Consider the following 72089-nt stretch of genomic DNA (forward strand, 5'->3'; position numbering starts at 1 on the left):
ATCATTATAGCTCAGTATACCCAAATAGACATGACTGGCTGGGGTCTGGATAACTCATTATAATCAGAGCCAGGGGTGACAAGTATAGTAATGTTATATTATAAAGGGTTGGGTGGGTCTGGCTCACAGAGGGGGGTTTATAAATCCCATCAACAACGATTTAAATAAACATGAACACTACAGAGTCACACTCAGTGCAGCCCTGTCTGACAAAACTGTGTATTTTAAAGGGGCCTCCAGCTCTATGCATGACCTAGCAAACATATTCCTGTTTTACGTTTCGGATATTTATATGGCAATGCTGCGTGCCGAACTCAATCGATAGGAAGCCACAACCAATTAAAACATTGTCTTTTTTTCATAACCAGAGGGTGCCAGCCGCCCTGGTGACTTCCGCCAACCCCAAGATGTCTGCCGTAAGTCCTACTCACCTTACAGCGCGCATGTGACGCCATCAAAGCGCGTCACGAATGGCAGCTTGGAGACTCCTAACAGCAACGAGTGTGGAGTGAATAGTGCAGGCGGTGCGGTTAGCGGGGTGTCGGTGGTTCGGATGATAAAATATTTATTGTCACAGATACGAAGGGAAACGTCTGTTTACACCTAGTGCTGGTTGTTGCTGCTATACAAGAAAGTCTTCTCCCCTGCAGGTGTTGCTTATGTACCATCACCCTAATCCTTGGAGATGAGCACACAAGTGAGTCTGCTGATTAATATCCATTTGCTATTTGTGCTGGATAATTGTCTTTATTTGGTGTGTAATAATTTTTTTCTTCATTCTTTTATCCCTGTAGTATAGCATCCTCTTCAAGCAAGAGCAAGGTGAGTGAACCAATATATATGAACTATTTTATATCTAATACATTTATGAATATTGCCGTGAGCGCATAATAAATGCAGCAGAATCAAATGTTTTTTTTTTCAAATTACTTAAAAGAACACTGGCGTTAGTATGTATTCCTAATACTGTAGTGCCCTAGTCGTTGTTTAGGTGCCCATGCAAGAGCTGCCAAGGTTTTAAAAAGCTAGGTTATTTATCTTTTCTCTCTCTCAGCGCTGCTCTCTAACCTAAAGCTCCCACTATTTGACTGAGATCACCCACATCAATCATCACAGCCAATCCAATGTTTTACCATAGAAAAGCGTTGGGAGGCTAGTGTGCATGCGCAGTAAAACACTATGCTGTGCCAATCAGTATCTCTAAGATTATCTAATTTTTGCCTACTTTTTGTTTGCTATATCACAGAAGGGCCATTAGTAGCTGTCAGTATGACCGCGTTCCTTTTAAAGTACCACTATAGGCACCCAGACCACTTCAGGTTAATGAAGGGGTCTGGGTGCCTGGTCCATCTAGTAATCCTAGATGGACCAGGCACCCAGACCCCTTCATTAAACTGAAGTGGTCTGGGTGCCTATAGTGGTCCTTTAAAGGAACGTTGTCATACTGACAGCTACTAATGGCCCTTCTGTGATATAGCAGACTATAGCAGTTTTTTACTGTAAACATAGCAGTTTCAGAGAAACTGCTATGTTTACCTACGGGTTATTCAATGAGACAGCCATTCGAGGCGATTCCGCGCTTCTCACTGTGATTTTTCACAGTGAGAAGACGCCAGCGTCCATAGGAAAGCATTGAGAATGCTTTCCTATGAGTCTGGCTGAATGCGCGCGCGGCTCTTGCCGCGCATGCGCATTCAGCCGATGACATCAGAAAAGGGAGGAGAGTCCCAGCGCAGAGGGAGCCTGGCGCTGGAGAAAGGTAAGGGATTAACCCCTTCCTCCCCCTTCATCCCGGCGGGAATGGGACCCTGAGGGTGGGGGCACCCTGAGGGCACTATAGTGCCAGGAAAACGAGTTTTTTTCCTGGCACTATAGTGTTCCTTTAACAAAATATAACATTTTAAAGGGTCTCTCTAGGCACCAAAACAATATTAGATTAATAAAGCAGTTTTGGTGTATAGATCATGTCCCTCCAATTCTTAGTGCTCATTTCTCTTTCATTTAGCAGGCAAATCAATGTGTTCATGGGTGTAATTGTTCAAAGGACACTATAGTCACCAGAAGAACTACAAATTATTGCATTTGTTCTGGTGAGTAGAATCATTCCCTTAAGGCTTTTGCTGTAAACACTGCTTATTTAAGAGAGAATGCAGTGTTTACATTACAGCCTAGTGATAACTCCACCGGTCACTTCTCAGATGGCTGCTAAAGGTGCTTACTGGGAGAGTACTGAACAGTGAGCAGCACTGCCATTCAATGTCTCCACCCTTTGCATGCAGGTACTGAACAGGTGGGCTAGATGGTGGTTTTAACACTATAGGGTCAGGAATACATGTTTGTGTTCCTTTCAATTAACAGCGAAGACAAGAACTTCTAAAGTAAACACCTTGTGCTGTTGGATCTGGCTAAGGCAGCAGAAATAGAAACAAAAGGAATTTAAAGGACAACTGTCACCTCAAACCTGTTTTTTGTTAAATGCAGTATATGTAATATAATGAGAAAAACGTATCCCTACCTTTTAATATATGACCGGACCCTTCAGCCATGTACATGCATCAGTCACAATCCGATATCAAGACACACTGCAACTATTACTCACAAGTCATGTATATACTGGAGTTGCCTGTTGCTCCAGATTTTGCTGTATATATGATAATTTTGTTACACAGCGTTTTGTGGAACACATATGGCTCAATCCACTATCTCTTTTTAAAATTTTGTTTGCACAGTACAACCAGAAGCACACTTTTTAAATATCCTTTATTTCAACCTTGTAGCCCATGAAGATGCCATATGGTCAGTAGGCTGGGGCAAGAATGCAAATGATGGCTCGGAGTTGGTGATCAGTGGTTCTCTGGACGACCTAGTTAAAGTCTGGAAATGGTGAGATCATTGTGGTGGATTGTGTCTCGTCATTTAATTTCTTTTTGTTTTTCTATAAAGCTTGCAGATGGGCCTTGGTGGTATTCTACACAAAAAGAACACGCTATGTTGTAGGTCACACTGTCATAAACACAGCTGAGCCCTAACAGCACTGAGTTAGCCGCTTTTGATTCAAAACCTGGCTGCAGAAAGATAAACTACAAACAGGTAGTTTCAAACTGAATTTAATCTTTAAGGCCAAAGTAGCTGAACTGAAAGCATAAGTAATTTAGAGAATTTTTCCAATTCAACTATTTCCACCTTAAGTTTAAAATTAATTTTAGTGAATAACCATTCAAATGTTAGATGTAACCCATCATATTGTTATTAAAGGAAAAACTCCAGACAGCTTGCTGAAGTGCCTTATGTGTCTGGAGTCTGTCATTCTTACTACATTTTATAAAAGAGCCAATTTTAATAGAATTCATCAGTTTTATAATTGGGGGCAGAAATGCCTCCATGGCTGTCACCCAGAAAGGAGGAGCCCAGGAGATTTTGTTTTCCGCGGAGCCATCTTGTCAACGATCTGTACTACAGCTCATTGAGAAGCAGTGCAAAGACATGATCACAGGCTACAGGCAGAAGGTCTGTAGCTTTTCTAAGCTATTTTTGTTTTCATGTAACCCAAAAGAAAGCATGCAGAAGAAAATACATGCATGTTTTCTTTGGGAGTATATCTACTAGTAAACGGTTTAAAAAAAACCAAAAAAAAAAACCACACAAAATGGTTTTAATGGAGTGTTCCTTTAACTCCAATAGAGAGCAGGCAATTAGAAACTACCTAAAATTAAAGGGACACAAAAGGCACCCAGACCACTTCTTCTCATTGAAGTGGTCTGGGTGCAGTGTCCCAGGTCCCTTAATCCTGCATAGCTAATTATTGCAGTTTTTAAGAAACTGCAATAATTAGCTTGTTGGGTTAACTCCACCTCTAGTGTCTGTCTACCAGACCGCCACTAGGAGAGACTTTCTGGCCGGTAGGCGATTTTTGACCTAACTGACGCTAGACATCCTCACGCTATGCATGAGGATGTCCAGGATCTCTCGAATCCCATTAGGAAAGCATTGTATAATGATTTCCTATGGGGAAAATCCTAATGGATTGATGTCGGCGGGGGAGGAGCAAAAGCTATAGTGCCAGGCAAACAGTTGTTTTTCAAACAACTGTTTTCCTGACACTATAGTTTCCCTTTAAGTTTTAAATCTGGTTGGGGCCAGGCATAACACAAGGGCCTGTTTCATCTCAGATTTTAAAAATATGAAACAGGTCTTATGGGAATATGTGTTGAATGACAATAGATCATAAAAGGTTGATATTGTGAATATTTTATTAGAAATGTTTAGAAATCCTGTTCTTAAAAGAACACTCCATTACAAAAAATACTATTTAGTAGATATACCCCAATAAACGTGCATTTATTTTTTTCTGCAATTTTTGAATTTTTTTTTATTTATTTTATTTGCATCTGAAAACAGCTTGCAAAAGATGCAGATCTCTTGTCTGCTCCCTTTGCAAGCTCTCCCCATATTTCCTGGCACAGAATTTCAGTCTTGAGAAGCCTTTGATTTTAAATCTTGGGAGACGGGGATGCAGGGGTAAAATGAGTCCTGTGGTCGCATGTGAGCCCTCTGACACATTGTGAGTTTTGGGAGAAGGCCGTTTCCATCAGCCCTAATGGAATCGGAAGTAATATCCCTGTCTGTCTGACATCAAGAGAGGCATTTCTGCAGTGATTTATAAAAGTGCAAGTTTCAAATAAAACTCTGCAGTCTTATAAACTAAACTAATTTAGTAATTCCTGAAAACTAGAGCATATCTTGGTGTTTATGTAGTATCGCCAGAATGTGTTTAAAAGGAGAGTGAACTACATCCTGAAGTCTCCCATTAATTAAACTGAAGTGCTCTATGTGTTTAGAGTGGTCATTTTAAAGGGGGACTTCAGGATGTAGTTCACTCCCCGTTTAATACATTCTGGCGAAATTACATAAACACCAAAATATACACTAGTTTTCATAAACCAAGGACCGTCTTCTGTTTCTTTCTTTTTAGTAAACTCGCTATGCATCAGTTCATGCATATTACTTCAGTAAAGCATAATGGCTTTTACACTAGAACATGTTTGTTAATTATATAACATGATCTTGGTTTTTATAGTTTGTTTCCCAGTCTTGTGTAATTCACTTCTCTGCTTGGCAGGCTGGTACTCTCACTCTCTAGCAGCCTGTGTATTATTTTGATCATCACATATTCCATCTTTAGGACGGACGAGCGCCTGGATTTGCAGTGGTCTCTGGAAGGGCACCAGCTAGGAGTGGTATCTGTGGATGTCAGTGCATCTGGTAATATTTTGGCTTCCAGCTCACTAGATGCTCACATTCGTCTCTGGGACCTTGATAGCGGCAAGCAGATCCGTTCTATCGATGCTGGACCAGGTAAACCATTAACTGAATAGAATAAGGAACTTTCATTTGGTTTTCCCCTTTCTCCTCTCTGTTCACAGTAGGTATTTTGAATGTATCATTCTTCAGAATGTATTACAATTATTTGAATATGCCTATCTTAAATCTAAATGTATTTTTTTTTTGGGGGGGGGGGGGGTTTGCGCTTAATCCCTTGTAGATGGAATGGGCAAACTAATATTTTTAAGTGGTCAATAATTTGAAATTGTGTTGTCTAGTTTTGTAATGCTGCATACAGGCCTTTTGGCATTTGTGTAGTACCCCAAGTCTATTACATTGAAATACCTGTAATATATTGGTGGTACAATGTTCACGGTGTAGCCACCAGGTGAGTGAATTAAAATCAATGTGTTCTTTCTGTAGTGAAGCTGATCCTTTTTCTATGGCATATTTGCACTGCATTCTTATTTATTCTGTTTTATCTGTAGTGGATGCGTGGTCTGTAGCCTTTTCGCCTGACTCCCAACACTTGGCAACTGGGAGCCATGTCGGGAAAGTAAACATCTTTGGCGTGGAGACTGGGAAGAAGGAATTCTCCCTGGACACTAGAGGCAAATTTATTCTCAGCATTGCATACGTAAGACTTTAAAATCAAAGGTTTTTAACTACGAATAAACAAGTGCCTTACACTGAAATATTCTGTATTAGTTCACTGGACAGTGACATGTGGTGAGCTGACACGGTAATACAAAATATTTAGCTAAGGATCACTGATCTGAGAGTGTGTGTTTTGGTAACACTTAGAAATTTCCTTGTCAATTCAGCATGATTAGCTAATAAACCTAGTGTTGTGTGTTCTCTTCATGTTTAACTCTGTTTATTTTATATCTTTTCTGTTTCACAAAAGAGTCCAGACGGCAAATATTTGGCTAGTGGAGCCATTGATGGGATCATTAATATCTTTGATATTGCAACTGGTAAACTCCTCCACACGCTGGAAGGTAAGAAGGTCCTTGCTCCAGCAGAGAGAACTTTTTTAATAAAACTTTGAGTGGCAGATGTGCTATGCGGTGGATAAGATATTTTCAGTATTCCTTTTGAAAACAATGGACTTTCAATATTTTAATGGGCATGGCAATATCCGTTTGTCCCCTTATGTCAAACAGTTGTGACTATCATTACTTTATACGTTGTGTGTGTGTGTATGTATGTATGTATGTATGTATGTATGTATATCTGTGTTCAGCTGTAAATTCTATCTTGGTCTGTTTTCTCTATGCAGAGTACTTTACACTAATCTAGAGGATAGTACAGTTATTTTATTCGCCAAACTTTTGATACATAATATTGTGTGGTTAGGATTTTGTGGTTTGGGGGGGGGGGGGGGGGGGACCCTTTTTGTCTTTTAAGAAACTATATGTGTGAGTGCATTAAATGAGACAATTATGGATGAACAACCACATGGCAAAATTAAAAAAGAAACTGGTTCTAAAGATACAGTATATGGTGTGATTGCAGATAGTAGTAGAAAAGTGTAATTATCACAAACTCGGTTATCTGTGTGTGGTTTGCATCTGATCCTTGATTAAAAAAAAAAAGTAATTTTAAGATGCTTCAAAAGCTTTTGTACAGTATTAGAAATTATGTGAAGCCCACCATATCTCCATGTTTTTTCCGTTTATATTTATTCTAGGACATGCCATGCCTATTAGGTCCTTGACCTTCTCTCCTGACTCACAGCTGCTAGTCACGGCCTCTGATGATGGATATATCAAAATCTATGATGTGTAAGTGTGTGTATTTTTTATCTGAAAGCACTGCATAACCTCTATATGTTAATTTTACACTTAAAGGGACACACTAAGCCTGAAAACCACTACAGCTGAAGCATGCTTAAGTGCTTTTTTTTTTTTTTTTTGAATTCTTTATTTTTCTTTGTGCTTAAAGATACATACATGTGTGTTCTGCCACAACAGCAGGCATTTAAAACTTTCCGTCAGTACAAGTGGTATAGCATTGTGACATTAGATGTTCACGCACATTTTTTTTTCTTTTAACGTGTTTAAACCGTCAATTAACATGTGTATAGTAACAAGACAGGCATAAGGTTTCAACAGGGTTGTGTGTTCAATTTGCCATAGTTGGCTGTTCAGGTGTATGCATGTTGAAGTAAGGTTTGGTTCGTGTTAAACTGGGTCGGCACATGGGTATGTTAGTCCGGGAAGCTGTACCCTTTGTGGTGGTTCAAGGGAATAGTTGAACTAGGATGTCCACTTAAGATGAAGTGGGGTAGTGCAGACTAACTTGCGGGGTAGGTCTTGTGGCAAGGTATCTTGTGTGAGTTCAGGGTTAGTAAGTGAGTCATGATGGATTCAGGTGGGGATGCTTTGGGGAAATGGGCACCAAAGTGTTCAGTAGCCCACGTCCCCAAAGGGGATTGGTAGCCCCTGACCAAGGGGGTGGCAGGGGGGGGGGGAGGGGTTGTTGCTTTTCCCTTGAGGGCAGTGGTGTTGCTGCCATTTGATGGGCCTCTAGATGGTGAGGTTGTCTTGTATGTTGGCAATTGTAGGAGCCTTATGTGGGTGTGTTTAACTCGTGAGTTGGCATACCGATAATTAGGTACATGCGAGGATTTCACTAAAGGACAAAGAGCAAGAACAAAGAGAAATAAAAGAGAACATAAAAGATATAAAAGTCAGTGTGATTCTATACATCTTCGTCCTTCGACAGGATCTGCGCGGGCTCTTGGTAGGATCTCTTGCGCGGTGTCCAGTCAAGTGACTCTGTTTGTTGGTTCCGTTGAGCGCGGAGTAAATGGTATTATGGTGTCCGGGTCCCATGTCTGTGTAGAGGCTCGTGCGGTGTGGCCACTGGCTGACATCCCCAGTTTGGCGAGCACAGCCGGAGCTTCTTTGTCCGAGGAGATCCTATGAGTAGTTCCGTTGTGGGTGATCAGGAGGGCCCTGGGTGTGCCCCATCTGTACTGCACCCCAGCGGTGCGCAATTGGCTTGTGAGGTGGTGCAATGTACGGCGCCACTGGAGCGTGGCTCTAGTCAAGTCCTGAAAGAATAATAATTGTGCACTTTCAAAGTCCAGGGGAGTTTTACCCCGTATTGCCGCCATGATGTTGATTTTGTCCCGTAAGGTGGCACAGCGCAGGATGACGTCTCTGGAGCTTTTGTTGGGCATATTGGGTGCAGGCGGGAGCCTGTACATCCCATCAAGGGTGGTTTTCCTGGCTGTTGCGGCCGGCAGGATGGTGGCCAGAAGCCTCCTTACATAGTGGGGTAATTCGTCAGGTGTGACGTCAGCAGGTATCCCGCGTATTTTTATGTGATTGTGACGTGCGCGGTCCTCATGGGTCGACATTTGTAAAGCGAGACCCTGTTGATTAATCTGCATTTGTTGGAGCTCTGTTTTCATTTGTGTCATGTCAGTTAGCAGGTTTGTGATGGTCTCTTCCGTCCCCCTTACTCGTTCTGTCACCATTTGTAGGTCCCCTTTAAGTATACCCACATCCGTGGCCAGCGTTTGTTTTATGTCCTGTACCCAGTTGTGTAGGTCCTGCTTAGTGGCCAGGGTATTATCTGGAGGTGCTTGGATCGGTGCCCCTATGTGCTCTTCCTCCCTCTCTGCATGAGCGGGTGTTTGGGGTTGAGAGCGGGGTGGTGTCGGGGCCCTCGAGGCCTCTGCGGCCATTTTGGATTGCTCCTGCCGCTGCAGCAGAGCTCCGATGTCGGCCTGCTCTGCTGGCAGACCCTGCTGCGACTTTTGAGTGCGTCTCCCCATATTCGCTGGGGCAGTGTCGGGGGTCGGCTGGGGACTGCCTGCTGGGTCTGGCTCACCTCGTGTGAAGATCCCGTCTAGGAAATACTCCAGTCCGGTGGTATTGGGCGTGGGGTAGGCCTTAAGCCTCCGTTTCACCTTGCCGGATCATGGGGTTTGAAAAAAAGGCATGAAAGTGTGCGCCTCTCCCTCCCGAAGCTGTTTTTGGGGTAAGTTTAGTGATCCGTCCGTTTCGTTTCAGGATGGTGTCGGATTTTTGTCAGGAGGATTGGGAGCTCACAGAAATGGCGACCGCTCCGCTTCAGGTCCAAGCTCCGCCCCCCATGCTTAAGTGCTTTACACTTTAATTTGAGAAAATATAAAAAATGTTGGCCACATTCCATATTTTTACATATATGGTTTGACTTCTATGTATATGCTCTTATCATTTACACTTTGAAGCCTTACTGTTTCCTTATAATTGTCCACAGAACGTACAGACCAGTTTAATACTCCCCCAACCATTCTTGCTCTATAAATTATCCTGTTACAGTGTGACTAGAACTAGTAGTTTAGATGACATTGATTGGGTTAATCTAAACATGTATTTCTTTTGCCAGACAACATGCCAGCCTAGCTGCCACTCTCAGTGGACACGGGTCCTGGGTACTAAATGTTGCCTTCTCTCCTGATGATTCACATTTTGTTTCCAGGTAAGACTCCATATGGAGTATAACATTTTGCAGTATCCTGAGTAAGAATAGATATACTTGTAGAATTACAGTAAATGGCAGGTGCTCTAACATCTATATTGTTTCTCTTAGTTCTTCTGACAAAAGTGTCAAAGTTTGGGATGTTGCCTCCCGGACATGTGTTCATACATTTGTGGATCACCAAGACCAGGTGAGTTGTGTAAATCATGATGTAATGCTTTAATAGGGTTAGAAATTCTATTGGGAGATTAGAATAACTGATTTTAACTAGCATGGCTTGTACTGAGACAACCAGTTGCTATTTTTTTTCGTATCACTTGTTGCCTTATGCCAATATGGCATGTCAAAAAAATGTATGTATATCTTTATTTCAGCTATGTTATTTACTGTATACACTTTTAGTTATCGCATTAGAGTAATGCATAACTTAAATCTGAAATGACCAGTCCATTTTAGAAAAAATAAATAATATGTATCCTCTAGCAGAGTGGTAGTCAACCTTCCTTCAGCACTTTAGATATTGCGGTCTACATCTCCCATAGTACTCTTAAAGAAATAATACTGGTAAAGAATCAGGGGAGAGGTAGTCCACATCTGGAGTGCCGAAGGTTGTCTAAACCTGTATAATGGGACACTACAATGTACATCCTGTAGCTGTACAAAGATAAGGTCAATAAAACGTGATTTCTTAGTCTTAGTCTCCAAGCTAATGCTTTGATTGCCTTTTAGGTTTGGGGTGTGCAGTACAACAAAAATGGATCCAAAATAGTGTCTGTTGGAGATGATCAAGAAATTCATGTCTATGACTGTCCTATATAATTGCCTTAAATCTGAGTTGAAACCTGCGGATGGGAAGATACTATTGCTCCACCTTCTTTTACACAATGACTGCATGTTGAATATGCAAAGTCAACTCTTCAACAAGATGTTTAAATTAACAATCTGGATGTTCTCTTATTATGAGAGATTTGCTTCAAAGATGAAGGTGTAGTCACACTCTGAATGAACTGATCGACTCCTGTGAATTCTTCCTTCACTGAAATTGAGTATTCCCATTGTAACTATAAAAGTTCCAGAAATTTGATTTTGTACAACTTTACCCCTGGGTTTATTAAATCTTTTAGTTTTCTTGTGCTTTATTGAATGTTCTTTTACGAATTAAAGTACATTTTATTTTTATATAGCGTTGGTCTGATGGGACATGTGGTCACTTGGTGCAGTAAGGTAGATCATACATATATATATATATATATATATATATATATATATATATATATATATATATATATATATATATATATATATATATATATATATATATATATATATGTGTGTGTGCAGGTACGATGTTCATGTGTGGTACCAGCCGGGTACAATAAGACATGATCTGGGGAAAGACTAAACTCATTGAGGAATGACAGAATGAGCAGACGCCTGCTCACCACATTTACGGGGCACTCTCTCTATTTTTCTGCAAAAAAAAAAAAATGACAAACATACAAACGTATTTTGGAGACTTGCAACAGAGGAATTGGGGATAGTGGTTGCCAGACAAGCAGAGCATGGAATAATTTGAATACTCTAGGTGCCACAGTATTTGTGGTCTCTCAGGCTAACAAACTGTGACTGTGGTGCCCCTGGAGGCAGTTGCAAGTAGTCCTTAGCAGCAGTGTAGTCTTAGAGACGAGAGTCTGACTATTACAGGGTTATTCACTTAATTGTGAATTTTTAGGAATCTTAAGTGAATATCTAATTCTAGGCCAAAGCTCAGGGTTAGTCACGTAAAGGGACACTATAGTCACCAGAACAACTACAGCTTAATGTAGTGGTTCTGGTGACTATAGCCTGTGCCTCCAGGCTTTTTAATGTAAACATTCCTTTTTCAGAGAAAAGGCAGTGTTTGCATTACATTACTGTCAAGTAACAACTCTAGTGTCAGTCACTCAGACAGCCATTAGAGGTGCTTCCTGTGTCAGTGCTGCTCAGTGTGCAGTACTGGTGTTCATTTTCGCCATGCTGAATGCTCTCCATAGATATGCATCTCTATGAGGAGATGCTGATTGGCGCAGAACAGCGTTTGGCCATGCACGCACAAGAGGCTCCCGGTGCTTTCCTATTTGAAAGCATTGGATAGGCTGAGATCGTCAAATTTGATTTACTACTATACTGACTGGAAAAGTTATCGTTTTGTCCTAAAGTTTAAAATTTACTTTGAATTCTTGACAATTTACACTTGAAAGAATAACCCTGAGCTAACGTTGAGAATACAAATTGAAATATTTTTGGATATAATAAATGTTTTTGAATTCTTTGCAATTCAAATTTAAAGGGACAGACCCTATAGTCACCAGAACAACTACAGCTTAATGTAGTTGTTCTGGTGAGTATAGTCAGTCTTTGCAGCCTTTTTGCAGTAAACACGGTCTTTTCATGGATAATAGTGTTTACATTACAGCCTAGGGACACCTCCAGTGCTGCACTGACATTAAGTGACTCCACCCTCTGCATGGAGACTCTGACCCTTCCTCAGAGATATATTGATTTAGTGCATCTCCATGAGTAGATGCTGATTGGCCAGGTGGCGTGTGGCTTTGCCCCAGGCAGCCTCCTTGGCAGAGATCATCAGAAGTGATGATCTCGGCCAATAACATTGCTTTCCCATAGGAGATCTGTACTTGACTGCCTGGGTTAAGTTCCTTCTCACTGTACTTGTCATTTTGATGGCTCTGTGTCAGACCCATACCGTGTATACAGTGTGAGGAGAGTATCTACTTAGAGACCTCCGAGTTAGAGCATGCACAGTTTGCTACATTGCTCAGACCGAATTGCCCCACACCATCAGACTGCAGGCTCACTGGAGAAAATCTATTGTGTGGCTACAAATGTAATTTCATAAGTTCTTGTTCTGTATGAAGCTGTATGTATCTGTGTTGGTGTTTTAATATGTTCAGTATCCGTTCTTTCTACATAGGTAGAGATTATTTTTGCAGGATAGCGGTGTGCTAATAACTAAGCATAACATACACATATTACACTTTACATTTGAACATAATCAATGTGGACTGGTGTTTGCACAGCATTTAGAAATAACCCACTGCCTGATTAACACACTGGCAACACCAGGCCAGTGCTATGTGCCCCCCACAACCACATACATTTTATGATTTTTTTCTTCCATTATTAATCAGTACAGTTGCACATTACTCATCAAACTGTTTAAGTCCCATATATGACACTGTTGCACATAGAAGGCTCATCAATAAGCTGCAATTTTTAAGTTTGGATTCCAATATTGTTGAATGGGTAAGGCAGTGGGGCTGAGTGAAAGGCAACAGAGGGTTGTAGTCAATGGAATATATTCGAAGCTTGGGCTTGTCACCAGTGGGGTACCTCAGGGATCTGTACTTGGACCCATTCTCTTTAATATTTTTATTAGTGATATTGCAGAAGGTCTTGATGGTAATGTATGTCTTTTTGCTGATGATACTAAGATATGTAACAGGGTTGATGTTCCAGGAGGGATAAGGCAAATGGCTAATGATTTAGGTAAACTAGAAAAATGGTCAGAGTTGTGGCAACTGACATTTAATGTGGATAAGTGCAAGATAATGCATCTTGGATGTAAAAACCCAAGGGCAGAGTACAGAATATTTGATAGCGTCCTAACCTCAACATCTGAGGAAAGGTATTTAGGGGTGATTATTTCAGATGACTTAAAGGTAGGCAGACAATGTAAGAGAGCATCAGTACATGCTAGCAGAATGCTTGGTTGTATATGAAGAGGTATTAGCAGTACAAAGACGGAAGTGCTCATGCCATTGTACAGAACACTGGTAAGACCTCACTCGGAGTATTGTACGCAGTACTGGAGACTGTATCTCCAGAAGGATATTGATACTTTACAGAGAGTTCAGAGAAGGGCTACTAAACTGGTTAATGAATTGCAGGATAAAACTTATAAGGAAAGGTTAAAGGATCACTATAGTGTCAGGAAAACAAACTCATTTTCCTGACACTATAGCATCCTTAGGACCCCCCCCCCCACCCTCAGGGTCCCCCTCCCTTGGCGCTTAAGGGGTTAAAACCCCTTCAGTCATTTAGCTTTATCGAGCGGTGGGATCCCTCAGTGCTGGTGACCGCTCCTCCTCCGCCAGCTCCCAAATGGAGCAGAATATGCATGAGTGGCAAGAGCCGCGCGCATTCAAACAGTCCATAGGAAAGCATTTCTCAATGTTTTCCTATGGATGTTTTGCACGCTGGATGCGAATTTCGCATCCAGCGTCGCAGAAGTGCCTCTAGCGGCTATAGTATCCCTTTAAAGGAACTTAACATTTATAGTTTGGCGGAAAGAACAAGACAGGGGGGATATGATAGAAACATTTAAAGGACCACTATAGTGCCAGAAAAACAAACTTGATTTCCTGGCACTATTTAGTCCTTAGGTTAAAACCCCTTCAGCCACTTACCTTAATCCAGCGTCGGGCTCCATCGGCGCTGGTGACCTCTCCTCCCCCGCCGACGTCAGCTCCCGAGTGGAGCCGCGCGAGCATTCAAACCGCCCATAGGAAAGCATTACTCAATGCTTTCCTATGGACGTTTTGCATGCTCAATCCGATTTTCGCATTGAGTTTCGCGGAAGCGCCTCTAGTGGCTGTCAGGCAGACAGCCACTAGAGGCTGGATTAACCCTGCAATGTAAACATAGCAGTTTCTCTGAAACTGCTATGTTTACAGCTGCAGGGTTAAACCCTGGGGGACCTGGCACCCAGACCACTTCATTGAGACTATATTTAAAAGAAGAAAAACTACCACAACAAGAGGACATAGTCTTAAAGGACCACTACAGGCACCCAGACCACTTCAGCTAGTTTTAACCCTGCAGCTGTAAACATAGCAGTTTCAGAGAAATGTTTACACTTAGGGTTAATCCAGCCTCTCACTGACAGCCACTAGAGGCCGCTTCCGCAAATCTCACTTTGAAAATCACAGTGAGAAGACGCTGACGTCCATAGGAAAGCATTGAGTAATGCTTTCCTATGGGCGGTTTGAATGCGCATGCGGCTTTTGCCACGCATGCATATTCGGTGCTGACGGCAGGAGGAGGAGAGTTCCCCAGCACTGGAGAAAGGTAAGTGGCTGCAGGGGTTTTAACCACTTCAGCCCAGCGGGGTGGGGAAGCCTAATGACCCTATAGTGCTAGGAAAACGGGTTTGTTTTCCTGGCACTATATTGGTCCTTTAAATTAGAGGGGCAAAGGTTTAAAAATAATATCAGGAAGTATTACTTTACTGAGAGGTTAGTGGATGCATGGAATAGCCTTCCAGCTGAATTGGTAGAGGTTAACACAGTAAAGGGGTTTAAGCATTCGTGGGATAGGCATAAGGCTAACTATACGATAAGGCCAGGGACTAATGAAAGTATTTAGAAAATTGGGCAGACTAGATGGGCCGAATGGTTCTTATCTGCCGTCACATTCTATATTTCTAGATATATCCATGGCAGCACTACAGATGGGTATAGTTCCTCCCACTCCTACACATCATTAAACAATAAAAGGAACTCCTTCCTCTAAACCCTCAGTCTTTCAGTCCACATCAATTTGACAAAGGATGCTTTGCAACTTCTTTTAATTTTTTTGGTATACATAGGCATATAGTACCCACTGTACCATAGGGGGAATTCACCCTCTATCCCCATGGAATCCACAGGACACGGAGCCCTCCCCCCCCCCCCCCCCCCTTTATGATTCTTCCTTAGCAACCTGTGAGACAGGCTGCAAGGACACATTAGGTATTTGCTGGATGTGACAGTGGTAATTCTCTTCTAAGTTTTCACCAGTAGAATTGCATGAAGGAAGGTTTTGGATTCTCCTGACTAGTTTTCCTTTATTCTGTGTAGCCACAATTAGAATTTTTGGAATCAACCAGGTGTTCCTTTCAGTCACTTTACTGCAGGTTAGTTCCTTACCATTATTATTTTTTTTTTTGGAATATGTTTAACTTTGCCTTTATGGTAGTTGGTAAAAGTTAAAGGGACACCCCAGGCACCTAGACCACTTCTGCTCATTGGAGTGGTCTGGGTGCCAACTCCCACTACCTTTAACCCTGCAAGTGTAATTATTGCAGTTTTTCATAAACTGCAATAATTACATTGCAGGGTTAACTCCACCTCTAGTGGCTGTCTATTAGACAGCCACTAGAGGTAACTTCCTGGTTTCTAGCACAGGAAACCTGTGCTAGAGCGTCGCTGGACGTCCTCACGCTGTGTGAGGACCTCCAGCGTCGCTCAAAACCCCATAGGAAAGCATTGAAATGATTTTTCAATGCTTTCCTATGGGAGACGTAATGTGCATGCGCGGCATTTCCGCGCATGCTCATTACGTCTCCTCGGCCGGTGGGCGAGATCAGTCTCGCCCACCGGCCGACGCAATCACTGGGAGGAGCGTCGCGGAGGCGGAGACAGCGGCGAGGGACATCGCCGCTGTCCCAGGTAAGTGACTGAAGGGGTTTTCACCCCTTCAGTAACCGGGGATTGGTGGGTGGGAGGGAGATGGGACCCTCCAGTGCCAGAAAAACGGATCGTTTTTCTGGCACTGGAGTTTCCCTTTAAGTATGGTTGTTGGATCTGTATTCCCCTATGTATATGTTTTACATTTGCATATATTTGTACTGTATATGTTTTTATATAGTCTGGTATATTCCTTTTCTCTCTACTGATTTGTGAGGCAGCAGATCATTATTGTTCTAATCTCTAGCTGGAATTCTCTATTATTATTGCCATTTATGTAGCGCCAACAGATTCCGTAGCGCTTTACAATATTATGAGAGGGGGATTTAACTATAAATAGGACAATTACAAGAAAACTTACAGGAACAATAGCTTGAAGAGGACCCTGCTCAAACGAGCTTACAGTCTATAGGAGGTGGGTTTAATAAACACAATAGGACAGGAGAATAGCAATCAAACAAGGTGGGAGTGAAGCAGAGCTGGAGGAGAGAATAGAGTGCTGCCCTTTAGGAGAGAGCAAGAGACAGGTATGTGAGGTAGAGGTTACTCTGGGAGGCCATAAGCTTTCATAAAAGAGATGGGTTTTAACCCCTTAAGGACACAACTTCTGGAATAAAAGGGAATCATGACGGAATATTTCCGTCATGTGTCATTAAAGGGACACTATAGTCACCTGAACAACTTCAGCTTAATGAGGTTGTTCAGGTGAGAACTATAGCTCCCTGCAGCCTTTCTCTGTAAACACTGTATTTTCTGAGAAAATACAGTGTTTACATTGAAAGCTAGGAACACCTCCAGTTGCAGTCACTCAGAGTGAACCAGAGGGACTTCTGAGTTGATGGAGACATAATATGCCTCCATCCACTCAGATCTGCTGTGCACGAGCAACCTGTGATTCAGTATCTCCTCCCACTGCATGCAGACACTGAACTTTCCTCATAGAGATTCATTGATTCAATTCATCTCTATGAGGAGATGCTGATTGGCCAGGGCTGCGTTTGAATCATGCTGGCTCTGCCTCTTTGTCAGTCTTAGCCAATCCTATGGGGAAGCACTGTGATTGGATCAGGCTATCACATGTCAGCAGACTGCTTGTTTTTCCTGAGTCTAACACCATGCAGATTTACAGCTTCTGGCTTGAATACAGTAAAATTTTTACTATATTTATGGAGGCATGAGGTTCCCGGGGGGGGGGGGGGGGGGGGGGGGGAGGGGGTTAGATGGTCGTGTTAACACTATAGGGTCAGGAATACATGTAGTTGCACTGGTGACTATAGTGTCCCCTTAAGAACCAAACGTGGAACCAAAAAGGGAATCATGACATGTCACATGTGTCCTTAAGGGGTTAAAGCACTTCTTAAACAATTGAAGACATGGGGAGAGTCTGATGGCAGTAGGCAGGCTATTCCATAGGAAGGGCGCCGCCCGCGAGAAGTCCTGCAAATGTGAGTTGGCCGTACGGGTGCGAACAACGGACAGGAGTAGGTCACTGGCAGAGCAGAGAGACCGAGAAGGAGCATACTTATGGATCTGTGAGGAGATATAAGAGGTGCTAGAATTGGTCAGTGCTTTATAGGTGTGGGTTAGCACTTTGAATTGACTCCTATAGGATACAGGAAGCCAATGTAAGGACTGACAGAGGGATGAGGTGTGAGAGGAGCGACAGGAGAGGAAAATCAGTCTGGCGGCAGCATTCATTACAGACTGTAGCGGGGCAATACGGCTTTTGGGAAGACCAATTAGGAGAGGGTTACAATAATCCATGCGGGAAATTACAAGAGTATGGACAAGCTCCTTGGTAGCATCTTGTGTAAGAAAGGGGCGGATGTGGGCTCTTCTTAATGGATTCCCACTACTCATTCTGTTTGATATGTTAAGACTGGGTTTAACGTTGGGTGTACAGTCTGAAGCCAGACATGTGATGTGGCAAATGCAGGCCCGTCGCTAGCCGACAGGCAAAACAAGCAACTGCTTGGGGCCCCGAGCTGGCCCGGGGCCCCAAGCAGAGCCGGCAGAGGCATGCGGTCCTGGGGGGACGGACTGCTCAGGTCGTCCGGGCCCCACATTCAGTGGGTACATACCGGGTCGCAGGGGGCCCGGTATGTACCCACTGGGCCAGCCTCTTCTCCTGGGAGGCCCAGCAGCCGGTCACCTCAGGGCCCCCCAGAGGCTGGCCCTGCTGACACCCGGCGGGCGCGCGAGGGAGCACTCTCCTCTGAGTGCTTCCTCTTCAGCTCCCTCGCGCACCGTACTGATGCCGGAGCCGGAAGATGACGTCATCTTCCGGCTCCGGCATCAGTACGCGGCGCACGAGGGAGCTGAAGAGGAAGCACTCAGCCAGGGAGAGTGCTCCCTCGCGCGCCCGCGGGGGGGGTCAGGGACTCAGGGAGGACATTTCAGTGAGTGGGGGTGGGGGAGAGGGAGGGAGGACATTTGGGGGGAGAGGGAGGGAGGACATTTGGAGGGAGAGGGAGGGAGGACATTTGAGGGGAGAGGGAGGGAGGACATTTGAGGGGGGGGAGGGAGGACATTTGAGTGGGGGGAGGGAGAACATTTGAGTGGGGGGAGGGAGAAAATTTGAGTGGGGGAGGGAGAAAATTTGAGTGGGTGGGGGGGGAGGGAGGAAATTTGAGGGAGTGGGGGGGAGAAGGAGGGAGGAAATTTGAGGGAGTGGGGGGGAGAGGGAGGGAGGAAATTTGGGGGGGAGAGGAAGGAAATTTGAGGGAGGGGGAGAGGAAAGAAATTGGAGGGGGAGGAAGGAAATTGGAGGGGGGAGGAAGGAAATGAGAGGGAGTGGGGGGGAGAGGGAGGGAGGAAATTTGAGGGAGTGGGGGGGAGAGGGAGGGAGGAAATTTGAGGGAGTGGGGGGGAGAGGGAGGGAGGAAATTTGGGGGGGAGAGGAAGGAAATTTGAGGGAGGGGGAGAGGAAGGAAATTTGAGGGGGGAGGGAGGAAGGAAATTTGAGGGGGGAGGGAGGAAGGAAATTTGAGGGGGGAGGGAGGAAGGAAACTTGAGGGGGGAGGGAGGAAGGAAACTTGAGGGGGGAGGGAGGAAGGAAATTGGAGGGGGGGAGAGGAAATGAGAGGGAGGGGGAGAAGAAGGAAATTGGAGGGGGGGAGAAGAAGGAAATTGATGGGGGTAGGGGGAGAGATTGACATCCATCACACACACAATGCACCCCTTGCACACAGAAAAACACACAATGCATTACACACATACACAAGCAATGCATCCCTTACACACAGCAACACACAATGCACCCCTTCCACACCTACCAGTCCAGGATTTAGGGGTGACCCAGTTGTGTCTAAGGTGTTTTTTCTTTTTTTTCTAAAAACACCTTAGACAAAACTGGGTAATCCTTAAATCCTGGACTGGTAGGTGTGCCTTGAGGACTGGGCTGGGAAACACTGCCTTACAGACACACACTGCATCCCATACATACACAAACTCACCTTGCAGCCCTTACACCTTGCCCCTCAAAAAATGCCTCAAAATGCCTCAAAAAATGGAGCTGCTTCCCGTTCTCCCAGAACATTGATTTTTGTGACCACAGTTACAAACCGCCTCCAGAGAGCCTGTTCTACACCAGACCAGTGGAGCCAGACGGCAGCTGAAGCCCATCATCATCATCATCTGGTTGTAAGTAGGCAATCTAGTATATTATTCGTGGCACTAATCTCTAATTTACCTCACATTAAAGGGACACTGTAGCTTAATGTAGTGGTTCTGGTGTCTATAGCCTGTCCCTGCAGGCCTTTTATTGTAAACACGGCGGCACTGCAGCACTGTGTTAGTTAACATGGCAGATCATATGGGTGGGGCACTGTGATGTCACATGGGGGGGCGGCAAACTTTACTTTTGCCTAGGGCGGCAAAAATCCTTGCACCGGCCCTGCAGACACTGCATCCCTGTGGGGGGGGGCGTGCATGTGGGGGGTGGGGGGGGTTGGAGTTTGGGGGGGCCTCCATGTCCGTTTTGCTTGGGGCCCCCAAATTCCTTCAAACGGCCCTGGGCAAATGCAATCACATAGAAGGGAGAGTCCAAAAGTTATGTAAACCAGTTGCAGGACTGCTATATATCACACGTGACCACAACTTCTATGACAATGAAAATTCAGCTTCTCTCAATAGTCCCATCAACATTTCAACTCCAGGTCACATAGCTCTAAATCCTGTACTGAACTAACCCACCCCTTGTACCATGGTATATTATACCCTAACCCCTTGTACCATGGTCTCCTTGTACAATGGTATATTTTAACCCATCCCTTGTACCATGGTATATAATAACCCCAACTCCTTGTATATTATATCCCCCCATCCTTTGTATCCTGGTATATTATAATCTTTCACCCCTTGTACCATGGTCTCCTTGTACAATGGTATATTTTAACCCATCCCTTGTACCATGGTATATAATAACCCCACTCCTTGTATATTATACCTCCCATCCTTTGTATCCTGGTATATTATAATCTTTCACCCCTTGTACCATGGTATACCATATTCCCTTGTACCGTTAATTATTATATCCCCACCCAGTATAATGTGCCTGGCTGTCAGCATAGTTCCCTATCTGATGATTTAGCCACGCCTTCACCTGCCGCACACGTGGAAACCCCGCCACGCAACTAGTCGCGGGGTCCTCACGGGCCAGGTTTAGTCGCCCTCGCTCTGCCTGTCAGCAATTAGTGGCACTGTGTTTGCTCACCGCCGCTTTGGTTAACGCGGTGACGTGTTGTGTCAGTATACAATCCAGAAAGGGGAGAATGCTCCTCATTGTGAAGCTGTTTAAGCAGTCTGTGAAAGTGTCGGTTTAGCGGGCAGGCTCTCGGACACCCTAAACCGGGGCCTCGGGCTGTGCTAGTGTAGTCGGTGCTGCCGGTGTGAGGAGTGAGCTGGTAATGCCGAGCGATGTGGATTAAGGACCGGTAGCAGTGGGTGGGACACTGACTGGGTGAAATGATTGGGGAGACCAGCTGGTTTCCTGTGGCCCCGGGGTGTTGGGGGAGAATTGGTCCATTGACTATAGGGGGGCTTACCTATCAGTGCTAAACAGGACTGTACTAACAGGACGGTGCTCTGTGAGCAGGAGAATATTGGGCACAAACATTTTCCTGGTCAATGGGAGATGGGAAGTGCTACTTTGAAGTATAATCACCAATAAAGCCTCCCTGACTTTATTGGTAATTCTGTATCAAATTAGGGTTAGACTCTTTAATTGCTTGGTTGACCATTCATGTGCTACAGTTATTTTTCTCTGTGGTTAAGATAATATATATTATTATTTATTTAGTGCTACTTTGAAGTAAGTAGTATTCATGTTCTGGTACTGTGGGAGAGAAATCAAGGCAGTTCATGAATCTCCTTTGAATTGCCAACAGTTCACACTGTAGTGAATAATCTAGTGTGGGTTTGTTTTTGATTACTTAATTAATGTCCCCTCCTGCAGCGCTGTGTTAATAATAATGTATACATACTGCTTGGAGGCACTTTGTATATGTTATCTGCCAGCACGATAAAGTGAGATGTGTACAGGAAAGTATGGTGGTTGTGGGGTTACACGCTGCGATACTGCCCATTAATATGCCAGATAGCTTATACAGGATTCTTTAAAATTCTGATTATGTATTCAAATGAAAAAGGCCTGTCAAATATGAGAATACTAACCACAATTTTACTGTGTGTTGTGATTTTTATTATTTATCTTTTATTCATGCTCTACTGGCATTGCCTGCATGTAAACTAACGTAACCCCTGCTATATGCATGGCCCATACAATATTACTGAAGTAATGCCCAAACATGTATGCACTGTAAGATCTTTCTCTGTATATGCCCTCATAAGTACACCCAAGATATCATAGGGTTCGGAAATTACTTGTAGTGAGTTTTTACCTGCCTGTGATGCATTATTCACAACAATAAGGGTCTTAATAATGTTTACTGGCGTGAGAGAACAAGGTACTGTGACATCTAGAGTTTCTTTAGGCTCTATCCTCTGCTAATACGTCAAACCATTTGACAGTTGCCTTGCTGTGTCTTAAAGGGACACTCCAGGCACCCAGACCACTTCTGCCCATTGGAGTGGTCTGGGTGCCAACTCCCACTACTCCTAACCCTGCAACTGTAATTATTGCAGTTGTTTATAAACTGCAATAATTACCTTCCAGGGTTAACTCCTCCTCTAGTGGCTGTCTACTAGACAGCCACTAGAGGGAACTTCCTGATTTCTAGCAAAGATTTTCTTTGCTAGAGCGTCGCTGGATGCTGTGTGAGGACCTCCAGCGTCGCTCATTTCCCCATAGGAAAGCATTGAAAATCTTTTTCAATGCTTTCCTATGGGGAGCGCTAATGCACATGCGCGGCATTGCCGCGCATGCGCATTAGGTCTCCTCGGCCGGTGGGCGGGATCAGTCTCGCCCACCGGCTGATGGAATCAGAAGGAGTAGCGGCGCGGAGGAGGAAGCAGCGACGAGGGACATCGCCGCTGCCTCAGGTAAGTGACTGAAGGGGTTTTCACCCCTTCAGTAACCGGGGATTGGTGGGTGGGAGGGAGAGGGTACCTCCAGTGCCAGGAAAACGGATTGTTTTCCTGGCACTGGAGTTTCCCTTTAATTCATATATCATGCTAAATCATAACTGTTCTCTTATACCTGTCATTAATCGGTCATATATAGAATGTTGATGAATAAAAAATATTTTTTTCAATACATTCAAATATTTTGCTCTGTACTACATGTACAAAATATAATCTTTTCATGAAATACCTATTTACATGCCATCAAATCTAGTGATTAGAAACAAAGAATGTGACGGCAGATAAGAACCATTCGGCCCATCTAGTCTGCCCTATTTTCAAAATACTTTTAATTTGTCCCTGGCCTTATCTTATAGGTAGGATAGCCTTATGCTATTAGGGCTTCATCCCTGGGCTATGTTAAAATATATAATGCTTTTAGAACTGCTCTTTCATGGATTGCACTAACCATCCTAGCCTGTCATAAAAATAGAATTGGTAAAGAGCCAATAAAAATGGATTCTCATTATGATTATTGAATTAATGAAGAATTAAATAAATACTATCACGACCACCGTGTTAATTTTTCCCCATGATTATTGGATCTTTATCAGGATTTACTCACACATTTTTGGAACACTTCCTTAGCTGCACTTGTTATCTGAATTTGCTAACTGCATCCTGCCAGACCACTAGATTTAAAAAAACATTTCCACTAATAGTCAGTGAAAATGAGCGTTTCCATCACCTGCTTGCCACTTTGACCATTCCATCTCCATGGAACATCCTTCCTTACAATCTATTCTTTTGTGCTTCCCGTTTATAGTTTGTTCAATCTCTACTTTCTTTCCTTTTAAACTCTAGTCTAGATTATTTGTCAGCTGCAGCCCTAACTCCTTACTAAGCCTAATAGTGATTGTAACTCACAAAAAAAGGATTCAAACTATCAATCGTTTGTACACCGGTATTTCAGTGGATATGTTATGCTCTGTTTTATGGCTCTATTTGCTATTTGCCCTATGTACAGTGCTGCTATGATGAGCCATGCTTTATCAATGTGTTTGATAAACCTTGCTTGATTGGGTTCCCTTACGATGTAGCAGAAATATTATGAAAATAGGTTAGGATGGCAATATCACTAAATGGGGCATAACAAGTGATTTCAAGGCAGTTAAATAATGGTGTAAACATAATGTGCATAACTCTAATAGTTTTTTTTATTATTGTTATTATTTATTATGTATAAATATACATACTTACTGCTACTTTAGAAGCTTTTATACATTAAGGTGAACTGATCATTACAGCCTTATTATCTCCATCAGGCCATGATAATAATTTAGGTAAGAATACAAAACTGTTGGTACACTACCTAATATGCTTTATTCTTTTAACCTGCAGCAAAGTGGTTGCAGTGTGTACAAAGATGATGTCCCGGGCGTACAGCTGGCTGCTTCTTTCTTTTATCTTTGTCCCTTTCATCAGTTTTGTGTTTGCCAGAAGAGGGCAGGATTTACATTGTGGAGGTAAGATTTCAAGTCATTTTAAACTGCACATGCACATACGTCCTAAGTTTTTTTTTTTTTTTTTTTTTTTTTTTTTTTTTTTTTTTTTGTTAATATTAATATATAACATTGGCATATAGTTAATAATAGAATATTTCCAAAATAATCTAGTTTATAGTTGACACAGTCTGCTGGAGTCTATTATCTAATTTGTCCGACACTTTATTATTTTTTTTTTTTTGTCATTCTTTCTTTTATTGAGGCATATGTTAAATGGGATACAGAATAGAATGAAGGGAATGCACATTCTTCATACAGTTAGGGATCATGCTAACATAATGCAACCTCTCCTATGAGTGTCTGCCTCCTTTTATATTCTAACGTTCTAGAATATTACCAACAAGTTTAGCGTACTAACAGTAAAGTAGTTAAAAGTAAAGTAGTTAAACACAAACGATTCATCAGGTGGGTTATAGCATTTAAGTAACATGAGAAGCAATGCACGTTTTTTATATAAGTGTGGCCGGACCGTCGCTATCAGTCAAGTGGGCGTTATTTGTATGGCCTAGCTTGTTGGGCGAGCTTTGCATATGGTAGAGCTAGTCGCTCTTAAGGTTACAGGAGTGTGGTTTGTATGTAGTATGCCATACTTAAGAGTATTATAGTAGCGTAGAGTATGATACGGTAGAGTAGGGTACAGCACTGCCTATGGGCTTGGTACAGTATAGAAAACAAAAGTAAAAATGTACCGGCATTGTATTACCGTGGTGGCTGGAAATCAGGTGTATGGCTCGTTGGGGGCCTATGTGTCTGAGTGCGAGTAGTTAGGCTCGTGTTGTTCCCCTAGCCATGGGGGAAGGGGGGGGAGGGAGGTAAAACCCCACTCTTGTGGTTCCTGGTTCATGACCACCCTGGTTTTAGGCTGGCCTAGGTAAGCAGATCAGATTGAAGTAATAACTCTTAACAGTAGTATTGGGGCTAAAGTAGTGTGGATGTGGCCCTTGGTTGTGTGTGTGGGCCTTGACTGGCAGTCTTTCAAGTCCCATTTCGTGGTTCCTGTTGGCGTCTCGGGGTAAAGGGGACTACAGTCGCCGGGTCCCAAGTGTGGCTGCTTGCTAGGTCGTCTGGCGGTGCGGATAGTCCCAGTTTCCTGAATAGAGCTGGAGCTTCTTCTGTTGAAGATAAGGTGTGTGCGTTCCCGTTGTGGAGCACTCTGAGTAGTCTTCGTGACGTCCATTGGTACACTATTCCGGCGTTTCTGAGTCGGCTTGTCACTGGAGTCATTGAGCGCCTCCACTGTAGGGTGTGCCGTGATGAATCTTGGAAAAATGACAGGTCAGAGCCCTCGAACCGGTAGGGTGTGCGGTCTCGTAGTGCCGCTAGGAGTGTCCGCTTGTCTTGAGCGGATGTGCAGTGGATAAGGATGTCGCTGACAGCCTGAGATGGGGCCCTGGATGATTTCGGTAGGCGGTATATATTGTCGATTGTTACTTTTTTGGCTTGTGTCGATGATACTAGTGAAGTCACCAGGCGCCTCAGATAGTGGGGCAATTCCTCCTTTGAGATGGTCTCGGGCACCCCCCTGATCTTCAGGTTGTTTTATCTGGAGCGATCATCCAGCATAGTAAGCTGTAAGGAAAGTGTTTGTTGGGCTTTCTGCACTTCCCATAGTGGACACTGTTTGTTTTACATCTATGATGTCGTCTTCTGTGGCGCGGACCCTGTCTGTCACCATCTGCAGATCTGTTTGTATCCCAGCTATATCTGCTGCCCAGGTCTGTCTGAAGTCCGCTAGTAATGCCTTAATGTCTTGCTTGGTGGCTAAATTGGAGAAGTCAGGGTAAAGTGGGGCTGCTTGTTCACAGCTCTGTCGTTCAGATTGGGGCTGTGTTTCCTCCTGTGTGGGTGATTGTGTTGTATTGGTGGCTGTACCTGCTTCTGCCGTCGCCATCTTGCTTTGGGCCTGCTTCTGAAGCATGGAGCCGATGTCTCTGGAGTCTCCTGGCATCCCCTGTGGGGGTCTTTGCGACCTCCTCCCCATTTCAGGTAGGTGCCCCGGCGTGGTGGTTGTGGCTGTCTTTGTCCGTGCGTCCAGGATCTGGAACGGATGTTGCCACTCCTCGAGGCCGAGGCCTAGGGGTAGGTGGTAGGCCGCAAGCCTCTTTTTCACCCGTTTCAGCCCGGATTTCTGGAAAAACGGCATGTACCGGCTCCTTGGGTCGGATGGTCGGGTCTGCCCCTGATTTAAGGTGGATTGTGCCGTTTGTCTCGGGAGCTGCGAGTACTGGCGTCCGCTCCGACCCGCGGTTAAGCCCCCGACACTTTATTATTAATAAAGGTTTGAGGTTTTAACATAAGACAATACAGATTATTGGAGAATCGATTACAAAAAGAACAGGTGTCCGTGTTTGTAATTAAAGGAACACTGTAGGGTCAGGAACACAAACATGCATTCCTGACCCTATAGTGTTAAAACACTACATGGCCCCCCTTAAGTATAGTTAAATCTTACTTGTATTCAAGACTGCAGCTGCTGCCTCTACCCCTTATCTGTCTGCTTGGCCGACATCATGAGAAGTGATTCTGTGAGCCAATCACAATGCTTTCCTATAGTATTGTCTGAGACTGTCAAGGAGGCAGATCAGGGGCAGAGCCAGCACAAGTCAAACACAGATCTGGCCAATCAGCATCTCCTACTAGAGATGCATTGAATCAATGCATCTCTATGAGGAAAGTTCAGTGTCTGCAAGCAGATGGGGGAGATACTGAATAGTAGTACTGCTCACTGTGCAGCAACGCCCCAGGAAGCACCTCTAGTAGCCATCTGAGGAGTGGCCAGTGGAGTTATCACTGTCCTGTAATGTAAACACTGCATTTTCTCTGAAAAGACCGTATTTACTGCAAAAAGCCTGAAGAGAATGATTCTACTCACCAGAACAAATGCAATAAGATGTAGTTGTTCTGGTAACCATAGTGTCCCTTTAAAAAGTCATGGTACCATTGTTATGCGTATAAAATACATGAAATTGTCTCCATTTTTTGAAGCGCACGGCGCTTCATGGACCTTGATGGACCTTCATGGACCTTGTCCACTACATGGACCTTGATGGCTCCGGTTCTAATACGCTTAAGACATAGATGAAGAGGTGGGAGAAAAAAGGGGGATTTTTATAAAAGGGGAGAGAGTTGGAAGTTGGAAGGAAAGAGGAGGAATGGTTCAGTGGGAATTTGGGCAGATGCTTTGGATGAATCTCCGCACCTCTCCATCCCCATTTGTTGCCTTGTCCAACACTTTAGAATTAAAACTCTAACGTATTCAATAGGACTGAGAGGAATACTCCAGGCACATAAATAACTTCATCCTCTTGTGTATTCCCTTGCACAGACTCCATGTCTGTGCAAGAAAAAGAGGGGAGGACTAGCAAAGGCTGTAGACAACAGTTCTGCAGCATTTGCAAGTAATGTTTTTCATATATCCTGGAAGAAAACATGTTAAAAATAAATCCATGCATGTTTCTTTGGGAGTTTATCTATTACATTTTTAAAAATGTAATAATGTTCAATGGATTGCTTCTTGATGGTGTATGAGTGGGCATAGGAAATAAGAACTGTCAGCTCTATAATGACTACAGAATGTTTTCACATACATTTCTCTAGTGATGGTGTTCTTCCCTTTGTCCCTTGTGTTTGAGTTGTATGGGGCCTATATCCCTGTGTATACTCTAGTATTTACTCTACCATGTCTTCCTGTTGAGCGTGCTATGACTGATTTTAATTAACCCCTTAAGGACACATGACATGTGTGACATGTCATGATTCCCTTTTATTCCAGAAGTTTGGTCCTTAAGGGGTTAAAGAGTAAAAAAAAAAAAAATGATATTGTTACTCCATATTAAAGGGACAACTCTAAGCACTAAAACCGCTTAAGTTTAATGGAGTGGTTTTGGTGTATAGATCATGCCCCTGCTTAAATGTAAGGGACATCCCCATTTCAGTCACATTATCAATGGCAAGTCTGTCAAACCAAGACAACATTGGTTGGCTGAGTGTGCTGTACTAATGCATACATGCAGAAGTGTAAATTACATCTTATCAACTTATCAATGTGGCTTATACGTGCATGGGCACCTATAACAAATTGTTCCCTTTCTGTTTTTTTTTATTTTGTATTTTTTTTAAACTGGGGGACAGCACCAGGGAACTCAAAGCAATGCAACTAATACAGGTAGCTGTAATGGTTATGTTGTGTAGAGTTCCCTTTTAATGGTTTCTCTACGTATTGGGCTAATATGGAAGAAAACAGTGCAAATGACTTAGAGCACTCTGGTTGGATTCCAAGCCAACCAATCAGGGTATTGTGACAGGCTGCTCACTGTTTACTAGACATGCCCCTACTCGCGATATAGCGAAATGGGGCAGATTAATTACTAATACTTAGTAATCTTTACTTGGTATTAGTAAAGTTGGCTGAAAAAACAATATTGGTCTTTCAGCCTTTTGGTAGATGACTTTCTAATACCTTGGGAATTAGGTAACTATCTACTAAGTGGCTGCAAGATGTGTCATGAGTTATGTGTGTGTGTGAGGGGTGGTGAGTTGTCTATAGCCTGCAGCTCCTCTGACTGCAGGCTGTCTTCACTCCTCCCGCATGGAGAATGCTGTGTCAGAGCATTGCCATGGTAACACGCGGCAACGCTCCGCACACCATGATCGCGGGAGGAGTGCCCAGCCTCCCAGGTCCTCCAGCCCTCCCTGTCACTAATGAAGGGCCTTTGGGCTGGTGAAGGAGATCTTTGATCTCCTCACCAGCTCAAGAGGGCCAACAGCAAGAAAGCAAGTCTTCTCTGTCGGTCTGGGCACTTATGCACACACAAGCTCACTACAAACACACTTTCTCACTAGCACACACACACACTTTCTCACTAACACACACACACACTTTCTCACTTGCAGACAGACACACACACACACACACACCTAAGTACATCAAGCCTACCTTGCCTCTTCCAACTGCAGCAAGATCTGCTGCTTAGTGGTGGGGCGCTACTTGCAAGTGTGGGTGGAGCTTACATCACGGGGCAGAGCCTGTGTGCCGGGGAAGCTGCTGGAAATTCGGAAGGGAGACTGTCAGTGCACCAGCCGGCCCCAACAGCCCGAATGCAGACCCCAGCACCTATGTACACCCCTCAGCAACTCCCAGAACCTCTTTCCTGAATTCCCTTGGACTTTAACAGGCTGTATAATAAAAGCAGATGGCCCTGCAAGTTGCCAGGTCTGTCCCTGGAGAGTGAATTGCCCAGGACAGACTTCAGCTTGTCGGGACTGTCCCGGCAAAAACGGGACAGTTGGCAACTATAGCTCAGGATTTGATCAAATGCAAAGGCAAGTTGTTTGTTTAGCCTACAGAAAAGCAGCACTATAATTTAAACCGTCTACAGGTCTATGAGTTTGTGAACATCTGTGAGCATTGCACAGCTTTTATCCCGTGTACAATAATTCTGCTTTGCAAACCTGTTCTTCCAACCCTCATTTTCCTCTTTTTTTTTTTTTTTTTGATTTTTTTTTTGTGTGTATCTCTAAGTTAACTTGATACAATACCCCCTCTCGTTTTTCCAGCTTGCCGTGCACTTGTTGATGAGATAGAGTGGGAAATTTCACAAGTTGATCCCAAGAAGACAATTAAAAAAAAATCTTTCCGCATAAACCCAGATGGCACCCAGTCCGCAACCGAGGTATTCTAATAGTTTTTGGTTTTTTTGTCATTGAAGAGATGGTCATTGTAAAATGCATATACTGTTTGTTAGTGGCTGTCAATTGCATATCTCATGTAATGAAATCCGTTTCATTCCCTATTTCCCTTGATACATGGCCCCAGGCTTGTAATAATACGTCATATATCATTTTGTGGACTTCAGTATTTTTCATCTTGGCCTTGTTGTATTTCAGTCACACGCAGTTCCTAAGAAGGAATTTATGTCACCGTTATGTGCTGCATACTCTTATTCACACACAGTTGAGTAACACTAAACTAGCGTTATTTGAGAACCACTTTTGTAAATATGACATGTTAATGTTAAAATGGAACTGTCATTTTTATGGAAGTGATAATCCCTTATTCTTCCCAACCAGAGTACATAATAGTGACACTCTTACTGGTGTTAATTGGCCAACAGAGAAGAGAACATGCAATGCAAGCTCTTAATTAAAGGGACACTATAGCCATCAGAACAACTACAGCTTATTGTATTTGTTCTGGTAAATATAATTATTCCCTTTAGGCTTTTTGCAGTAAACAGTTTTTTTTTTTTTTTGCAGAGAAAGGTAGTGTTTACATTACAAAAAGAGAAATCCTGCGCTCACTCCCATCACTACTGGGCCGGCAGCGATGACTACAGTACACATCAGCCCCAATATATAGTAAAAGCCAAAGAAAAAAATGTTTACATTACAGCCTAAGTATACCTCCACTGGCCACACCTCAGATGGCTACTAGAGATGCATCCTCTGCATAGAGTCACTGAACTTTCCTAATATAGTTGCATTGATTCAGTGCATCTCTATGAGAAGATGCTGATTGGCCAGGGCTGTGTCTGATTTCTGCTGGCTCTGCCCCTAATCTGCCTCCTTGACAGTCACGGGCCAATCCAATGCTTTCCTATGAGAAAGCACTGTGATTAGCTCAGATCATAACTTTTGATGATGTCAGCTAAGCAGGCAGAACAGGTGCACAGCCAGCACCAGCATACTGGACATATTTTACTATATTAAAGGGGGCTAGATGGTGTTTTTGATACTATGGGGTCAGGAGTACATGTTTGTGTTCCTGACAATACAGTGTTCCTTTAAAGGGACACTATAGTCACCAGAACAACTACAGCTTATTGCATTTTTTTTCTGGTGAGTAGAATCATTCCCTTCATGCTTTTTGCTGTAAACACTGTCTTTTCAGTGAAAATAAAGTGTTTACTTTACAGCCTAGTGGTAACTCCACTGGCCACTCCTGGCTACTAGAGGTGCTTCCTGGGGCAGTGATGCCTAGTGAGCAGCACTGCCATTCAGTGTATCCACCCGCTGCATACAGGCACTGAACTTTCCTTATAGAGATGCATTTATTCAATGTATCTGTATTAGGAGATGCTGATTGGCCAGGGCTGTGTTTGACTTATGATGGCTCTGCCCTTGATCTGCCTCCTTGACAGTCTCAGCCAATCCTATGGGGAAGCATTGTGATTGGCTCAGACCACCACTTCTGATGATGTCAGCAGGCAGATAGGGGCAGAGCCAGCAGCTGCAGACTTGTTCCTTTAATTTAGATGATGGAAAAATAGCATTACTCATAAATTACTTTTTGTTGGGTACCTGGTTGTTAAAAAAGGATAAATCTTTTTTTAATTAATGTTCTATTTTTTGAAAGGATTAAGCCAACCCTTTTCTATATTATTATTTTAAGTCTTAATGTCCTGTTGGAAATTACTAATTGGAGTACCCTTTAATTTCCAAAGTGTTCTGAAGAGTGCTATATGATAATTGTAAAATAAACAGCCAGATAGTTCAGAAAGCACATTATATTTAAGTATGATTCAGAAAAGCCTTCATTTAAAGAATTTCTTGGCAAATAAACTTTCACCAATAGATGGCGCTGCGATAATAAAGTTTGTCATGAATACAGTATTGAGCAATTCTACACGTTTATATCTCTACTTAAAATAATACATAATCATTTTTTTTTTTATTTTTTTTTTAAATCTTCACACTTTATGATTAAACATCTCGAGAGCTCAACTCACACGGGGTGGGGATCACTCAGTCCAGTCATGAAACATTATTCTTGCTGTGTGTTTTCTTTCAAATTCTTTATTTTTGAAAATTTGTCATTCACTTTGGGGTTAGGGTACAGATCTTGCTGTGTGTTTTAATATAACGGGTAAAGAATTTCAGATTTCTGAGAGGGTAGTGGATGCATGGAATAGCCTTCCAGCTTAAGTAGTAGAGGTAAACACAGTGAGGGAGTTTAAGCATGCTTGGGATATGCATAATGCCATCCTAGACTTAAGATAAGGCCAGGGACTAATGAAAGTATTTAGAAAATTGGGCAGACTAGATGGGCCGAATGGTTCTTATCTGCCGTCACTTTCTATGTTTCTATTTGCTCTAGGTCAGGGCTGGGTACAAGAGTATCTTTTGAAAGTTGAAAAATAGTCAATGTCCAACACTTGTTGTTATTTGGCATCTAGAGAAACTACAGAAAATAACTTTTTAATACATTATATTGATAATGTATTAAACGTGAGTGCAAAAAAAAATACGTATGTTTAAAGTTTCCTGCAGATGTTCTGTTCAGTCTCAAGCGCCTGTACCTATCCCATACACCTCTGTCCAGCAGAATTTGTAAAAAACAAAAATAGTTTTTATCAATGAAACTGCTGTGCAGACCAATATCGGCTGTACCGCGCCTGTTATGAGTTTACACTAGACGTGTGCAAAAATTAGTTTTGTACATAAACAAGTTAATTCATCCAAATCCTCTTAATCCCCACCCAAATTAATTGAAAAATTTGTGAAATAAATGGGCTTAAATGTTGATTAAAAGGCTTTTGATTTTGGATGAATGAATATGTTTATGGATGAAATGTTTGTTTTGCACATGTCCTCGTTCACGCACAGCCTAGTTCACGGTCTAGTCTTTTTGCAGCCATCAGCGCGGAGCTGGAGACCACTGTTCATCACTCTCTCGGGCGAGAGAAGTGCATACTACCTGCACACCTTTTTGTTTGATATATGGCACGCAGTAGTGAGCATTCTTGCTGCTCTGAGCTGCTGGTTTAGACCATTAACAATTGGCTGCAGTTCTGAGGCACTTGTCTCCAAAAGTATTGGTTCTGCTTTGGAATACGTCACTCATGATTTTTCCACACTGTACTCATTGCCAAAACATCTACATTGGAGAGGAATCGATCTGTTCCTACAGTCCTCTATCTAGCGTAAATCACATCAACTATATGTGTTGTAGTAGGGTAGTTCTGCTCTCTCCGGTCACTTATTTATAAAGATGTACACAGAAACTACAAGTGAGGGGTACACCATAACTTTACATTAACCTTAAATAAATTCTAGACATTTACTAGTAGTTATATTTTATTAATTTATTTTTGTCCATTAGCATGATTAAGGCCCAGTGAAAGGACAAAAAAACATTACAGTATCCTTTTTATACAGCATTTTTAGTTATTTTTAAATACTCATTGTTGGCTAATCCTGACTGGTTGTGCAGTATGTTTATAAATTTAATTCTGTGCATATGGACCTCTGATGTCGGCACACACAGGTGTCCAATGGCAGCACCCCCTCCGTGCCGCCCATTTTCTCCCCGCAGCCTGCCCTCCCTGACATCAGAGGGGGAGAGACAGCGGTGGAGGATAATACTGCAGGGAGAAGTTGTTTTTGGTACTAGAACAGTTTACTTTGTTTTATTTTTAGGATGAGCAGCACATCAAGGGTTACTGTAACAAGAAATAATGTTTTCTGAAAAGGCTGTTTTTCGGTTTGTTTAAACCTTTATTATGCATAACGGTACTACCAGGCTGAAGATGACTATTTATTTCAGGTACCATATGCCCGCTCAGAAGTTCATCTGATGGAATTACTTGAACGTGTGTGTGAGAAGATGAGAGACTATGGTGAGAAAACAGACTCAAACACTCAACGCAAAACGTATGTGCGTGTTTTATCCCGTGATGGAAAAACAATGGATGCTTCCAACACCAACCTTGACAGTGAAATGATATCCAACCTGAAATTTACGGTAATCAAAATTTCATGTAAATATAAGAATGTGTATACAATAATAATAAATAATGAAACGTGATTATTTCCAGCTATTCTGGTACTAGAAGGGTTACACGCAAGTTCTTCCTAATATTACTAGTAAACGTGGAAAAAATGAGATCTGCGCTTCTAGTTGAAGGGTGCACAAAATGTGCTACCAAGCATTTTTTTTTTTTTTGAAGGACATAAAAGACAAGCAAAGTTTTGGGCACAGGCCCTTTTTCAATTCAAAAAGCCCATTTTGCATTGAAAAAGGCTTGTCTTTTATGTCCTTCAAATAAATGCTTGGTAGCACATTTTGTACACATTTAAATTGGAAGCGCAGATCTCATTTTGTTCCATGTTTATCTGGTTTTCACTGCTGGAACTATGGTGAGAGGAGCTGCAGCTCAGGAGAAACCGTTTGTATAATTTAACTCTTTAGGTATTGCAATTACCTTTTTCTTTGTTAGGTAGGTGGAGCTCAGCTAGTAAAGTACAGCCAAGTGGAATATTTAAGGGAGGTGAGTCACAGACTGTAAGCTCATTATAGCAAGGCCCTCTTCAACCTATTGTTATTGTCTCATTTGTTGCTAAATCTCCACCTTTTGATAATATTGTAATGCGCTACGGAATATGCTGGTGCTATATAAATACCAGTAATAATATTAGTATAAAGTGTTCATTGCTATTAAAATCTGCGCTATTTCCAAAATGAAAAAAGGACACACTCTTCACAACGTTTCAGCAAGCTAAAGTGCTTTAGGGGTCTGGAGTGTCCCTAGAAGGGACTGCACACTACCAATGGAAAAGTAAATGACCCAGTGGGTCAGCCAAGGAACAGAGGTGGCTAAACCACTCGCAAATGCAATATTGGAAGTGAAAGGTCATTGCAGTGGGGAATGTAGACTTTAATTGGAAACATGGTGCAGAGTTGTGATGTTTTGACCACTCAATGTGGTCTTTATCAAATCAATCAAGTGAGCAGTGTAATACAGGTACATATATATGCACATCAATAAAATCATTAAACAATTACGTAATTTTTTATTTATTTTTCTTGTTTGTAGGTTTTTTTTTTATGTTGTGGGTTTCTTTTGGTGGGGGTGTGGGGGGGGGGGGGGGAAGAAATCAAAACCCAAAGCATGCTGCAAAAAAAATGGGGTAGGTGGTTTTTTTTTTTATTATTATTATTATTATTATTATTATTCTGTATCATATGCTCTCCCTCCCCCACCCCAAATGTATTATTTTAAGTTTAGTGACAAACTTAACTTTAAACACTTGAGTATGAATCCATCACAGATAGCCCAATGAATGAAAATTCATTTCTGCAGTGTAGACTTTGCCAGAGGAAACTAGAGGCCAAAATAAGCAGTTTAAACTGAGTAAATCATTACTCTTTCACGTGCCGCAAATAAACTGTTGGCATGTTCTAGATTTTACTGTAATTCAACGTTAACCTAGTGGTTCATTACAGATTAGTGATATATATGCCACAAGAATTTATTCTACTTCTATTGCATCTATGAGGTTTAAAATGCACCCCATGGGGGCGGAGCCTGGCACTGGACCGGACCGGACGCCATTTCTCCCAGCTCCGCAAATCTAATTCGCAATCCCGACAATATCTCGGTAACAAGCAGCCATCCGACACTGCAAACGCCCTAAACAGCCCGGGGACACCCTGCTGAATCCACAGATGCCCTTCCAGTACTCCCCGAAGCATCTGAAGGCAAAACGCAAAACCGGGGCCTACCACAAGCCTTCATACCGCGACCTCGAGTATCTCTGGGGCGGGGATCCTGACGAAAACGCAGCGGAGCTGTGGTCACCCCAAACAACGACTGCCAATACATCCATGGGGCGCAGAACTCAGAAATCCACCCCCGGTAACGTACCCGAACAGAGGGACATAGGTGTCATGCTCCAACGACACACATCAGCCACTATGGCGGCCCCCGACCACCCACCCTCACCAGGGCCTCCCCACACTATTGCCCCTGCAGCACCCCAGCTGCAAAGCCCAAAGGAAGACGCACAGCCTCTGTTAGCAACACTGAGCCTGCAACTAAACAGGACCTCCAAATCCTATCTACTATGCTACAGGACATTCAAGGCCTACTTGCTGCTGACCTGCCCATCCTGAAATCTTCCATGCAGCAGCTCACAGGCAGACTGGCAGCTACAGAAGCAGAGGTCAAAGAGCTCCGTCAAGACACCTCCAATATACAGACCTCTATAGCCCAACTACAGGCAGCTCAACAGGCTCTGTCAATACAAGTGGCAACACAGGAGGACAGGTACCGCCGCAACCATATTAAAATCAGGGGCATACCAGCCACCATACCTCAGGAGGAACTACCACACTATGTAAGACGGTTACTAGCCACAGTGCTGCCACCCGCCACCGCCAAAAAAGTAAACATCGCTGGGATGTATCGCCTACCGACGTCCAATGCTAACAACACTACAACACCGGGCGATGTTATTCTCCGCTGCGCACTACCTCACGACAAGGGGCAAATAATGACAGCGGTAAGAAACAAGACCCCAATTACATTTGAGGACTCACAATTGTCCTTTTACCAGGACTTATCCAAAGCCACCCTGCAGTGGCGAAAATCCTTGACCCACGTCATGGCCCAACTACGGGCGGCAGGAGTGGCCTACAGGTGGGGACCCCCACGATCACTTCTTATTACACATAAAGGGACTATCCGTAAAATAACCACAGGGACTGATATTCCTGCGTTCCTTGCAGCTCTGGATATCCAGGAGGAGACGGCGGCCCCGACGGGCCTAAATCGCACCCACGGATGGGACCCATCCAATGTGACACCATTTGTGCCAAGATCAGCAAGCGATAGCCAGCTGGACACCTGACTGGCAGAGACATTCCTAGACCGACCTATACCCACTGAGGGGCCTTACTCGACCAGCAGCTCTAAGTCGCACAGTTGCGAAGTTGCAAAAAATTTATCGCTATGATTTTATTTAATTTTATTTGCTTATTTTCACCAAATGTTGTTATACATATGTTTTTTTTTTTTTCTTTTGTTTACCACTGCAGAATCTCCCACACGGGGACAAGATCCTCGACTTGTACCACCCAGGAGCAGGGAGATTAGGCATTCTACCACAACACCAGGCACCCATAAAGAGATGCCTCCTATAACCCTAGTCCGGTTCTTCTTAGCCACACATGCGCAACCTCTGAATCATTTATACCCCCCCGCTACCCCCTTGGTTAGGGGCAATACCTCCACTGAGAGGTCGGCCTTCCACGAAGGCACGCAGCACCCCCTCCCTGAAAAGGCGAGGGCACCACCCACACTACGAACTCCCTAACGCGGAAACCGTTACATGTAACTTTAGACCTATACCCAGCCCTGAGTTTATATTAAGTAAAATCAGGTCTCATTACGGTGATACCACCTTTTAATATCCCCTACAGCCTGGTTCTCCGCACTGTTCAACATACTCAATTACAGCTCCCAGCTTCTATACCTGCCTTTAATAACGCGCATCTACAGACTGCACGCATGTTTAGCTAAAGGTCTGATCTCCTACTCACCAGTAAGCTGTAATAGACTCATCACCTTACCTTTACATCTATGTACCTCATAATCATAGTCAGTGCGTAGCCTATGAGAATATACTCTTCACTCATCTACACCCAACACACTGAACGCCACTATTCCTTAATGTTTTTCTCTTCTTTAAAAAAAAAAAAAATGTGCAGCACTCTCAACATGTATAATTTTATTGCCTGATACAAGATGTAAAGCTCTTATTTGACATGTTTATGTTTCATAAGTACTCAACAATGCACAACCAAAATAAAGAATTTAAAATGCACCCCATAACAATGTAATCTTTCCCAGTTCTTTGCTATTTGTTGGTGTTTCTGATAAATGTAATAATATAAATTCAGTGCCGAACTCTGCAGCCCTCTCTATACTTTATATCTGACTGTGAACTATTCTAGAATTGTTTACATTTCTATTTTGTAATCCCACTTTTCTCTTTGGGCATTGCCTTTTGTTGTAGTCATAATGAATATTATTTTTTATAAAGCGCCAAAAAGTTCTGTAGCGCTGTATAATGGGTGGACTAACAGACACGTATTTGTAACCAGACAAGTTTGACGCACAGGAACAGAGGGATTGAGGGACCTGCTCAATGAGCTTACATGCTAGAGTGAGTCGGGTATAGTGACCCAAAAGGTAAGGGTAGGGTAGAAACGTAGGTTGCTGGGATAGTATTCATTGAAGGCTTAGTGTTTTGATGACAGTTTCCGGAGAGGAATCAGTGTGCTGTGAGAGACGGCTGTTCACAATTTAATTGATATACTTTCCTAAAGAAGTACGTTTTCAAAGATTTCTTTTGAAGGAGTGGAGATTGGTTGATCGTCTAACAGAGAGGGGAAGGGTATTCCATAGGAACGGTGCAGCTCTAGAGAAGTCTTTAAGGCTGCATCAGAGGTTACACGTGGGTCTCCGGCAGAGCGTAGGGGCCTAGATGGGACATATTTGTGTAATAGTGAGGATAAGTAGGTGGGAGCAGCATTGTGTAGAGATTTGTAAGTAAGTATCAGGATCTTAAATTGAGTACTATATCTTGCGGGAAGCCAATGTAGAAACTGACAAAGAGGAGAGGCGTGGGAGGTGCAGGCGGACAGGAAGATGAGCCTCGCCACCACATTCGTTATACACTGTAACTGGGCAAGTTGGGAACATGTAAGACCACTGAGAAGCAGATTACAGTAGTCAAGGCTAGGGATCGACCAATTATCGGTTTTACCGATATAATCGGCCGATATTCGTTATTTTCGGAAATATCGGTATCGGCCAATATAGCTACCGATATTGCCGATAATACCTCCTAGGACCGCCAGGCTCATTACAAGCCCGGCGATCCTGGGGGGGCCGGCAGCAAGCGCTGACTTACCCTCCCAGCAGCTCCATGTCTAAATTTTGCGAGACCCGCGGCTGCAGAGCGTTGCCACGGGTTACCATGGCAACGCTCCGCGCGGCACTAAGGGACGCGAGATTTACACTGGGGAGCTGGAGGAGCTGCTGGGAGGGTAAGTTAGTGCTTGCTGCCAGCTGCCCCACAGTACTTAACAAGCCACCGGACCACCAGGGAATACTATATCCCCCCCTCCCTGGTAAGAAGCAGGCGGGGGGGGGACTAAAAGAAACAAAAACAATACAATTTAAATATAAAAAAAAATTATAATAAAGATAAAAAATCCCCCCCTCCATTTTACACAAATTACATCACTACACAAACACACACACACACTCACTGAATGACATACATACACACTACACACACACACACACTCACTGAATGACATACATACACACTACACACACACACACACTCACTGAATGACATACATACACACTACACACACACACACACACACTCACTGCATGACATACATACACACTACACAAACACACACACACACTGCATTACATACATACACACTACACAAACACACACACACTGCATTACATACATACACACTACACAAACACACACACACTGCATTACATACATACACACTACACAAACACACACACACTGCATTACATACATACACACTACACAAACACACACACACTGCATTACATACATACACACTACACAAACACACACACACTGCATTACATACATACACACTACACAAACACACACACACACTGCATTACATACATACACACTACACAAACACACACACACACTGCATTACATACATGCACACTACACAAACACACATAAACTGCATTACATACATGCACACTACACAAACACACATAAACTGCATTACATACATGCACACTACACAAACACACATAAACTGCATTACATACATACACACTACACAAACACACACACTGCATTACATACATACACACTACACAAACACACACACTACATTACATACATACACAGTACAAAAAACATACACTGCATTACATACATACACTACACAAACACACACACACACTGCATTATATATACACACTACACAAACACACTCTATACAAACACACACTCTATACAAACACACACTGTATTACATACACACACTGCATTATATACACACACTGCATTCACTTTACCCACACTACACACACTGCATTCACTATACACACACTACACAAACACACACTGCATTCACTATACACACACTACACAAACACACTCTGCATTCACTATACACACACTACACAAACACACACTCTGCATTCACTATACACACACTACACAAACACACACTCTGCATTCACTATACACACACTACACAAACACACACTCTGCATTCACTATACACACTCTGCATTCACTATATATATATATATATATATATATATACACACACTACACAAACACTCACTGCATTCACTATACACTCTGCATACACTATATATACACACTACACAAATACACACTGCATCCACTACACACACAGCTCCCCTGTCTAAATACACTTCATCCACTACATGTGGCATGTCTATTTTGTGCATTTACCGTTAGAAAGAGTTTATTTTTTCAAAATGGTAAATGTACAGAATATCGGCAAGTTATCGGCTATCGGCATGAAAGTTCACAGCTTATCGGTATCGGCTCTAAAAAATCAATATCGATCGATCCCTAGTCAAGGCGAGAGAGGACAGCGGCATGGACAAGCACCTTTGCCGGATCAGGCATCAAATAGGGTCGGAAGCGTAATATTTTTGAGATGGAAGCGGCTGGATTTGGCGATTGATTGGACATGAGGGGTGAAGGAGAGGTCGGAGTCAAAGAGAACACCTAGGCAGCAAGCCTTAGAGGTAGTGCGCATAGTAGCACCATTGACTTGGAGCGACACAGACTTGGGAGTAGCAACACTTGAGGGAGGGAATACCAGAAGTTCTGTTTTGGACAGGTACAGTTTAAGGAAATAAGCAGCCATCCTGTTGGAAATAGCAGAGAGGCAGTTAGAGACACAAGTCAATATGGCATTATCTTTTTTCCCCCTAATGGTTTTATTTAAAACTCCTCCTCAACACTTTAAAGAAAATAAAAATTATATTTTGGTGTGTGTTACAAAAGTGACTTCCTTCATTTTGCAACATAATCTAAGGCAGCGTTTCCCAATTGGTGTTCCGTGGAACCCTAGGGTTCCGCGAGAACGCAAATGGGGTTCCGCCAAAATTTCTAAAAACAAATTGGCCGCAGGCGGCGAGGGAGCAGCCAAAGGTAGGGATGCTGGGTGGAGTAAAATTAAAAAAAAAAAAATATATATATATATATATATATATATATATTTGGATCTGTGTCTGTTAGGGAGTTTGTATGTGTTTGTGTGTCTGTTAGGGAGTTTGTATGTGTTTGTGTGTCTGTTAGGGAGTTTGTATGTGTTTGTGTGTCTGTTAGGGAGTTTGTATGTGTTTGTGTGTCTGTTAGGGAGTTTGTATGTGTTTGTGTGTCTGTTAGGGAGTTTGAATTTGTTTGTCAGTGAGTGTATGTATGCTTGTCAGTGAGAGTGTATGTGTAAAAACTGGTGAGTATAAGTGCTCGATATCTATAATTAGCAGTAAATCGCCAACAAGGGGTTCTCTCCACCCTTGTGAAGTGGATAGTAAAGATAACAGACAGGAGGTGATCAGCGCTTAAAATTATATATACCTACGATACAGATGTTCTTAGTATATGAATCTATAAGTACAAAGCAAGAAACAGATTATAGTGCAGTACAGTAGATGTTTCCTGAATAGGTCAAATAAGTTAGATGTGTGAGGACTATAATAATAATAATAGACTTTTCCACGGCCCATGTCTGAGGCTTGTTCTGCCTCCCTTAACTTCACTTTATACTGACTTTTAATTCACATGTTAGTGGATATCCCTCTAAGTGTATTGTATTTGGAGTCTGTTGCTGTTGTCTTTAATGCAAGAGCAACCAAATTGAACTTAACCAGAGATATAGCCAGAACATTGTGTGTCAATGACAATTACTTGTTACATTAAAAGAACATTAAAAAAAAAACAAAACTTACCTGTGGTTCCCTGTGCGCCGCTCTCTGCAGCCTCCAGGAGAGCCGGAAGCTCCTGTTGGGAGCTTCTATTATCTATCCTGAACAATACAGGCAGTTGATACATATGTAAAAGATCCCACTAGGGGGCAGAGCATGACTGCCTAGCCAAGCAGTCGCATGCAGCTTGAGCTCCTGCACAAAATAGCTGAAAACCGCAGAATTAAGCCTAAATGCTGGATTCAAAGACAAAATCAGAAGTACTTACAGGCAGGGGGCTCCGGGCACACTAAACTACACTCACCCTGATGATTAGCAACAATGAACGCCCGAGAGCCTGGTGGAGGCCTACCCGGAGTCCGAGCCCTACACGTGGACCCGCCAAACTCTGATCCCCCTTCCCCCCGGACCGGTGGGGGACATCCCGGTCCACTTACTGCAGAGGATGGCACGCACACGGTGAACCGGTAGGCAGGGGAACCGTAACGCATGCACCTCGTGGCGAGACCAAGATGGCCGCCACGCAGGAAAACCAGCAAAGCGACCCGATCACCCAATGGAGGGCCCAGTTTGATGCCAGGTTCGATGACCTCTGCCAAAACTTCTGGTACCGCATCGAACAAAGAGCAGCCACGACAAACCACATACCTACCGAGCAAGGGAAGCACCCGACAGATAATACCCCTACTCGGTGGGTAACCCACAATAATGTGAAGTGGAGAGCGAGGCGGATTCAGGGAGAGGTGCTCACAGATGCAACAAGCAGAACCGCAACCTTGACACCCATCTCCCCTGCTACACAGCGGGACAACGGAGAGGCCCCGCTAGGGCCGACGCACCTGGAGCCGCAACATAGGGCGCCTGACAGCACCTGAACCTCCTTTGGAGCGCAGCTCTGCGAGGGGACACCCGCCTCCGTTCCCGCTGACCAATCTGCGGCCCCCCGGAGCCATCCGACTGCTCATCGCCGCAAGCATTAACACATGTCTCCCGAAGGGGACCGCAAAGGAGAGGGAGCGACAAGCGACACCGGCGGATGGCTCCACCTCAATCAACCAGGGACCCCCGCTGCACTCACCAACAACAAGACCAGCTCTCTTGCCTCCAGCACAACAGGCCTGAGCGGAGGTTAAACACCAACACCTTATTCCACTGGGAGCGTAGGCCCATAAAACTGCAACCACGATTCCTGGCCGAAGCCTGGACTGTCAGCGAGGGGAACAACGGGACGGACTATCAGGGAACTTGGGCGGCAAGCAGGGGCATCGGTTAGATAGTAGGCCAGTGTCTTTCCTAGATGGGTCGCTTAAATGCTGTTACCACAGGTCATAATACCTGCTACCCTTAGTTATTCCCCCCCTCCTATAATGAGCTACCCACCTAGCTGCAGTAACCGCTCGATTGTACTTAACCAGCAGAAAATATCTTCCTGGTGGTTTCATTATACTGCCTCTGTAGTTACTTACTATTTAACAAGTCTAAGTTCATTGTTAAGCCTGTTTTAATTTTCTATGCCAGTCTCATGACAACTTAGCTAGATAAATCAGCGAAGTTACACACAGTACTAAGACAGAATTAGCGATGAGAATCTTTCTGTTGTGTCACTAAGCTATAAATAACACACTACCTAGCATTAACACACTTGCATAGCTACATAACTTACTAACTAATGCTAGGATGCAGATGCATGTCATGTAGTCTCCCTTCTGTCACTCCTCTGATTTCTACTTTCTGACCTGTCCTTCATGATTACTTTTTAAGCGAGAACCTAAACTGTTATAATATCGACTTTATTAATATAAAAATGTGCCTAGCTAGCTAATGCCATGACGAATAATGCAAATCTATACCAGTCTACCCTGAAGACGCTGTTGTGGCGCACCAGAGCTACTTGTTCATTCTGTGCACAATAAAATAAAGAATTTAAAAGATCCCACTAGTCAGATGTCATGATATTTTCAATTTTTAAGGTTATTCGATAAACATTGTATGTTAGTGAATTAAACCCGAATAGCCACCCTTTGTCCTATACCCTTAATGGGGTATTCAGATTTCCTCCTTCCTTTCTCTATCCACCCCTTCTCACTCCTTACTAGCTGCGACTGCGCATGCGCTCTGACCTGGTCAAACAGTCTAGTCAAATGTTTATCTTTAAAAAGCATTTGATTGGACCAAGGAGAGGAAGTCAGTGACACAGCATGACTTCGGAATGGGGAGTGGAAGTTCCTTGTCCGGTGCTGGTTTCCAGGTACTTTTTAAAAAAAAAAAATGTTTTTCCTTGCATAAAAAGGCAACCTATTACATAGCCCATTAGGGCACTTAAAAATAAATATATATATTTGCAAAACAGTGTTGGCGTAAATCTTTTAAGGCGAAAATAGCCAAACTGAAACCTGTTGGCTTGGAGAATTTCTCTCTACAACTGTCCTGCGCTAAATTTGAAATTCCCTACAGTTCTCACTTTAGTGAATAAGCCATTGTGTGTTTGGTGTGTTAATCAAAATTGACAATCTAGCTTTGATTTCACTATGTATTAATTTACTTTCAAATTTCCTCAAAGATCCGGCCTTGCAATTTTAAGGCATAGAATGGGTGTGTTTCTTACAGAATTGTCAAGAAACACAGACAACAGTTCACATTTTTAAGCTAACGTTTCTAAAATTCTTAATGTTGATGTAGGACTATTCCTGAGATGACTACTCCTCATCTGCACTATATCTTTATAATGTAAGAGTTTATTAACTTTGTAATGCTATATTATTTTATAAAAGCTATTTAGCCATATTGTAGAAGAGACACACAAAATGTAAGCAGTGGTTACATTACAGGTTTAGACATTTTCAAAGGTGGACAGGGCCATGCATTATTTTTAAAAGTATACTTTACAGAGAGGGTCCTAGGCAACTAATTGCCAGTGTTTTTGAATCTGTCTTTAGTGTGAACGCATTGTGGAAGAGTATGAAGACGAGCTATTTGAATTCTTTTCACATGAAGCTGAGAATGTTAAGGACAAGCTCTGCAGTAAGCGTACAGGTAATGATTCAGTCAATGGGTGATTGTTGGTTTTCCTTTCTACCTTTGTCCCCCATGCTATACCAAAGTCATTCCCTATTAAATGACAATACAGCACTGTCCAATAGTTTATTTTTCAGATTTTATCAATATCACTTCCTAGAATTTTTATTACAACTTGTTTATGTATCTGAACTAGAAATCACCTCCTCTGGAATCTATTCCTAAACAATTTAAAAAATAAATAATCCAATATTATTATTCATTTTTTTTTTTTTTAAAAACATCTCACAAATAGCAATTTGAGCTATCTGGAACAGATGATCTTACTTCATGTGTTTGCCATATATGCGTATCCCCTATATATAACACAAAATGTGTTTTGTGAGGTAGAAATATACACTTCTCTATCCTGAGTGGAGACGGAGTAGATACCCGATGATTGCTTTCACTAGGTTCCATACACTGTCATGAAGATGCTTGTTATCAGAAACAATAAAGTTTGGCATTCTTTTCTGAGTAATCATCACTTCGGATTAACGTGATGCAATACAAATATAACTCCTCCACGGTGAAACACCTTTCTGGAAATATAGACTACAGTAAATTAAAGCTAAACTTACTGTAGCTGGGTAGACATGCATTCAGTTTAGACAAAACTACCAACAAGTATGTAAAGAAATGGGACTCTTTAACATTAGACACCTTTAAATCATTTACTGGGTTTAAGGTTAATAGCGGAAGCAAGCAAGAAATTTTTTTTACCTTTTGACACATTTCTTTGTGATTGACTTTATCGTGTCCTGAGAATCCCTAAGCAACATTTAGCAATAATTCCACAAGCTAGAAATCCTGAGGCATTTTGAATATGCATTGATTGATAGGCCGTGTCAGAACAGCTTTCATTTAAAATAAACTCTAGATTCACTTTGACCTTGATAAATTAATGTGCCCACTTTTTTGAAGCATGTTTAAATATTTTTAAGAGGAATTAATTTAATTCCCTGAAAGTTGCAAGGTTGGGTTGGGAGAACAATTTCCCTGAAAGCACACTTTGTCTTACCCAGCTGAGAGCTTCTTGGTTTTTCTTTGTTTTGGTTTTGAAATGGTGTCTCGGTCCTGGTGATACCTGCAGGCATTTTTTGTACAGGGAAAATTACCAGGTCATTGTCATAAGCAGCTTTGTGATGGACAGGATGCCATTCAGCTATTTACAGGATTTGTTTTTGCATCAACATACTTTCTTGGTGTATAAGAAAGGTATTTCAGGAAGTTTCTGCCAGACATGACCTGTTGTACAAGGGCTCGCAATAATATAAATACACCGATGCCCTTGAGGACCTTGTTTGAAGATGACTAATCTTTTATATTGGTAAAAATTATTTTGGGGGTATTGCTTTATACTAATTTAAGGGGGATACCATTACAATGCCATACACATACGTGATTTTAAAATAAATACTGGTGTATATATATATTTTTTAATGAAGTCTATGTAACAAGATGTTTGGGAATCAAGGTAAAATGCTACAGCTTAAAGTGTATTAGGTTTAGAGTAAAACCACATTACATTGCAGCATTTTGACTTAAATTCCCAATATTCATTTTTCTTTTCTATGTTTATACAGATCTGTGTGATCATGCTGTGCATATAGCTCACGATGAACTTTGACCAACTGTGATTCCATTTATTCACTTGGACCAGGATGCTTCTCGTGTTTACAAAGGAGGAGATAGTGGGATATAAATATAAACTATGTAGCACAATGTTCCCTCCTATGTTTTTTACATTAAAAAACAAAAAACTATTTTGTACATTTGGAGAGTTTTGTGTTTTAATTCTTTACATTTACTAACCAGGGAACCTTCTCCAGCATCACTGTATGTGAGACTTGATCCAGACATTGTTTTATTGGAGCTATTAACTTTCATCCTCCTGAAACTATGTATTTCTACATTATTTCTGTGTATGAACTCTTAAACAATTTTCAAGATCTTCATGAGACACTGTGAGGTCGGAGAGTGCTGCTCTATAGGTTCCAGATGCACCTCCACGATGCAAGAGAGCTTGGAATTTTATGTTCTGTCCTTGGAAATCATTTGTACTGGTTTTATATTTATCATAATAAACTGCAATTAATATTAAAAGACAAAACGTGAATCTAAAGTTTTCTATGAAACACCACAGGACATATTTTACATTTTTTCAGAAGTCGTAATGAGGCTGCCCTGACGTACCATAAAAGTAGTCAATCAGGAGAGAGACTGGTAGAGGGTTGAGATTTGTGTGTGTGTATGTATGTATGTATATATATGTGTGTGTGTGTGTGTGTAGATATATCTCTCTCTCTCTCTCTCTCTCTCTCTCTACGTAGGTGTGTGCAAATGAGCTCAACAAAGAACCACATTTGTGCATCATAATGAGGGCACTGTTACAATGAGATTTCTGTGGGAAAAGCAAAAGATTTATGTGGCTTGACAGGTGTGTGTGTTTTTGTTTAGCAATGTATTAACTATCCACTTCAGATAGAAGGGGTTTTCATCCACATTTTTCTTTGGGATATTTGGTTCGGAATAGGCAGGAGGTGAGTATTTTACCCATAAACCTGTAGCAATGTGGGAGAGGAAGTTCATTGTAGTGGTTATAATGGTAGGTACCCTGACACCATAACCCAGTAAGTGGGCAAGCCATGTTATGAGGAGCATTGGATTCCACCATCACTGAGGAGGCCATTCTCTGTGACGAGGAGAGGTGAGCAGCACTGTTGGATCCTCGACGCTGAAAAAGGTAAGAAAATACTTTAATTTCGAAAAAACATTTCGAACAAACAAGTGGGAGTCTATGTGGGGAAACAGATATAATAGCATTAGTAATACAGGTCTGTTATTGGACTTGACCATAACTCGAATGTTTTTACTTGGGTTTCATTTCCCCTCATCAGTTATTTGGGTTTAACCCCTTAATCACACGGTGGGCGTACAGTGTAAATCTATTGTCTTCATGCACTCAGTGAACAAAGACACAGTGCACATCCTTGGCTAAAAGTTATTTTTTTTTCTATTCTGTTTTTATTCAGGTAATGCATTACATACTAAAGTAGCTATTATGTTACGGTTACAAATTAACAATTATTAAGAAACGTGACTCCACAATGACCGAACACTGTAAGTACAATTCAAAGTAGCAACAGATCAAATTAGTGCATGTAAATCTCCCTGTTCCCTTTCAGTGAGTTCAAGCCTATATACGGTAAGTAAAAATAAACTCAAATTAAAAACCTTTATGAAAAAACACAAAGCTATCTAGAGTATAGATTGGGGGGGAGATCCCTAAGGGAATAAGTGAAAATACAGTAGTAACAGTTGGTACATCACCTGTCACATGTTGTGGGAATGTGAGGTGGTGGTGTTGGCTTAAATGAGGAGATGAGATCTCAGAATAGTGCAAAGGTGTCGGACAAGGATAACAGGTTCATGGCATATCTGGCACCTTCTGTCCAGACCTGCAGTAAGACAAAAGAACCACAAATGGTCTGCAGCAAAGATAGGGCATTTATAACTTTGACCCATGTGTGAGTTTTCCATTTGCATTTGGTGTAGAGAGATTTTGTGTCAGAGATTGTGTCAGATTTTGTAGGCCATCTCTCTGAGATACCATTATAATCGTTCAAAACTTCTTTTGAAGAGTTAGTCTAAAATTAATCTTTAAGATCGGGTTACTCCTGAATTTCTCATAGGTCAGACATCCCAGCTTTCTGGAGGCATTGAATCCTTATCACTGTTTGACTGATTTTGTTATTATAGTCCATTTGAAGTGATCCTAGAGATGTTTGCTTCTACATGCTAATATGGTACAATTTATTATCAGTTAATTGTTGTTCCTCTAACCCTGTTTACATTTCTCACATGATTCAGGGGATTGGAATGCGCTGAAGAAGCTTGAGGTTGAAATATTTTTTTTTTTTTTTTATAAAGCATATAGTTTCCTGTGTTGATTGTAATAAGGTGAACGGTTGGGAGCTTTGGAAAACAGCCTAAATGTCACATGACTAGCTAGGGGGCCTACTTGTAGTTCTTTTTCCTGTCCTATCTACCTATCGGACTGAGTCAATTTATAGCCAGGGAAAAAAGTGTTTAATCCCCTGCTGATTTTGAACGTTTGCCCACTCACAAAGAAATGATCAGTGTATAATTTTAATGGTAGGTGTATTTTAACAGTAAGAGACAGAATAACAAAACAAACAAATCCAGAAAAAGCATGTCAAAAAATTATAAATTGATTTGCATGTTACTCCTCATTTCCATCTGATCACATTCACAAATACCTACAACATAGGCTGCGCATACCAAGTCAGAATGCCCGAGACCCAAAGTGCCTGGAAGGCTTTGCGACAGACCTGACTTGTTTGCTCCACTAACAAAAAAATTCTAATTGGTGGAGAAAAGGCTGCATCCAACGTGGCATTTGCTATGTTGTAAACATTAATACTAAAGCCATTTTACAAAAAATGGAGCCAAAATGGGTCATTCTAGCTCTAACCAACTCTGGAAAGATACTAATGGGTTGGTTATTATATGGCCATAGGTTCATATCCAGGGACCTTGGACTGTCCACAGAGTGTCCAAAGCAATCTCACAGCTTGGGCTCTAGTGCAAGAACTTGGATCTCATATCTTTTACCTGTGACAGCAATCTTTTTTGTAATTCTTTATTTTTGTTAGTGCATGAAATAACGTAACAATCTGGTTTACCATGCCACAATAGCTGCAGGAAACCGTGGAGTATCTATATACAACTAGGCATGGTGATTACTGTGCACATTTTTAAAAGTTGCATGAAAGTAAACAAGATAATCAGACATTTTAAATGCAGTATGTTATCGAAACCTCGGATAATATGCAAGCTGTAAGTAGTATGTGTGAGGGTTCTCACTTAAGGTACGCGTTAGGCAGAATAAGAGTTAATATCGTTAGATAAACATGCTTAGGCATAGGATAACACCAGTAAAGGAAAAAAAAAGGTTGCGCCACAGATAAAATGGATCAAATAGAAGTAAAAACAACAATACAATAAAAATATAAATAGGTATAGTCCAAAATGGTTTGTCAGTTCCAATAGGTGTCTTGAGGTAAAGTAGGTATAGTCACTAATTCCGCTGTGGGGGTAGATTCTCTTGTAGTATTTTCTACCGTCTCGTAATATGGAAGACACAAGGTGAAGAAGACTAATCGTGCGGAGTGTATACACTTAATGTGATAGTATAAAAATGATATATGTTACACTCACATTTAGTTGAGCTATAGCCAGCTCGTGGTTTGTAGGCATACAGCGGTATAATCCCCGCTGATGGGATATATTGTTGCTTGTCCTCCAAGGGGTACGTCCAACTCTCAGGAGAAGAGGGAAATAAAAACAGCAGATAGTGCTCTCCGATTGATTGATTAAAAGGTGGTGAATAAAATAAGATAAAATATACTCACAAATAAAGTGCAGATCACACTGCACTCAGGTAATAGCGTTAGTGGTATAATCCCCACTTCAGGATATGTAGAATAAAAATGCCAGGAAAAAAATAAATAAAATAAAATAATAGTAATAATTGTGTATATAAAATGATAGTGGTACACTAATTAGACCAAAAAATCATTTATTATAAAATAACACAATATAAACATTTAACGCGTTTCACCGCTGGGGCTTTATCAAAAATGGAATAACATATTACCTGGCACATAAAGAATTTATATAGGTACTGGTACTTTAAAAAATGGCGCCAAGATGACATCATTGTTCGGCAGCCAGTTAAAATCATACAATTAACATTTCACATAAAATAAGTAAAAGCTTTAAATAAGAATATGCATCATATTCCTTAATGTACCTTATCCTTGTGGGTTACATTCTGTTCAAAACCGAAGTCTTAAAACATAGATTTGAATAACTTTTAAAAATTGCGCGTCACGTGACTCGCACAGCATCTTGGGGAATGTAGTGTGCGAGTCACGTGATCGGCGTGAGGTAGTGCAGCCGTCCTATTGGTGGGCGGCATGTACTCCTCTGAAGGTGGGGCAACGATCATCACGTGACCCGCGGCCAATAAGGAAGTAGTGTGCGGGTCACGTGGTCGGCAGATCGGCGAAAGGGCGCTTGGGAGATGTAGTTTAAAGCGCCCTTTTGTCTAAAAATCGGATTAAATGAAAAGGATTCTTTACTTTTACACATATAGATAGACTTAAGAATAGACATAATGTTTATATTTTGGTTGGACATATTTTGTATTCATATAAAAGTTAAATTGATTGTGTTGATATAAATTAGGGGGGGGGAATTAATTAGAGACATGTGTATGGGAATTATATAACAAATATTAATAATATGATTATTAAAATACATAAAACAATTTTAAATCTAATAACACATTATATGAACCATTTTAAAAGGAGTATTTTATTTTATTTTTTTTAAATACTTTATTTTTGCATCTTGGTAGACAGAGTTATGCTTCAAACAGTGTATGGGCTTGCGCAGAAGCCACGAAACATATTCATCATGAGTACATCATTTCAGGCTGAACAGTTATGCTGAGACAAGTCCTCCCATATCATAATGCTATCATCATCTCAGTCCGCCAAGGCATTTTTTCTTATATTTTCCTTCTTTGCGTTGTATAGGTGTAACCATTATAAAACATTAGAAAAAATAGAAACATAACATGACATTACGGAACATATCGTAACTCAATGGGCCTGAGCGACAAGTCCCTCCACTCGGGACCTCGCCAGTTGATGTGTACCTGCGTATTTGTCTGGCACTTCGAGTTTGAGTACTGGTCATGCACTGTAGTGTGTTGTGTGGTTATTCGCTAGTGTTCTGGAGATTATGAGAAGGATCCCCACGTTCTCCCTACCCCTATATTGTAGGGAAGGAGAGACGCAGAGGGAGAGAAGAAAAAGAAGAGAAGAAAGAGAGAAAAAGCGGAAGGGAGAGGGGGGGGGGGGGGGGGGAGGTCCTATGCGACGTCCCAGCTCGGCTTGCAATTAATGTGAATTTTTGGTAAACTGTAGATCTAGGGGGGATTGAGAAGAGCATAGGCATGCCAAGGCTCCCATAGTTTGTCGAATTTAGATGTGGTCCCTCTCAGTCTAGCCGTTAGGCTATCCATTAGGTGTACCTCCTTTATGTTTCCTATTACTCTCTGGATGTTGGGTAATTCCGTTTGTAGCCAAGTTTGCGCCATAGCTCTCCTAGCCGCCAGAGTGATTTTATGTACTAATTTTTGTTCCTCTCTCGTCCAGTTAACTATGGGTCTGTTTAGGAGGTATGTCCATGGGACAAGGTCAGGTGCTTTATGGAAAATTCCAAACAGTACGAGTTGAATCTGAGACCAGTATCGTTGAGCTTTGGGGCAGTCCCACCACATGTGAAGGTATGTGCCCCTGTGTCCACAACCCCTCCAACACTCATCAGTGGGTGTTTGTCTCATGCGGTGCAGTGTGACTGGGGTGGTGTACCACCTAAACATTCTTTTGTAGGATTGTTCCTGTAATGTTACACAGATGGATACGTTGTGGTTTGCCTCCCAAATGTCTCTCCAATCCTCCCCCTCCAGCGCCTCCCCCAGATCCCTTTCCCACGCCTCTGTGTATGTTAGTGGACCCCATTCCTTTGTTTCTGAGCATATGTGTGTGTACATTGTCGTTATTAAGCCTTTTCGCGTGGATTCGTTTAGGCACATTCTCTCAAAAAATGTCATAGGGCCGGTCGCTGCCTGTCTAACGTCTGGCCGCTGGACATAGTCTCTTAGCTGCATATACCGGAAGAAATCAGTGGGGGTGAGGTGTGTTCTCTGTTGGAGCTGATCAAAGGGTACTAGTATCTTATGTTCGTACATATGACAGATCCTCTGGATCCCTGCGGTCTCTAAGTTAGTGAATTCCCTAGCTGCTAGGCCTGGCAGGAAAGCCCTATTCCTCAGTATGGGGGTCAAGGGAGATAATTTTGATGTTAGATGATACCTGTGAGCATGTGCGTCCCAGATGGATAGGGAGTTCAGGATAGCTGGGCATGCCGTTCTCATGATAGGTCTATCTTCTCTGCGTACCCACATATGATACTGTGGGAGGTCGGATCCTGTCATGAGTGACTCTAGGTCTACCCATCTTCTCCTCTCTAGAGGTGTATGCCACATGGCAACCTGTGCTAATTGTGCTGCTAAGTAGTATGAGTAAAGGTGTGGCAAGCCCAACCCCCCTCTTTGCTTCTGCCTGTATAATATATTTCTGGAGATCCTGTGTCTGCGGTTCTGCCAAATGAAATCACCTATTGCTTTTTGAAGGTGCGCTAGATCGGATTTGAGCAGCTTGACTGGCAACGCTTGAAAGAGGAATAGAATTCTCGGTAAAACATTCATCTTTACCGTATGGATGCGCCCTATCCAAGATATGGGTTTGTCGTGCCATCTTTCCATATCTTGTATGAGTGTCCTGATCAGAGGAGTGTAGTTCAAGAGGTGAATTCTCTGCGGGTCAGCCGGTAGGCGTATTCCTAAATATTTTAAGTGGTCTCGTACTATCGGAATGTTATGGGTATCTCTTATGGTTGCTATGTCTTCTGCCGTCATGCCGATCGGGAGGGCGCTTGATTTTTCCAGGTTCGCCTTGTAGCCGGAAAAGGCACCGAACTGTGTTAGAAGGTCTCTGAGCGCTGCCATGGATTCGTTGGGTTTCGTGAGGGTCAGCAATACGTCATCTGCATAGGCAGAGGCAAGAAATTCCTGCCCCGCCACTTTTATCCCTGTGATCAGAGGGTGTTGTCTCATGGCTTGCATCAGTGGCTCAAGTGACAGTACAAACAAAAGGGGGGAGAGGGGGCAGCCCTGTCTGGTTCCATTCCTTAGCCGAAAAGGTTGAGGCCCGGCTCCTGCAATCGTAACCTGAGCGGAGGCGTGGTCGTACATGGCCTTAACTGTTGTCACATATCGTTCTGGGAAGTTCAGATGTCGTAGGAGGTCGAATAGGTACGGCCACTCGACCCTGTCGAAGGCCTTCTCGGCGTCTAATGATACCAGGAGTGTTGGTGTGTCGGATGTCTTTTGGCGCCAGATGAGGTCTATGTTCCTCCGGGTGTTCTCAAAGAGTTGCCTGTCAGGCACGAATCCCACCTGGTCCGGGTGGATCAGAGTATTCAGTGCAGGGTTCAGTCGTTCTGCAAGTATCTTCGCTAGTATCTTGACATCGTGATTAATCAGCGATATAGGTCTATAATTATCAGGGAGTAGTGGGTCCCTACCAGGTTTCTGCAGGAGTATTATGTTAGCTAGGGACATACTGCTTTCTGTGCTGCCTCCCTCCATAAGGTCATTAAAGAGTCGTGCCAGTCGCGGGGAAAGTTCCTCCCGAAAGGCCTTATAGTACGCCCCATCAAAGCCGTCCGGTCCCGGTGCCCTGTTGCTCTTCAGGCCTGCTATAGCCCTGTCCACTTCCTCCCTCGTTATTGCCTCATCAAGAAGTTGTGCCGTTGCTGTCGGAAGTTTCGGTATCTCTAGGTCCCGTAAGAATTTCTGCATTTGTGCGGTGGCCTCCTCCTGGGATGTTTGTGTCCTAGGCGAGTGGTTGTAGAGTTGCGTATAATAGTCTGTGAAGACTTGCGCAACCTCTGCGGGGGTCCTTTTCACCGTTCCGTCTCCGTGTTTGATTGTAGTGATCGGGGCGCTATTTCGACGCGGACGAAGGGTTCGGGCCAATAGTGTATCCATCTTGTTCGAATGTTCATAGTATGTTCTCTTCGTCCAATTTAGTGCCTTGATGGAGTCATCCATCAGTAAAGTGGTGATGGATCGTCTGATCTCCTGTACTTGCTCCGTGAGGTGGGGGTTGGGGGCATTTTTATGTTTTTGCTCCACCTTTCTCAATACCTCCAGGAGCCGTGTAACCTCTTTGGTCTTTTGTGCCTTCTTCCTTGTTGCCAGTTTAATGCAGGTGCCCCTGATCACTGCCTTGTGGGCTGCCCACATGGTTTGCGGAGTTATGTTCTCTGTGTCGTTCTCAGCGAAGTAATTTTGCAGATCAGCACGTATTTCCGCCTTGGTTCCCTCATCTCTCAACAGGTGGGCACTCATCCTCCAATTCCATGGTCCCGCCGTGCATAGGTGGTCTAGTGTCAAAGTGACGTCGGCGTGATCTGACCACGTAATGGATCCAATCGTCGTCTCCTTTACTCTTGCCATGCTCGCGTTGTTCACCAGGAAGTAATCGATCCTCGAATAGGTGCCGTGTGGAGCAGAATAAAAAGTATAATCTACTTCTCCGGGGTGTTGGGCTCGCCACACGTCAATCAAACCAGTGCCCTGAACAAAACTGTGAAGTAGCCTATCCTGTCCCCCCCTGCCCTGTGACCTCTGCATCCCTGCCTTGGCGCTTCTGTCAACCGCTGGGCACGGTACGGCGTTAAAGTCGCCCCCCATGATAATCAGACCGTGGGGTAGGGTCTTTATTTTTTCCGTCATTGTCTCCCAGAATGCTGGGTTCGGTGTGTTAGGGGCATAGATGTTGACGACATGCAGCAAGTGTGAATATAGTGTCCCCGAGAGGATAATGTACCTTCCGTCAGGGTCTAGTTCCATGGATCGAATATGAAACGGGCATCTGTTGTGCACTAGGATAGCCACCCCGTTAATTTTCCGGTGTGATCTGGCTTCATAAGATGTATTATATGTACGGTCTCTAATTTGAAGTGTCGTGTTCTTAGAGAGGTGAGTTTCCTGTATGAGTGCCACATCTGGGTTAAGTCGTTTTATCTCCCTAAGCATTAGACGCCTCTTTCTTGGGGCGTTCAAACCCTTGGCATTTATGGAGAGCAGTTTCAGGGCCATACCCAACTTAGTTTTGTTCGCTCATCACCACCTAACTCCCCATTGCTGCCGTGTCTGCTAAGTATTGATTCGTTAGAGTGCTCTACCGTCGCTGGGCCCGTCCCATAGGATAGGGGGGGGGGAGGGGTAAGGAGGGGGAAAGAGAGAGAAAGAAAAAAGAGAAGAATCTAAGGATATAGAAAGAAGATGACTGGACTTACCAAGCGCCAGTCCTGTGTGGGGTGTCGTCCCCGTGTCCATATCCCGCACTTTAGCGGATTCTGTATGGGGTACGGGTGTCGGTGCCGTGGTGGGTCCGCACCGCGTAAGACGCTATATGTCATGCTGATGTATGTTCCATTAAGAGTGTGTGTGTATACGTCCCAGGGTAGGACATCATTATTATGTGGCTTTGTGAAGCTAGAGATGGTCATGGGAGGTAGCAGGTGTATCCAGAAGAGGCCCTCCCGCTTCTGGAAAAAAGAACCACCACTAAGGAGGGGGTAGGAGCGCGACTTCCACTGTGGGGCTAGGGGGGGGGGGGTGGCAGGGAGAGGCCGTGCTTGTATGGGAGAAGCAAACGTTGCAAGTAACGGTTTACATGTGGGGCGTGGGACCTGCACAGTAGAGAATACCAATACATAGTCATCATTAAGGTATATTACATACATTATTATCCATAGGTCGTTACACCTGGTTAGTGGGCAATATATACCCGTACCTTTTTGGGCGATACAAGTCTCCAGGGCCGGGTCACCTGTCTACCATATTTGTTATGCCGTGAGTGCTACATGCGTGTTTGCTAGCGATAGGGGTGGGCACATGCGGGGGATAAAACAAGACAGCATCCATGGCGGTTCACAATTAGAGCGCATTACTTTCACTATAGATGTTATCGGTACTTGATTCACATTTGAGGTGTGTTACATACATTTCTACCCTTGGCTCTGACCCCACTGGTACATAAGCAAGAAACAGTTACCGCTCCTATCGTGATGGGGCAGCGTTGCGCATGTTTAGCTATGATATGGGTAAGCGCAATTGCGTGAAGATGGGCATCCCTCATACAGATACCCAGTCAGGGTACAGTGCATCCATTACTTCCCCCAGGTCCGCCCCCTCTTACTAGTACACCTGGGTATGAGGTCTATCTGATGCCGGGGCGTTCTACCCCAGCCCCCGGGTGTAGGGCCACCGATTGCAAGCCCGTAGACACTCAGGGTATACATATGCGTAGGAAAGAAGCATGCATCTCAAGAACATATAACCATACCTATGACCATTGGGGCATATCGTCCCCGTTTCTTCCCGTGAACCCATCCCCTCCGGGTAAGTAGCGTTTGTCCCCCGGACCCATAGGCTAGAGGCCTAATTGAGATAAGGAAAATGCCTCTGATCTCTCTCCGCTCCCCCCTGATCAATCCCCGGGGGTCAGGCAGCAGTTTTACACCTTTAGCCCTCATCCCCTCTCTAGACTGATCACCCAGACGCTCCTGGGGTTGTCTGGACTGTCCTGTGCCCGTCGAATAGATGTTTAGCAGTGGCGTTAGGATAAGGTTGGACGGGCAAGAACTTACTCCGTTAGGCACAAGTGCATTGGATATAATGGGGGATAAAAGGAGTATTTTAAATAAATATATTTTTTTTAAAGTTTTTTTTAAAATTAACTTAGGTATAATAAAACATTTTGAGAACCATTATATAATAAAATGGTGATAGGTAAAAACATAGGAATGCCACATAAAAAAATGATTATAGTGGGGATTATATGTACATACTGCAACTGTAATGCATACATTGAATGTGTGTTGACATATATATATATATATATATATATATATATGCTGCAAATAGCAGTGAGGAATGCTGTCAGGTTGGGGGTATCCTAGACCATAATGCCGTAGTTGACAACTATGAGTAGGATAGCCCCAAACTGACAGCAAAGAAATAAAAATGATAATATAATTTAATAACATCATAAAAAATTAAATAAATCAAAATCAACATTAAGACCTTGGGGGGGTTAAAGTTTGTAAATTAAACACCCACTCCATTTCTAATCTCCCTAGAATATTTTTCATATTTCCACCTCTCCATGGCATTTTGCATTTCTTGATTCCTATACATTTGAGGAATTTAGGATCTCGGTTATGTTTGACAAAATGCTTTGATACAGAGTGGTTGGGATATCCGTTCTTTATATTTCTGCAATGTTCTGCTAATCTAACCTTAAGACATCTGGTGGTCATGCCCACATATTGGAGGCCACAAGGGCACTCCAATAGATAGATGACATTGGTGGTATTACAGCCTATAAAGTCTTTTATAGTATAGTTCTTCTTAGTATTGTTAGATCTGAAGCTAGTAATTTTGAACTGTGTGGAGGGGTCAGTACTCTTGCATACAATGCATCTTTTGCACTTGTAAAAACCTTTAGCTCCATTTAAAAAAGTGTGTTGGGTATTTTTGATTTCTTTCGTGTAATTATTAGTCAGAATGGATCTAAAATTGGGAGCACCTCTAAAAACTATTTTCGGTTGTGTTGGTAAAATGTCTTTCAAGATATCGTCTTGTTTTAGGAGATGCCAATGCTTTTTGATTGTTTTCTTGATAAAACCACTTTTATTGTTATAGTTAAAAATAATCGGGAGGGTGGGGGCTTCTGTGTTACTTTTATCCCTATAGGTAAGAAGACTCTCTCTTGATTTATCTTTCACTGTTTGTATAGTGTTATCCAGTTTTGTGGGGGAATAGTTTTTTTCTTTAAATTGTTTCTTTAAAAACTGCGATTGTTCACTGAAATCATCGATATGGGAACAATTGCGTCGTATTCGTAAAAACTGACTTTTGGGTGCACTTTCAAGCCATGGTTTATAATGGCAGCTGGTGTGGTCAATTGCAGTGTTGGTGCATACTTTTTTAAAATGTGTTTTAGTGTGAATTGTGCCTTCTTTGATAAAAATACATAAATCTAAAAAGTTAATTGTTTCTTTACTATATTCACATGTTAAAACAATCCCTCTATTATTAGAGTTAAGATGGGATATAAAAGAATTAAGTGAGTCCTCTGAGTCTTTCCATATAAAAAATAAATCATCAATATACCTAAAATAGGAGACCAGGTTTTGCTCCCAGGCATGTTGTCCCCAAATGGCGCTGGATTCCCAGTCTGCCATAAAGAGATTGGCATAGCTGGGAGCAAAATAGGATAACACCAGTAGGGTTATTATTTACAGATAAGTCCGCAGTAGTTGGGTATGTATGTATGTGTATGTATTAAGTCGCTGAACAGAACGGTGGGGGTGTTGTCTCTATGCCTGCATGTTTGGACCTTATTGAATGCACAGTGGGACAGTAGTTACAGTGGTAGAGTTATCAACAGAGGGGGAACTAAAGAATAAGACTGTGTTGCCACAGTCAGACTAGTGGTTTGCATGGGGGCCGGTAAAACGTGAGAGTTGTACATGGCTTACATATGGGCCGTGGTGGTGGTGTCGTGGATTCTGTCTCTAAAGGGTAAATTACATGTTGTGCCTAATGCTAAGCAAATGCTGAAATTTTAAATGGAAAAACAAACTTCAATAAAAATAACAATTATGGTGTGACAGTAGCTGGGGGTCACAGTCATTTGTGGAAGGCTTTTGCCCCCCCCCCCCTTCTCATCCAATCTGCGGAGTTGTCTTCGCTTGGGGTGAGTTCCTCCCGTGCCCTAGTCACCCAAAGGCATAAGGGGGGAGAGTGCATTAGGGGGCAGCTGATTCCAGAGCCTGTCCGTCGTAGGGGTATTGTAGCTGCAATGTCCCGGTTCCGGCATATGCTCAGTGGGAGATGAGTTCCGTTGCCTTTAGGTAGTGGCTCGGGCATAGGATTCCGCCGCGGATGATTGGGGCTCAAACACCGCCGCCGTCTGTGGGTTCCAGTGGTGCTGGTTTTTGGGTGCCTTGGGCGGGTTGTCATGGGTCGAGGCTGATCCAGTGAGGCCCATGTTTTGTAGGATAGCCGCCGCCTCCTTAACGTCCTGGGCTGTGTGAGTCACATCTCCATGAAAGATGGTTAGGGACCGTGAGAGGTGCCAGCGGTAGCAGATTTTGTGCTGCTGTAGTACTGACGCGAGTGGCCGAAATTCCCGGCGCCAAGCCAGGGTACTGCCAGATAGGTCGGTATAGAAGTTGACCTCCATTTCCTCAAAGTGGTATGGCAGCTTGTCCCTGGATGCCGCTATCAGCGCCATTTTGTCCTTCCCTGGGTGGCGCTTTCAACGGTTTGGGCACTCGGAATACCCCTTCTATTTCCACGGCTTTGGCCTGTCATGGTGTCAGCAAGGCTGCCAGCAGGCGTCTCACCATGTGTGGTAGTTCCACGTCGGGGACGGTATCTGCTATCCCCCTGATTTTGAGGTTGTTTCGCCTGCGTGTGTCTTCTTGGGTTGCGAAGCGGAGCTCATATATGAGGTTTTGTTTTTGTAGGTCGTGGACTGCCGTTTGCAGGGATGCAATTTGTTTCGTGCCTTCAGTGGAGGTTTTTTCAAGGTCTCCAAGGCGGCCTGTCAGGCCCTGTATATCTTTGCGTATGGTGGCCATATCGGCCATGAGGTTCCGCTGCAGATCTGCTAGGAGCTCTTTCATTATGGCTGTTGTTACTGGAGCAGTGTTTGGGTTCAGCCGTGGTGTCTGCGGTGCGGCTGCCAGTGCTGGTAGGTACCCCTCGCCCAGGTCTGTGGACTGGTCGTCGGAGAAGTCCGAGCATTCTCCCATGAGGGCCGCCATCTTGGACTCTTGCGCGCCAGCAATCTTTTTTTAACCCACATATTGAACTATGAATCTGCTGTTTCTGCAGGCATACATCTCCAAATTTGCAGATTACTAAAAATAATTACAAAATTAAAAAAAAAAACGAAGTTTTGTAACCCCTTATTTGGTTTTGTTCTGTTTTGTTTATGTTGAGAAAACCACAAAATAGTGAATGTAACTGACCGAATAACAGCTTAAAAGCAGTCTTGATGGTTGGAAAATGATAATGTCACTCTTGCCATATTCTTGTATCATGCATTCACAATAAAAATGGATTGGGGAAAAAAAAAAAAAAAAGACACAAAGACAAGTAGTATCCCTCTCTGCTAATTTTTCTCTTCCCAACCTTTTCTTATTATGTAAAATATTTATTTTCTATTTAATTCTATTGTACTTTTGATATTTATATCACACTTTTGATGAATAATAATTAGATGTTATGTTCTTAAGTTATATTCTATAGGGGCGGGGCCTGACCGCGGAGCAGTGAGGACGCATGCCTCCACAGCTCCGGCAAAAGGGACCAAATTAAGCGAATTTACTAAGTCAATAAGCGACAACACTGAAAACGAAGGTCACCTGGAGCACGGTCACACCGGGATGCACACACAGATATCTGTCAAGCGACGCCCTGCGGACAGTACACCCGGCGCCCTGGAACGGCCTCCAAGCATGGCGAGCGCGGGAGAGACGGCCGCTCTCCTGCCGCCAAAAGCTGATGGAATCCTGACCAGAAGACCTTGTTCCCCCCCCTATGGCCCGGCGGGGGTAATCCCGGGCCGCCCAAGCTCGAGCCGCCAGACAAACCGTCCCCAAGCAGAACAACAACTGCAAAGCCCAGAAGATGCGCCTCAGGCCTACAAAATGGCGGGGGCCTCACTCACCACAATACCCAGCGATGCCGCTAGATAAACAGAGCTCAGACTCCACAGAATTTTCAGCACATTCTGGGCCAAACTGGAAGCACGTATGAGGCCTCCGGAGCCGATTTACAGAGCCCGACAGCATACCGCAGGGCCAGCCACAGAAGCCCAGAGAGAGTGGCATGGAAGTTCCCCCGGACTCCCGACGCAAGACGGGCAGGCAACAGAGAGGGACCAAACCAAAGGCTGTTATCTGGAGACACATTAGGGGCAACTACGACCCGGGGACAGCTACCCGATACAGGGCAATGTTAGCCTGCACCCATCACAGGCCACACCGCCAACAAACGAAAATGCAACAAAAGCCCTGGAGAAACATAACGCACCGGGCCCGACCAGCAACGCCAGACAAGGCAACAGCCCCAGAGCGCTTGCAGCAGACCCACAACAGCCTACAACCACAGCCAAGAGTAAGACCCATGACCGGGACATTAAGGCACCCAAGGAATGAACCAGACCTCCTTACCGGAGAAGCACTCCTCTGCACCCCTGGATTCCTGAGAGCAAAGCAACAAGTGAGCCATCACGCCAGCTACACACTCAAAGCATCAGGAGTAGGGTGAATGACCTGAACTGGACACTGTGAAGCGTGTGGGCCATGTTGAGCAGTATTTGGCCTCACGGACTGTAATGCTAAACGGTTAATTACCCTTGGTATTCAAGCCTATATCTCCTCTACACACACACAGTCATTTGTATGTAAAGTATAACTATGGTAAAGCAACCTTGTCCATATTTAAGGCAGCAGACATGGTTAGATAAGGAAGCGATGACACTTGACATAAAAATTTAGCTGGATTAACCTATTAGCTTCTTTTATAACTATAACCTGCAAGGAACCCACACAGCACGATGTTTTACCTGTCTCTTTACATTATACAAATTAGCCTTACTGTGCTTTTTACGATATAATAAGTGCTTATAGTTTTGCCGTTCTCGTTACCACTATGCATGCCACCCTGCGGTCTCTTACTCTATAACACTCATGGGCTTGGTTAATTATCCTCATGATGATCCTTAAGTTTTTCTTGTTCTTAAGCCTGGAGCGAATTCCCAGCGTGTTTTACCCATGTTTTACTAGACCAATTATTAGCCTGTTACTGCCAAGAATCTGCGCTATTAAGCCGTGTATATCATCTATATTGATCATCACCTTGACATCTTTACTTTAATTTGTACCTCTTAAGTTACGCTTGTTCTGTTCATCCTAAATTGTGCGTATACTGTCTAACCGTGTTTCTCCAGATGTCTGGTTATAATAATTCTGCGACTTCCCAATCGGATCTTATGGTCCATAGCCTGTATTTTCAAGCTAAAGTTTAACAACAAAATTTTAAAAATGAGGCATCGCAATCCTGGAAACATTATCTACTTCCTGATTGATGTAACAACCCTATACTGTAAATCTCTTGAATGTTTCCCCCAATTTTTTCTTCTGTACCCCATTCTACATGCCTTAATAAAAGAAAGATTGACAAAAAAAAAGTTATATTCTATAGTTTTTTTTTTTATGGTAATATCTCAAATATGACATTTTTGTTTGTTTTTTTCCTTCCTCAATTTGATTCTTCATCGTCTTCAAGAATTTTCTCTACTCTTTGCTGCAATCTGATAACTACAGTTTCAACTTTTTTTGTAAATAAACGCTGATTGAGTTTTCAGCATTTCAAAAACAGAAAGTACAGTACAATATCAGACCAGGAAACAGTTTCCCATCCTGGCTGCCATATCAACACAGCGTTAACCATGTAAAATATTTGGTAGTACTAATCACCAAAGAAAAGCTCCTCCATGCATTGAAACCACAAACTAAGGGGGGATGGGAGAATGGAATATTCTGTACCAAAACCGCTATATCAGGCCTTTAGTAACATTCTGATTCTAATTGTCAAGTATTTCTTATAGACTGAGGAATGGGCTGTCGTTTGGAGCAATAGAAACAGGGTGGAATGGAGAAGAGGCTGTCTGAGAATTTCTGTACTATATTATGTTTGTCACCATCAGGGAACAGAAGGACACACAAAGGTTCCTAAATCCTATGTCTAATTCACCCTGTGCCCATTATAGGTACAGAGTGTGTATAATGTTTATGTTTATTGTTAATTGTTTTGTGTGCTCTCCTGTCCTGCTGATACCAGTTAGGTGGATTTTGCTATGGACCCTCTATAGCGCCATCTGTTGGTAGCAACAGTTCTATGCACTACCTGAATTGCAAGGCTTGTTAATTTGCATATTTAGGTAGATTTTCTTATAGCTAATTCTGGAGGCCGGAGAGTTATTTTGTGTTAATTGTTGTCTTCCCCACTCCTTTATTATTGTGTCATTGTATTATTATAAGTTCCTGTCCTTTGCCTAATGTGATTTGATTGTACGTATTTTTATTGAGTTGTCCCAGTAATCTATATGTAATAAGCATATGAGCTAGTCCAAAGTAAACATAAAGCTGTGCATGTTCGTTCCTTTTGAAACAGTCGATTTTTAGGGATCCCAGCCACAGAGTTGACATACCTGTTGGCTGGCTGCACAATCCCACTTGCCCTGGGACAAAAAAAATAAATAAAAGTTAGGCCTGAGAGCCGCAATTGTCTTTATAAAGACAAGAGCAATCATGTTGCAGGCAGATGTGCATACCTGCCTGGAAGGAAAGCTACAGAGGAATATGCAGAGGGGACAATACTTTCCTTAAAGGAGAGCTACAGCCTGGTCGGGTAGAAAAACTCCAGAGAGACCCCAGTCAAGCCTTGGCGACTGGGGTTTAAGCGCTACAGGGTCCCGACAAGCGACTAGGAAGTGAACTGGGCAGAGGTACTCAGTCGGAGTATAGGACCTCCGTCACAATGTTTTTCCCCCTGGTATGAGTAAACTTTAGGGGATTCTCACCATATCGTGTAGCCACTGCCTGCTGACACCTCCGACATGGTTTATTAAAGGATCACTATAGTGTCAGGAAAACTAAGCGGTTTTCCTGACACTATAGTGCCCTGAGGGTACCCCCACCCTGAGGGTGCCCCCACCCTCAGGGTCCCCCTCCCGCTGGGCTGAAGGGGATAAAACCCCTTCAGCAGCTTACCTTATTCCAGTGCCGTGCGCACATTCAAGCTGTCAATAGGAAAGCATTTTTCAATGCTATCCTATGGACGCTCTGTGTGATGGAGGCATAATGAGCGTCGCAGATGAGCCTCTAGTGGCTGTCCGGAAGACAGCCACTAGAGGCTGGCTTAACCCTGCAATGTAAGCATAGCAGTTTGCATCTGCAGTGTTAAAACCTGAGGGACCTGGCACCCAGACCACTTCATTGAGCTGAAGTGGTTTGGGTGACTATAGTGTCCCATTAATGGAACGGTCAAAAGTGCATAAAAGCTAAGGGGCCTTGTACCAGAATGAAAGGAGCTTAGAGGCGGACTCCTGAAGCCTACTCTAGATTGCACAATGTAGGATGAAATCACAAATTTCTCAGAGCCTTTTCCCATTTCACCAGGAATTCAGGTACAGCTGCCCAGCATTGGCACTGAAGAGTGGCATACAAGACTGCTATCCCATGGTTGAGTAGGTCATGTTCAATGCATATGATCTCAAATGGTGTAAGACCTTGTATTAGGAGTGGACACTGTGGGATGGAGGAGAAATATTCCAGGAGCTGTCTATACTGAAACCGCATCATGAAGAAATCTCCAGTTTTGAGACAATAATATGCCAGCCGTGGAGTGTAGCAAGTATGAGGGAGTGAGGAGCCACTAGTCTAGCTCCCTGAGGGGTCTCCATTCAAGCCAAAACAACCATTGATCTGCCAATCTGCAGAGCCTCCACCTCTTCCTTAAGTTAAGAACCCCCATTTTTATTCACTCCACCACCCTTGGCAGATTTGCATCATAGTATCATGCTGAATGCGTACTTTAGTCTTGTGCCATAGAAACCTAGTATTAGAGAGTGGAGAGATGTGTAAAAAGCATTGGGAATGACTATTGGTAGAGTCTGAATGGGTATCACCTGTGGGAGAAGGTTCATATTGATTATCCCCACTCTGCCAAGGAGAGGTACAGCAATGTCCAGTCCTCCAAATTTTCACAGAATTGATTAACGATTAGAAGAAAATTTGCTTGATAGAGCTGGCTGGGGTCTGTAGTCAGTCACATACCCAAATAATTCAGGAAAATGTCACAGGATCAACTTATTTCCTCTATTCTTCATTCAAAGATTTGCTGTTTTGATATCCAGAAGAATACAATTTGTTCACAGCTTGTTTCAATTTTCTTCTATGGAATTAAACTTCCACTTCTGTTGCAAAGAAAGAGGACTTGAACGTTCACAGCACGTTAACATGTCATGTGATCTGATTGGTTATCAGTTATTGATGCCACTATATGTTCACATTCTCTCTGTTCCATTCATTGATTATGCACTTTGATTCTATTTAAATTAAAGAAGGAGAAAAAGCCTTGCATCTGTGTCTTTAATAAAATCAGAACTTCCCTTCATGCTTTAGCAAAATCATTGAATTAGTCATTTCTTTGTACTCAAAGCCAAAAGCACTTCTTCAGACCAATGCTGCTTGAATCCTGAGAAATATCAGGACTTTATATAGCAGCTGTAATACTAATACATATGTTTTGTTAACTAAGCCCTCTGACTTCATCCTGCTCAATGCTTGATGCCACTTGTTTTGGGAAAATGGTAAACATTTTGGCTGCCTTTTCATTCCCTTCAGCATAGTTTTCATGTCTTACTCTCTGTATTATGCCCTATTTAGCCTTTTTTCATCTGTCACTCATGACTGCATCAAATTATTAGAAATAGATTTTGAAAAACATATTCACAGCATTGACAATTACACACATGAAGATTGCCTGTATATAATTAGAAAATGTAACTATTAAAGAGGCACTGTAACTGCTTCATCTCATTGAAGTGGTTAAAGTGTCCGGCGTCCACTGGCACAATCCTTTCTTTCAGCATGCAGCTGACCGCTTTCAGCCTCTCTCAGCGCCCATTGCTGGTATGAATTGAAATGGCTAGATTTACACGTGTAGGCAACCTTTGGCACTCTAGATGTTGTGGACTACATCTCCCATAATGCTGGCATAGCATCAAGGGAAATGTAGTCCAAAATATATGGAATGCCAAAGGTTGCCTACCTCAGGGCTAGAAGGAAGTGTACAATCTCTGCCTTAGGCATAGAGGCTGAGGAGTGGGCACCATGGACTCTCATTCGTTGTTAAACTGCTTGAAAATGGTTTAATACTGAAAGGAGGGATTGAGCCAGGTGACTTCCAGCACTATGACCAATTTAATGAGATGCAATGGTTATAGTGTGTTTATAGACTGCTCCTTTGATATTTAAATTCGGTATGTCACTTACAAACATTAACAAATAGCTGTGTTCATGCCTTTTTTTAAATCAAACAGGTTTCAATGTCAGCATCAACATTGCCTCCTAGATTCCCACCTATTTCTTAACAACTGTGTCTTTAGTTCTTGCCTTATAAATACCCTGTCGACTATTTACAAATGAGAAACTTTTGCCAAAATAGTCTGTTGACTATTGACAAATGAGATGGTCGTGCCAAAATAGTCTGTTGACTATTAACAAACGATAAGCCAAAATGGTATCATCAGGACAGATCATTCCAGTGGACACAGAGTAGGCAATCAGGCAAGGGTGACCAGTCTGCCGTTTGTATTCCTGATCCTATAGTGTTCACTTAATGAAGATTGTTCCACTTTTACAACTTTGCATAGGAAAAGTACATAAAACAAAGTAGTCCCTACTCTGTCTTATGTATTTTATGAGAAAGAAATTAAGAAAAGAAGAACAGATTCGGACAGAGGAGGAGAAGTGGAAACAGTTGGAGAAAGGTAAATTTGCCGTGACAGAGCCACTGACTGCCTGAACATCACAAAAATAGTAGCTCCCAAACATCAGAGGTGCCAGGATAGTCATGTATTAACTGCAATTAAAAACTATTGCAGCACTGCTACCCTTGCCCCTACAGATATATGTAAACTAGTGTTTTTTAATGTAGCTCAGGTAGCCAATGGTGGCCGAGCACCATGGCAACAGCAGTTTACAAACATCTGCGTGGCATAATTAGCCATATTTTAATCACCCTTGACATCAGAGGATCATAAGAACTGTAGTTAAACATTTGTGGTGGAAAAAATAATATAAGCAATAGACCTACAACACTATAACACTATTAATGGCAATCAATGGCAAACTTAATCAGAAGGCAGGCTGGAGGCAGGAATTTCTTTCAAGGGGCAAGGATACTCATGTGTACAAATAAGGGAGTAAAAAAAAAAAACAAGTCGTTATCAGAACAGTGTGACTTACCTCTCCCCTCCCCAACTGATACCTTAGACCTAGTCAAAAATGCACAGTCCAAAATACAGAGATTAATTCAGTGTTTGTACCTCAGCTTAATCCCCAGATCCAGGGACTCTCTAGTCAGGTAGAAAATTAAAAAAAACAGAAGGGTTGGTGTAGCACCTAGAGCAGTGATAGGCAACCTTCGGCACTCCAGATGTTGTGGACTACCTCTCCCATAATGCTCTTGCACCCATAATGCTGGCAAAGCATCATGGGAGGTGTAGTCCAAAACATCTGGAAGGCCAAAGGTTGCCTATGCCTGACCTAGAGTGTTCTTGAAAATATATGTAACGACGTATACGAAAACGACAAAACTAATATACTTATTTATTGTGTAAAATATAGTGGATACATTTTTTTTTTTAAATTGTTCACAAACACTTTTTAGCAACTTAGGTTTAGCTCCAACTTTAACGCTTGGGATATTATGTGGTGCAGGATCTGCGGGTAGTACTCGCAATGGTGGATTTTCTCGTGGACATCTGGAACAAAATCACAATAATACAGTATAGTATGCCAGTCCAGATAGCAGCAATAAAGCAATATGAAAAATGTGCACTCACATATTATAAAGCCTGAACAATGGCTTCATGGGTATAGCGTAAAATGGTATGATCCCCACTCTAGGATATAGGTGATGTTGATGTCTCTCCGTATATAAAAGAGAAATAAAACCACAATAGTGTACACAATAAAAATAGAGAAAATAAAATTAATAAAAACTTACTCATATGTAGTAGAGCAAAATTAGGTTTGCTCAATCTAATAGGTACATATGGTATTTTATCCCCACCAAGGATATAGGTGTTCAGTTGTTGTTGCTGGATTCCTGCAAACTCTGTTCCAAACTGCGTAATATTAATTCTGAGCAAAATAAATGCACTGTACGCTGGTGACAGACATAGTGAGCTTCTATCCTTGCAGGCCTGCTTGTTTGATCCTTCCCAGGCTCCCAATATTTGCTTATTTGTCTGTTATTGGTTTTTTTATCCCCTCTACTCCCCTCCCTTCCTTGGGCCATCGCCTACTTCCTCTACTCCCTAGCTCAGAGCACAGAGCATGAGTTCTGAGACAGTGACAACAGTCCATCTGCTTGAACCACAAAGATGTGAGTGATGTGGCATGGCATTAGGAAGGGGCATGGGAGATCTTCACCCGGCACTGGATTTCAGTTAAGTTTTTTGTATTTATTAAAGTAATGAGGGTACCTGGTAACCAGGGCCGGTGTTAGGATTTTTGGATACACAAACGAAGATTATTTTGGTTTCTCCCTCCCCACCCCAAAAAAAAGCATCTCCACCTGTGTGCCTCTTAACCCCCCTTTTGTTTCTTATCCTGTTTTTTAAATGTCTTACTCCCTTTAGTGTATCTTATGCCCTATTATTCCCCATTGTATCTCTTACAACCCCCCTTTGTGTGTCTCCTTCTCTAACAGCCACGTTGTTTCTTTTACTCTTTCCAGCTCCATTGTATGTTTCTCTTTTACCACCAGCCTGTCTATCTCCCCCCAGCCCCTCTGTATCTTTTTTTTCCTCTTCTCCAGCCCCTCTGTGTTTCTTTCACCCCCACATCCTTTGTATTTTCACCCACAGGCCCTTCTGTGTGTCACTTTCATCCCTAGCCCCTCTGTGCATCTTTATCACCACCAGGTCCATCTGTGTGTCTTTCTCCCCCCTTATGTCCATCTGTGTGTCTTTCTCCTCACTCAGGCCCCCATGTGTGCCACTCTCCTCTCCATGTCCCTTAGTGTCCCTCTCTCCTCCCCTCTATGTCCATTAGTGGTCCTCTCCATTCCCTGTCCCTTGATGGTCCCCTCCCCTTCCTGCCCATTAGTGGTCCTGTTCCCTGTCCCTTAGTGTTATTCTCCCCTCCCTCCCCTGCCCCTTAGTGTTCCTCTCCCCTGTCCCTTAGTGTTCCTGTCCCCCCCCTTACCTGTCTTAGTGCCCCCATTCCCTTAAATGTTCCTCCCACCTCGCCCCCTCTTAGTGTTCCTCTCCCCTTTCTTTTAGTGGGTCCCCACCCCAGTGTTCCTTTCCCCTTCCCTGTACCTTAGTATCCCCCCTATAATGTTCCTCTCTCTCTATCCCTAGTGTTCCTCTCCCCTCCCTCTCTTTTAGTGGTTGCCCCCCCCCTTGTCCCATAGTGTTATCCCCCCGTCCCATAGTGTTCTTTCCTCCCCCTCCCCTGTCCCATAATGTTCTCCCTCCCCTGTCCCATAGTGTCCACTCACCTGTCCCATAGTGTTCTTTCTCCCCCGTCCCATAGTGTTCTCCCTCCCCCGTCCCATAGTGTTTTCCCCTCCCCTGTTCATAGTGTTCCTTCCCCCTGTCCCTATCCCCTAGTGCCCCCCTCCCCCGGTCCCCAGTGTGTCTCCTACCTTTCTTGTAGCATGGTCAAGCGGAGCAGACCATGGTACAGGAGCTTCAGTTTCCTATACCCGGCCAGACTGACAGGAAGTACTCTCTCAGTGAGCACTTCCTGTTAGTCAAGCCGGGTACAGGAAACAGATCTTCCTGTACCACGGTCAACTCCGCTCGGCCACACTACACTGAGTGACTAGAGTTCCCCTGGGTCGGTGCCCCCTAAGTCAGCCGCTTGTGCTGCCTTATGGACGCGCTGGCCTTGCTGGTAACTAATGCCCAATAGGGCACTATAAAAAAAATCTATATTTAAAAAAAAAAAAAAAAAAAAGGTTATAGTTACCCTTTAAGCACTGGAATTTGTTTGTTGTGGTTTCTTATAATGCTTGCAGAATGATAGTTATCCTACTATCTTCATAGTTAGGTTCCTCTCTGTACGGGTTATTCACTAAACTGATAATCCAAAGTGAATTTTAAATTTAAGGTCAAAATATCCAAAGTGGAAAAATTATCTAAATCAGCTATGCATTCATTTCTGCTACTGTGGCCTTAGATTTAACCTTCACTTTGAATGATCACTTTAGTAAATAACCCTGTATGTGTAATACACTTGGTGACCTGAATTTTGACCCATGTCTCATTTTTTTTTTAAAGCATACGTATCTTACCTGAGGATACATAAAGAAAGGTTTAACCCCTTAAGGACCAAACTTCTGGAATAAAAGGGAATCATGACATGTCACACATGTCATGTGTCCTTAAGGGGTTAAGGTTCTTGTTCTTACATGACATTAGGAAGCACTTTTGACATATCAGTCTGACAGTTACAATGGTGTTTTTTGTGTCCCTTACTTTTGTGTCCCTTATTTTTCTTTTTTGAAAATGCATTTTTTATAAAAAAAAAAGTCAGCTGTTAGCAATTACACTGATGTGAATAATAAATATTTTGACAAATTAGGTAAGGTTGTAATATAAGTGGTTATAAAATATTCAACATTCCAAACATTTTGAGAGTAAATTCTTAATTAAAAAGAAAAAAGAAAAATGTAACCCGTTAACCATAACATTCCAACATTTGGAAAAAAAATTCACAAGGATTTCTTTGTTGGTTAAAGTGTTCAACCAATCCATTTTGAACAGAAAGCTAAGTTTAGTTAGGAATAGATGCAGAGATGGTGCACCCAGCTAGTTCCCATCCTGGAGTACACTTTTGTGCCCCACTGCTGCTACAATAGGCAGATACCTTTTGTGAAGTATGGAGTTACCTGGAATGGGTCCTGTAACAGATGCCCTGTTTATTGCCTGGATTGTTGGATTTACAACATTGTTGCTGTTAGACTTTTGTTACAATACCCTGCACTTAATCCAAACATACAAATTTTGATACGTACAAGCTACGTCTAATCTGTTCGTATACGGAACAATTTGTGAAAGGAGAGACCACCCAAGCCAGTTGTGTGCTGCCAATTGACTCATTTGACTTTGTGCCAGGACCACTTAGATTTGTGCTAATCCATCCAAAGGAGGCGGTGTTCGGTAGAGACACTATACGAATTAAGCAGCACACGACCATCAAACTCACGAACCCTTATGTGAATGGTTGTTCGACATTTT

General features: G+C 42.9%; 2 protein-coding genes across 2 annotated transcripts; both read left to right on the plus strand.

Moving 5' to 3' along the window:
• Nucleotides 1-298: 298 nt before the first annotated feature.
• Nucleotides 299-10933, plus strand: SKIC8 (SKI8 subunit of superkiller complex). The gene is made up of 10 exons (XM_063444739.1): nucleotides 299-697; nucleotides 795-822; nucleotides 2778-2883; nucleotides 5183-5355; nucleotides 5811-5959; nucleotides 6230-6323; nucleotides 7016-7109; nucleotides 9709-9801; nucleotides 9913-9991; nucleotides 10531-10933. Exons 1-10 carry the CDS (start codon nucleotides 686-688, stop codon nucleotides 10618-10620), a joined length of 918 nt encoding a protein of 305 aa, XP_063300809.1. The 5' UTR covers nucleotides 299-685; the 3' UTR covers nucleotides 10621-10933.
• A 10197-nt stretch (nucleotides 10934-21130) lies between these two features.
• On the plus strand, nucleotides 21131-47001 carry CNPY2 (canopy FGF signaling regulator 2). The gene is made up of 6 exons (XM_063444740.1): nucleotides 21131-21211; nucleotides 24231-24355; nucleotides 29951-30066; nucleotides 33939-34136; nucleotides 45111-45207; nucleotides 46815-47001. The coding sequence occupies exons 2-6, from the start codon at nucleotides 24256-24258 to the stop codon at nucleotides 46856-46858; spliced, it is 555 nt and encodes a 184-aa protein (XP_063300810.1). The 5' UTR covers nucleotides 21131-21211; nucleotides 24231-24255; the 3' UTR covers nucleotides 46859-47001.
• The last annotated feature ends 25088 nt before the right edge of the window (nucleotides 47002-72089 follow it).

This window comes from Pelobates fuscus, chromosome 1, assembly GCF_036172605.1.
Source record: "Pelobates fuscus isolate aPelFus1 chromosome 1, aPelFus1.pri, whole genome shotgun sequence".
In the NCBI taxonomy this organism is placed as follows: Eukaryota; Metazoa; Chordata; class Amphibia; order Anura; family Pelobatidae; genus Pelobates; species Pelobates fuscus.

What these genes read in the sequence shown, in the direction of transcription:
- SKIC8 (XM_063444739.1), top strand. An exon ending in CTAGTTAAAGTCTGGAAATG is followed by an intron (nt 2,884 to 5,182) that starts GTGAGATCATTG and finishes TTCCATCTTTAG; the next exon opens with GACGGACGAGCGCCTGGATT. An exon ending in TTCTATCGATGCTGGACCAG is followed by an intron (nt 5,356 to 5,810) that starts GTAAACCATTAA and finishes TTTTATCTGTAG; the next exon opens with TGGATGCGTGGTCTGTAGCC.
- CNPY2 (XM_063444740.1), top strand. Translation starts at nt 24,256, where the DNA reads ATGATGTCCCGGGCGTACAGCTGGCTGCTTCTTTCTTTTATCTTTGTC. An exon ending in GCAGGATTTACATTGTGGAG is followed by an intron (nt 24,356 to 29,950) that starts GTAAGATTTCAA and finishes TCGTTTTTCCAG; the next exon opens with CTTGCCGTGCACTTGTTGAT. An exon ending in GCTCTGCAGTAAGCGTACAG is followed by an intron (nt 45,208 to 46,814) that starts GTAATGATTCAG and finishes ATGTTTATACAG; the next exon opens with ATCTGTGTGATCATGCTGTG.